This window comes from Oryctolagus cuniculus, chromosome 21, assembly GCF_051225735.1.
Source record: "Oryctolagus cuniculus isolate XC-2025 breed Fujian yellow rabbit chromosome 21, ASM5122573v1, whole genome shotgun sequence".
Lineage (NCBI taxonomy): Eukaryota > Metazoa > Chordata > Mammalia > Lagomorpha > Leporidae > Oryctolagus > Oryctolagus cuniculus.
In genome coordinates, this window is record NC_142887.1 from 2,769,113 (window position 1) to 2,821,224 (window position 52,112).

Below are 52,112 nucleotides of genomic sequence, written 5' to 3' on the forward strand. Positions count from 1 at the left end.
AAGTTCCGGTTGAATAAGAGAAAAATTTCTGAAGAGCGGTTAACCACTCTCTGTCACAATTCATCATGAAAATTGCCCAATATTCACTAAGGTGTGATTCCACCAAAGAATTCTTCCAAACAAATTATACTTCAGGGACTTCTCTCTGTAATCTTGCTATGTTTTGGGGAAGTTTGCCTAATAATAAAGGTATTTCCCATTACAATAAATCATAGGATTTTTTCTTTCTGTGAGTTGTCAGGTAACCATTGAGAGGTGACATATGGTACATGACTTTTCTATACATGTATGTTTTCTCATTTTGGAGTCTCTTCATGTGAATTGATTAATGGCAGAAAAATTTTTTCACATTCATTAAATTGACATTTTACTGTATGAATTCTCTGGTGTTAGTTGATGTTTAATTTCTTTTTTTTAAGATTTTTATTTATTTGACAGAGTTACAGACAGTGAGAGAGACAGAGATAAAGGTCTTCCTTCTGTTGGTTCACTCCTCAAATGGCCACAGTGGCCAGAGATGCACTGATCTGAAGCCAGAAGCCAGGTGCTTCTTCCTAGTCTTCCATGTGGGTGCAGAGGCCCAAGCACTTGGGCTGTCTTCTACTGCTTTCCCAGGCCACAGTAGAGATCTGGATTGAAGAGGGGCAGCTGGGACTAGAACTCGCACCCATATGGGATGCCAGCATAGCAGGTGGAGGATTAATCTATTGCTCCACGGCGCCGGCCTGATGTTTAATTTCTGGCTATGGTTTTTTGAGGTCTATTGCACTTGAAGGATATCACCTTTTTTGAGTTGCATATTTATGCAAGCCTGAATTCTATGAAAATATACTTCCACATTCATTACACTCCTAAGAAATCACTTGTGTGAATTTTCTGATGTATAATGCCATTTCTGACAAATGGCTTTTTGTCACACTAATAATATTTCTGAACTTCTTCATTTTCTTTAAAAATTTATGTTATTTATTTGAAAGACAGAGTTAGAGAGAGACAGAGAAGCAGAAAGAGGTCTTCCAACTGCTAGTTCACTCCCCAGATGGATGCAATGGCTGGAGTTGCAGCGATCCAAAACCAGGAGTCAGGAGTTTCTTCTGGGTCTCCCACGTGGGTGCAGGGCCATCTTCTACTGCTTTCCCAGGCCATAGCAGAGAGCTGGATCAGAAGAGGAGCAACTGGGACTAGAACCAGTGCCCACATGGTATGCCAGCATTTCAGGCCAGGGCTTTAACCTACTGTGCCACAGCGCTGGTCCCAACCTTTCTTCCTTATGGGAGTGCCTATTGTATGGGATGTAATTTCCAGCAAAAGGCTCTGTCACATGGTTATGTTGATTTTGCAAAAAGTCCTTCACATTCATTATATTCTTAAGTTCTCTCCCTTGTTTGATCTACATGTTATGAGGTATTCCTTCTGACAAAAGGCTTTCCCACATTTATTACAAGATTTCCACCATGTAATAAATTCTCTGATGTTATATTGTGTGATTTTGGCAGAGTTTTCCAACATTCATTCCATTCATAAGGTTTCTCCCCCATGTGAATTCTGATGTTTTATGAGGTGTTACTTATGGATAAAGGCTTTTCCATATGCATTATATCCGAAGTGTTTTCTCCCATATGAATTAGATGATGTGCAATGAGGGCTGAATTATGGGGAAAAGCTTTCCAAGTCATTATGTCCAAAAGGTTTCTCTTCCTGTGCATTTTCTGATGCATTCTGAGATGTGACTTATTGCCAAGGGCTTTTCTACAGTCATTGCATTCATGAAGTCTCTCCCTGGTGTGAATTCTGTGGTGTGATATGAGCTATGATTTATAACATATGATTTATAAAGGCTTTTCCACACTTACTAGATTCATAAGGTTTCTGCCCTGTGTGAACTGTTTTGATATGAGTATAACTTATACAAAAAGGCTTTTCCACAGTCATTACATTTATGAGCTTTCTCCCCTGTGTGAATTCACTGGTGTATGATGAGGTTTGACTTTCGTCCAAAGGCTTTTCCACAGTCATTACATTCATGAGGTTTCTCCCCTGTGTGAATTCGCTGATGTTTCCTTAGGCCTGACTTGTGTCCAAAGGCTTTTGCACAGTCATTACATTTATGAGGTTTCTCCCCTGTGTGAATTCGCTGGTGTATGAGGAGGTCTGGCTTTCGTCCAAAGGCTTTTCCACAGTCATTACATTCATGAGGTTTCTCCCCCGAGTGAATTTGCTGATGTATGATGAGGTCTGGCTTTCGTTCAAAGGCTTTTCCACAGTCATTACATTTATAAGGTTTCTCCCCCGAGTGAATTTGCTGATGTATTATGAGGTCTGGCTTTCGTCCAAAGGCTTTTCCACAGTCATTACATTTATGAGGTTTCTCCCCTGTGTGAATTTGCTGGTGTATGATGAGGTTTGACTTTCGTCCAAAGGCTTTTCCACAGTCATTACATTCATGAGGTTTCTCCTCTGTGTGAATTCGCTGGTGTATGAGGAGGGATGACTTGCTTCCAAAGGCTTTTCCACAGTCATTACATTTATGAGGTTTCTCCCCTGTGTGAATTCGCTGGTGTATGAGGAGGGATGACTTGTGTCCAAAGGCTTTTCCACAGTCATTACATTTATGAGGTTTCTCCCCTGTGTGAATTCGCTGGTGTATGATGAGGTTTGACTTGTGTCCAAAGGCTTTTCCACAGTCATTACATTTATGAGGTTTCTCCCCTGTGTGAATTCGCTGGTGTATGAGGAGGGATGACTTGTGTCCAAAGGCTTTTCCACAGTCATTACATTTATGAGGTTTCTCCCCTGTGTGAATTCGCTGGTGTATGAGGAGGGATGACTTGCGTCCAAAGGCTTTTCCACATTCATTACATTTATGAGGTTTCTCTCCTGTGTGAATTCTCTGGTGTACTATGAGGTCTGACTTCCACAGAAAGCCTTTTCCGCATTGAAGGCATTTATAAAGTTTCTCTCTTGTGTGAATTTGCTGATGGTTTATGAGGTATGACTTCTGTGTAAAGGCTTTTCTACAGTCACTACATTCATGAGGTTTCTCCCCTGTGTGAATTTGCTGATGTTTCCTGAGGACTGAATTTTGTCTAAAGGCTTTTCCACAGTCATTACATTCAGAAGGTGAATTAAAACTGAGTGATTTTCCACAAGGTTTACATGTGTAAAGTTTTTCCCTTGTATTTAGTTTCTGGTTTATTGCAAGATGTGACTGGTGAATGACAGGTTCAACATACATAATGTACTTATAAAATTTCTTTCTTGTGTGAGTTTGTTGATGCATATTGAGGCTAGAATTTTCATGGATAGCTTTTTCTATTTGCGTTGCTTTTCCAAAAGTGACAGTTGATTTATTACAGTTTTCTGCCATATGAACCCTCTCAGATTTACAGAACATCTTTCTTGTGAAGACTTTTGCTTGTCCAGTGGGTCCAAATGGCTGCTTCATGATGTGAATATTGTCAAGCTGGCTAAGAGGCTCACAGAACTGGAGAGATTTTCCAGGTATCTTAGTGTTATCAAATTTCTCTCCAGCCTGTAGTTGATCAGGCCCACTGGGGGGATACACAGTGTGACATTTATTGCATTCCTCAGGCTTCAATCCTGAATAGATTCCCTTTTTAATAATCAGTGTTGGAACATGGCTTGAATTTAAACTAAGTGTTTTCCTTAATTCAATTCTCTTGAGAGCTGATGTCTTGTTATTTTTCATAAAATCCTGATTCAGATTTTTGTCCTGACTTTCCTGGTTGATCCTAATCAGGTCATCCCTTTTCATGACCACTGAAATGAGAAAAAAGCAATCATGTCACTGAATCACATGTAACTGTTTCTCCTGCCATACTCATGTAAAGGGAATGAAGTTACTTGTTATCCAAGTGGCATAAGATGTTCACAAAATCAGTATGAGGTAATTATTTGTGACCATTATATGGTTTTTCTCCTTAATACATTAATATACCATGACGTTTCCCAGTGTTCAAACATGATCCTTTTTACTATGGGAATTTGTCAAGGATGGTAGAATGACATTTGTGCTATGATGTGTGGGATACCTGCATCTCAAAACAGTGTCAGTTTGAGCCCTGGCTACTCTGCTTTCAGTACAGCTCTCTGCCTATGTAAACTGGAAGGAAGCAGATAATGGTTCATGTGCCTGGGAACCTGTGAGAAACCAGGGAAGACTAGAGGGATTCTAGAGTTTTGGCTTCAGACTAGTTAGACCTAAGTGTTGCAGGCATCTGGGAAGTGAGCTAATAGAGGACCTCTTTCTCTCTCTTTCTCTCTCTCACTATCACTCTGCCTTTCACAAAGATGAAATAACTATAAAATATTTTAAAGAATGGGCAAATATTTAATAAAAATATTCACCCACTACCTAGCAACCATTTTTTTCCCTGTCCTTTTTTCCCAGTTTATTTTTATAAAAATTGTGTGCTTTTTGCTTCTCTGATATCTCAACCATAAACATGAAAAAGTTTTACTGATCATTTACTTGCAAGTGGAGAAGAGTGAAATGTGCCTGTACTTTAAGCAGGACAACATTTAAGGAGTAGGATTTAAATCTATGAGTGTTTCATGCTCAGTCTTCCTAGGTAAACATCATTTGTGGGATTTTTCAAATGAAAAATGACTTTGTCTCTACTCTATGACAGCTTCCCCAAATTCCTAAGGACACCCAACACCTTCAGCTTCTCAGAAGTACAACAGGTACAGAAAATTCCCAATATACCACTTTAGTTAAACACTCCCAATCAGTTTGAAGAATTTGTTTCTGCAAACTGGGATGTGTTCATCTTCTTTGAAAAGTGGTTTCTAACTCATTCTGAAATCATCAGTGCTGGTTACCTCCTCTAAAGTCTTTCTAGAAACATTCCTGTGTGATAATTTGAATTTCTGGAGGCATTTGATCAGTTGCCTCCTATTTTCACTGAAAGCTTCATTTCCTATGCTTTTCTTGTCTTTTTATTTGCTTATTTTCAATGATACTGAAAATAAGAGAGAAATCATACTTCAAACTCCACCCTAAAAGAAATCTGAGCCACTCAACATAACCCCATGAGGCTACTTGACCTTGGGTCTCAAAATCTCATTACTTTCTTGGTGAGTCTAGGATCACTTATTTTCATGTTTAATGTAAGTTCATCCTTAGTTTAGGATTTCTTTTTTCAAAGATTTACTTTATTTATTTGAAGGCTAGAATTATAGAGAGAGAGACAGAGAGAAGTCTTCCATCTGCTGGTTCACTCCCCATATGGGAACAACAACCAATGCTGGGCAAAATGAAGTTAGGAGCCAGGAGTGTCTTTCTTGTCTCCCACATGGGTACAGGGGGCCAAGGATTTGGGCCAACCTCTGCTCTTTTCTCAGGTGCATTAGCAGAGAGCTGGATTAGAAGAGGACCAGCTGGGACTTGAAATGGCACCAATATGCAATGCTAATGTTGCAGGCTGGAGCTTTAACACACTGCACCACAGTGTCATTCCTAGCTTCATAATTTCTGATGTCACAGCACAGAGGCTTACTCATGACCATCTTTTTTTTTTTAAGATTTATTTATTTGAAAGTCAGAGTTATAAGAGAGAGGAGAGGCAAAGAGAGTAAGGTCTTCCAACCAATGGTTCACTCCCCAATTGGCCACAATGGCCAGAACTGTGCTGATCTGAAGCCAGGAGCTGCTCCTGGGTCTCCCTCAGGTACAGGGGACCAAGGACTTGGACCATCCTCTACTGCTTTCCCAGGCCATAGCCAAGAGCTAGATCAGAAGTGGAGCAACTGGGTCTCAAACTGGTGCCCATATGGGATGCTGGTGCTTCAGGCTATGGTGTTAATTCACTGTGCCACAGCGCCGGCCACATGACCATCTTTTAGCATTTACTTATTTACTTACTTGAGAGTAAGAGAGACAGAATGAAAGATAAAGACAGACTGAAACAGAGGTTTGCCAACTATAGGCTCACTCCTCAAATGTTTCCAACAGACTATAATTTTCTTATTTATTTGAGAGGCACAGAGGAAAAAAAAGAAAGAGACTAAGAAAGAGAGAGTTCACATTTATTGATTCAGTCCTGAGCAAGTTCTATGCCTGGGCAAAATCATGAGTGGGAACGCAATCTGAGCAATGAGTTAGAAATAAGTTTCTGGGGGCTGGCATTGTGGCATAGCAGGTAAAGCCACCACCTGCAGTGCCAACATCACTTATGGGCACCAGTTTAAGTCCTAGCTGCTCCACTTCTGATCCAGCATTCTGCTATGGCCTGGGAAAGCAGTAGAAGATGGCCCAAGTCCTTGGACCCCTGTACTCATATGGGAGACCTGGAAGAAGCTCCTGGCTCCTAGCTTCAGATCAGTACAGCTCCAGCCACGACAGCCAATTGGGAAGTGAACCAGTGGATGGAAGACCTCTCTTTCTCTCTCTGCCTCTCCTTCTTCTCTCTCTCTGACTTTCAAATAAATAAATAAATCTTTAAAAAAAAAACAGAAACAGGCTGCCGTGGCGGCTCAATAGGCTAATCCTCTGCCTGCGGCACTGGCACACCAGGTTCTAGTCCTGGTCGGGGTGCTGGATTTTGTCCCAGTTGCCCCTCTTCCAGGCCAGCTCTCTGCTGTGGCCCAGGAGTGCAGTGGAGGATGGCTCAGGTCCTTGGGCCCTGCACCCACATGGGAGACCAGGAGAAGCACCTGGCTCCTGGCTTTGGATCAGCGTGGTGTGCCAGCCACAGCACACCGGCCATGGTGGCCATTGGAGGGTGAACCAATGGCAAAAGTAAGACCTTTCTCTCTGTCTCTTTCTCTCACTGTCCACTCTGCCTGTTAAAAAAAAAAAAAAAAAAACAGAAAAATTAATCTTAAAAAAATAAGTTTCTGTATGTTGCCTAATTAACAAGCACTGAAGGAACTAATAAGTGCATGAAGGGAAAGGTATGAAAGTGTAGAGAAGGACAAGTTAGAATTGGGGGAATGTATCAAACCTAGATAAAAGCCTTAGTAACATCAGAAAATGACTGGATTTTTTTTTTTTTAATCAAAGAACATCTTCACTAAGAACAAAAGTTAGAAAGATATTGGTATCTCCAAATGCCTGTGTCTGATGCACAAAAGCAGCTGTCATCAGGAGTAAGGCTTGAGAAAAATTCATGGAAAGAACACCAGTCAACATCTGCACACTTTCTGCCTTGGCCTCCCTGTCTCTTATGTGCAGACTGACCTGAAAGGCTCTGATTCAAGCATTCATCCACCATCCATGGCTCTTCTCCTCGTTCCAACTTGAAGATCAAGTCAGGTTTGGTAATGCAGTGCCCTATTAATGGAAACAAAGTAAGACTTTGTAAAATCACTATCTTGGGTTATTCAAAGGACTACAGCTTGGTTCAGGAGCTATGCAACAAATGTTCCAATTTGAATCTTTTGTTAGATGGTAGATATTCAGATTATTCATGGACTCAAATTCTAATCCTGCCCAATATTAAACATTATAAAGTGTTCCCTTATTTGTCAAATAGCAAGAAAATGTTATCACTGGGCGTGTGATGGGTGTCACTCACCCAAGGAGAACAGGCTGCTGTAGGTCTCCAGCATCACATCTCTGTACAGGATTTTCTGAGCATTGTTCATTTTCTGCCATTCTTCCCACGTAAAGTACACAGCCAGGTCTTCAAATGCTGTCATCACCTATAATAATACACTTCCAGTCAACATGTTAACTCTGTCACAAAATAAACACTGACAGTTGTGTATGGATATGAAGGAAAAAAGGAAGGATATGGTTTCACATTAGACTTGAGTGTCTAGAAAGCCACACGGAGCATTCAACAGAGTCAAACCCATGATCTACAGGCTGTGAGACATGCCCAAGCTGGAGGGAACCAGGAGGTTCAAATCACAAAGGCCACATCTGTCAAGGGGAATTGCACAGCAGGCTAGAAGAGGGGCAATACTGACTCTTGACTGGGCAATGTTAAGGAGAAGTATGTAGAAGCATTGAGAAAAAAGGCAAGAAACCATCAGTGAAACTACGATGGGAATGAACAGAAAACAATTTCCAGGAAAACACCATGCATATCATTTCCAATATGTCAGAGAAAAAATATATTAAAAGACAGGGCAGACATTTAGCTTAGTGTTGTTTATGATGCCACCTCAGAGTGTCTGTGATTTCCAATGCCAGCTCTAGTTTCTAGCTCCCAGATAATGCAAACCTGGGGAAGCAATGGCGATGTCACCAATGAAGGAGGCCTAGATTCCATTCCTCAATCCTGGCTTCAGTCCTGCCCCACCTGTTTGGTATGGTTATCTAGGAAGTGAATTAATGTGTCAAAGCTCTCTATCTCTCAGTCCATCAACTTTTTTCTCTATCAAGCTAATAAATATTTTTAAGTAAGATAGAAAATACAGGTAAGACAAAGAATACAAATTAGCTTTTGCCCTTGTCTATGATTATTCTAGTGATAAACAATTGAAATAACATTATACCTAATTAAAGTGAAAGCAATGGAAATACTTGCCCAAAACATTCAAATGATAAACCTTTGAAATGACATTATACATAATTAAATGAAAGCAATGGAATTATTTGCCCAAAAAGAGAACCTGGGAATGTCTGCAGTACAATCTGCATTTGTGACTCACTGAGAAAAATGCTTAGAGATTTGTTTCAGAACCTGCAATAGTCACCAGAATTGTGATCCAGCAGGCTAAGCCTCCACCATCAATGCTGGCATCCCATGTAAACAGAGGACTTGAGTCCTTGCTGCTCCAATTCCAATCTAGTTCCCTGCTAACCTGATTGAAAGAGCAGTGAAAATGGCCTGAGTATTTGGACCCTTCCACCAATGTGGGAGACCCATGGAGTCCCAGGCTCCTGGCTTTGGCCTGGCCCACTCCCAGCCATTGTGGGCATTTGGGGAATGAACACTAGATAGAAGATATATCCTTTTGTCTCCCTGTCTCTCCCAATCTCTCCAAGTCCACCTTTCAAATAAATAATCTTAAAAAAATAAATGAGCCTCCAGTAGATTCTTTTCTCCACACATTCCTTATCCTATTCCAGAATCCAATTCAACTTCTCAAAGGTATTAAGAACTCCATTACTCTAACAATTTGAAAACAAACTTAACTGATTTGTGTTCCAGCACTAGGTAACTCTTCCTCTTGCAGAATGCTAAGTGCTTACTTCATAGGTAGCACTAAAACACTGTTCAGTACATCATCTATGTGTAGAATGTTTCAGACATGACCCCAAAAATGTAGCATATTGTGCTTAGTTTCAACTCAATTCATGTAGCAAATATATATTTTGCTATAGCAACAGAAAGACAAGAGACCAAACTGCATTATTATAGATGACAGTAATGTTTCATAATCATGCCAAATTCATAATTCATTTCTGTATATCCTGTGATAACAAATTTTATATTTATTTTTCTATTTTAAAATTTTGTAAAGATTTATTTATTTATTTGAAAGTCAGAGATACACAGAGAGAGGAGAGGCAGAGAGAGAGAGAGGTCTTCCATCTGCTGGTTCAGTCCCCAGTTGGCTGCAATGGCTGGAACTGCACCAATCTGAAGCCAGGAACCAGGAGCTTCTTCTGGGTCTCCCACATGGGTTCAGGGGTGCAAGGACCTGGGCCATCTTCCACTGCTTTCCCAGGCCATAGTAGAGGGCTGGAGCAGAAGTGGAGCAGCCGGGTCTCAAACCGGTGCCTATATGGGAAGTCGATGCTTTAGACCAGGGCATTAACCCACTGAGCCACAGAGCCAGCCCCATATTTTCCATTTTAATTAACTAGTATACTGGGACTGGCACTGTGGCTAGCAGGTAAAGCCACTGCCTTCAGTGCTGGCATCCCATATTGGTGCCAGTTCAAGTCCCAGTGGCTTCACTTCCAATCCAGCTCTCTGCTATGGCCTGGGAATTCAGTAGGAGATGGCCTAAGTCCTTGGGCCCCTGAACCCATGTGGGAGACCCAGAAGCTCTTCAATTCTAGCTTTGGACCAGTGCAACTCCGGCCATTGTGGCAAACTGGGGCGTGCACCAGCAGATGGAAGACTCTCTCTCCCCCTCTGCCTCTCTGTAACTCTGACTTTCAAATAAATAAAAAAAATCTAAAAAAATAAATAAATAAACTAGCATTAAACACCTAAAATGAGTACTGACAAGCTGGGGAATAATTAAAAAAAAAAACACTTACAGGTGATATATTAATTTTCTTTCCTCTTAGAAACATGTGGAGGACCCAGAATCATACCTGGGAGAGAAGGTGAATGGCAGGAGTTCAAAGAAAACTCTAGAGGCCAACGCTGTGGCATAATGGGTAAAGCTGCTGCCTTCAGTGCCAGCATTCCATATGGGTTCTGGTTTGAGTACTGCCTCCTCAACATACAATCTAGCTTTCTGCTATGTCCTGAGAAAGCAGTGGAACATGGTCCAAGTCCCTGGGCCACTGCACCTGCATGGGAGACCCAGAAGCTCTTGGGTCTTGGCTTTGGATCGGCTGAGCTCCAGCCTTTGCAGTAATTTGGAGGGTGAGCCAGCAGATAGAAGACTTTCTCTCTCTGCAACTCTTTCAATAAATAAATGAAATCTTAAAAAAAAAAAAAAAAAAAAAAAAAAAAAAAAAAAAAAAAACCTCTGGTTTCCTTCTGCACTGAACAGTGGGGAAAAAAAGGATATAATAGAATGAATAAAGAATAATAAATACATTAACCAAGAAAACATCAGCTTCACTGTGGAGGAATACTCCTGTAAAAATAGAAATATATAGGAAAATGCATCCACCTATATTAAGTGGCACAGATTAAACAGAAGTTATCATTGGTTTAACAAAAGCATTATCTACAAATTTTGTAAAATAATAATGTAAAAGTAAAAAGAAAAGTTGAGTGTTCAAATGAATAAGGTTATCAGAGATAAACATTATGTTGTTATTAAAGTTTATACTAAAGAAAGTTAACAAATACACATAATGTATATTTAATGCAGTGCACTTTACCAGTAATGATTCCAAGTAGCACCTTTCCCTGTATTCATCCCTTCACAAAACCCTGGATTGGGGCTGGCACTGTGGCCTAGTGGGTAAAACTGCCACCTGCAAACTGGCATCCCATATAGGCACTGGTTTGATTCCCAGCTGCCCCACTTCTGATCCAGCTTTCTGCTATGGCCTGGGAAAGCAGTAGAAGATGGCCCAAGTCCTTGGGCCCCTGTACCCATGTGGAAGACCCAGAAGAATCTCCTGGATCATGGCTTTGGATTGGCACAACTCTGGCCATTGCAGCCAACTGGGAAGTGAACCAGCAGATGGAAAAGCTTTCTATCTCTCTCTCTGCCTCTCCCTCTCTCTGTGTGTAACTCTTTCAAATGAATAAATAAATCTTTTTGAAAAAGACCATGAATTTCACCATTTCAATTGATTTACCCCATGAGATACCAGTAAATGTGATAGAAATAGACAATTTGTTAAAATATTTATTTATATGAAAGAGTTACACAAAGAGAGAAGGAGAGGCAGAGAAAGAGAGAGAGGGAGAAGGAGGAATAAAGAGAGGTCTTCGAACTGCAGGTTCACTCCCCAGATGGCTGCAATGGCTGGAGCTGTGTAGATCCAAAGATATGAACCAGGAGCTTCTTTCAGGTCTCCCACAAGGGAGCAGGGGCCAAAGGACTTGGGCCATCTTCTACTGTTTTTCCAGGCTGTAGCAAAGAGCTGGATCAGAAGTGGAGCAGCCAAGTCATGAACTGACACCCATATGAAATGCTGGCACTGCAGGCGGTGTCTTTACTTGCTATGTCACAGAACCAGCCCCAGAAATAGACAATTTGTAAAGTATTTGCCTTCCCAGCTTTTCTTTTTCTGACAGTTATCTTCTGAAAAACCCTGGGGCCTGCCTGTTGAAGAGATAGTATGTAGGCTGGTGCCGTGGCTCACTAGGTTAATCCTCCGCCCGTGGCACTGGTATTCCAGGTGACAGTCTCAGTTGGGGTGCTGGTTCTGACCCAGTTGCTCCTTTTCCAGTCCAGCTCTCGGCTTTGGTCTGGGAAGGCAGTGGAGGATGGCCCAAGTTCTTGGGCTCTGCACCCACATGGGAGACCAGGAGGAAGTGCTTGTCTCCTAGCTTTGGATCAGCACAGCATACTGGCCATAGCAGCCATTTGGGGGGTGAACCAATGGAAGGAAGGCATTTCTCTCTGTCTCTCTCTCTCTCACTAACTCTGCCTGTCAAAAAAAGAAAAAAAGAGATAATACATAGCCAAGATTCAACACAAACCCCAGACACTTAAGTGAACCCTCAATCAGTTCCCCAAATGGCTAAACTCTCATTTCTGCTCCTGGACTGATCATAGGAACTGCCCAGCTGAGTACAGCCCAAAACACAGAGTCAGAACTGCAAATCAACTGGCTATTTGTTAAGCCATTGTGTTTTCTGATTTGTCCTACATCAAATGCTGATATATATCAGTAAGTATGGCAGAAAGTTGAATTACATGCAAACTACAATGCATACAACTTCAAAATTTCATTTGGAAGTTCCCATAAAACAGGGCCAGCATTGTCACATAGCAAGTAAACCTGCCGTCTGCAATACAAGCACCCCATATGAGCACTGGTTCATGTTCTGGCTCTTTTGCTTTTGATCTAGCTTCCTGCTGATGGCCTGAGAAAAGCAATGGAAGATGATCCAAATACTTGGGCAAATGCTACCAATGTGGGAGATCCAGGTGAAGATCTTGGTTCCTGACCTCATTCTTTCCTGGCCCTGCTCAATGCAGCCATCTGTGATGTTAACAAGCAGAAGGGAGATCTCTCTGGGTCTCTCCTCTATATACAATACTTTCAAATAATTTTTTTAAAAAACTTAGAAAAAAGCTCCTATAAACACAATCTTTGCCTATCAATTAGACCTTAGAGGTTTCACCTCACCCTGGTTAGAATGGCTCACATACAGAAATCTACCAACAACAGATGCTGGAGAGGATGTGGGAAAAAAGGGACACTAACCCACTATTGGTGGGAATGCAAACTGGTCAAGCCACTATGGAAGTCAGCCTGGAGATTCCTCAGAATCCTGAATATAACCCTACCATACAACCCAGCCATCCCACTCCTTGGAATTTACCCAAAGGAAATTAAATTGGCAAATAATAAAGATGTCTGCACCATAATGTTTATTGCAGCTCAATCACAATAGTTAAGACCTGGAACCAACCCAAATGCCCATCAACAGTAGACTGGATAAAGAAATTATGGGACATGTACTCTATAGAATACTACACAGCAGTCAAAAACAATGAAATCTGGTCATTTGCAACAAAATGGAGGAATCTGGAAAACATCATGCTGAGTGAATTAAGCCAGTCCCAAAGAGACAAATATCATATATTCTCCCTGATCTGTGACAACTAACCAAGCACCTACATGGAAGCCTGTTGAAGTGAAACGGACACTTTGAGAAACAGTGACTTGATCACCCCTTTTCCTAACTATTGATGAACAACTTAATACTTTATCCCTTTTAGTACTTTTTTGTTCTACTTAATACTTTGGTTGAACTCTTTAATTAACACACAATTATTCTTAGGTGTTTAACTGAAAAGTGGTCCTTGTTAAATATAAGAGTGCGAATAAGAGAGGGAGGAGATGTACAATCTGGGACATGCTCAATCAGACTTGCCCCAAATGGTAGAGTTAAAAACGTGCCAGGGGATTCCAATTCAATCCCATCAAGGTGGCATGTACCAATGCCATGTCACTAGTCAAAGTGATCAATTTCAGTTCACAATTGATCATAATGATAGGATTAAGAGTCAAAGGGATCACATAAGCAAGACTAGTATCTGCTAATATTAACTGATAGAATTAAAAAGGAGAGAACTATCCAACATAGGAAGCGGGATACACAGCAGACTCATAGAATGGCAGATGTCCTAAACAGCACTCTAGCCTCAGAATCAGCCCTTAAGGCATTTGGATCTGGCTGAAGAGCCCATGAGAGTATTTTAGGCATGGAAAGCCAAGACACACTGGAAAAAAAAAATTAAAAAAATAAGAAATAAAAGCCTAAATAAAAGATCCCTGTGAGTGATATCTCAATGGATAGAACAGGCCTTCAAAGAAGGAGCTACCTTTCTCTGAAGGCAGGAGAGAACTTCCACTTTGACTATGACCTTGTCTAAGTAAGATTGGAGTCGGTGAACTCAAAAGGCTTCCACAGCCTTGGCAACATATGACAAGAGCCTAGGGTGATTACTGATGCCATAAACAAGACTGTTAATAGTTAAATCAACAACAGGAGTCACTGTGCACTTACTCACCATGTAGGATTTCTGTACTTAATATGTTGTTCAATGTGAATTAATGCTATAACTAGTACTCAAACAGTACTTTACACTTTGTGTTTCTGTGTGGGTGCAAACTGTTGAAATCTTTACTTAATATATGCTAAATTGATCTTCTGTATATATAGATAATTGAAAATGAATCTAGATGTGAATGGAATGGGAGAAGGAGCCGGAGATGGGAGGGTTGCAGGTGGGAGGGAAGTTATGGGGGGGGGGAAGCCATTGTAATCCAAAAGCTGTACTTCGGAAATTTATATTTATTAAATAAAAGTTAAAGAGAAAAAGAATACAGTGGGCAGAAGCATAGCCCAGGTACTAAGTATATAACAGACTAGATTTTAAAATGATGCTTGATCTTACCTATTAAAATAATTTGTGGACCATCAATGGATCATATTTTACAGTAAAATAGTAATAATTTGGTGCATTAATATGGCTGGAAAACAGGGTGAATGCCTTGTAAAGTCTTTGTGAATATTTAAAACTGCACTATCTAGAAATTCTTTACCCAAAACATCCTGAATTCATCTATCCATCATATCCAGTTATCTGTATATTTTTAACAAAGCTATATTTAAAAAAAAACTGCAGTTAAGTAGTGGTTTCTGACACAAATTAGGCAAGAGACAAATATTAGGGTGTCATGGAGCTCCTGCTTTTACTCCTCTTCTAGTCTAAATGAGAATTGCCATGAAATTATAGACAAACTCTTGAGGATTTGAGTGATGGTCTCATGGGCCATTGACTGTTGGCCCACAGCTACTGGTCATTTTTTCTATGTATAGTGCATGAATTGTGCCATGCAAATGCCTGTATCAGCACTTATCTGGTAATTGCCTTTCAGTGACTTCATTCTGCAAATTGAAGGACCTCAGTCTTGAACTTCAATCTTACATAACTTCACCTTCAATCTTACATAACTTCACCTCAGACCCAGAATAAAATTATTACTTAGCTCCCAGCATCATACAATGTAAACAGAAAATGAAGTTGTAGGCATCAAACAAGAATAGTATCATGAAATAGTGAATTCCCTTGTCCTTTCTAAAAATTATTGCTCCCCATAGTGGTAGCCACACACTTCTGACAGCAGGAGTTGCTGATTTTAGAATTATGCTGGAAAATTCTGTGGGGATTCCTGAGAAGAAAGTGGGAAGGCAGCACGCAACACTCAATTGTTGTTGATTGATCTTTTACAATTCATTGTTTTTATTTGACAGGTAGAGTTACAGACAGTAAAAGAGAGACAGAAAGGTCTTCCTTGTGCTGGTTCACTCCCCAAATGGCCGCTGTCACCAGCACTGCATTGATCCAAAGCCAGGAGCCTGGTGCATCTTCCTGGTCTCTCATGGGGGTACAGGGGCCCACGCACTTGGGCCATCCTCCACTGCCTTCCCTGGCCACAGCACAGAGCTGGACTGGAAGAGGAGTAACCAGGACTAGAACCTGGTGCCCATATGGGACACCAGTGCCACAGGTGGAGGATTAACCAAGTGAGCCATGGCACCAAACCCTAAATACACCTTCTGACCAGCATTTCTAATTTCAAGCACTTAGAAATAGGAGCTCTAACACTTGATTTTACTAAATCAATAATGAAAAATATAGTCCCTAAGATATAAAGAGAGTGAGGATCACAGACTGAAACTAATTCAGGATCCTACAAGGACTAAATTTGAGGTCAAGCTTGAGCTACTTATCACTAATAGAAGCAACCAGTGTTATCTGATCAAGTTTTACTAGATGGGAGTGGTATCCCATATTTGTGCCAGTTTGTGTCCCAGTCTCTCCACTCCTGATCCAGCTCCCTGCTATTGAACCTGGGAAAATAGCAGCAAAAGATGGCCCAAGTGTGTGGGCCTCTGCCCACACCACAGTGCCAGCCCTAAGAAGTCTTAAAAACCTAAAGAAAGAAAATGTATAATATATCAACTATAGTTGTATATAGGTATAAATTTCTGAAAAGTACATAATTTCATCCTTTTAGTCATCTAAAACTTACTTGTAAATTATATAATTAAAAAAGGATAAAAAGACATTGATTCTCATGTCTCTTCAGCATAAGACATCAACTTTTCCAGGTTCTAGATGCACTTATTCACAGAGTTTCATAGAAGTAATCAGTAATGTGGCTCAAATAACAGTCTTACCCAGGGAATCCCCCTAAATTTAAACAGGGTGCTCAATATCATTTTAGAAAAGTTCCAAAATATGTATCAGAAGAAAAAAATTATTTATTTGGTACATCTCATTTTAACTATAGTATTACCTAAATTTCCAATAGTCAGATGTACTCAAAAAATCCCACAGGTGGGAGAGATGGCCTAACACAGCAAGTAATTATTAAAATATAAATGTTAAGCTACAACTTAACTAGGGAAAATAACACTCCACAGGTCCCAAACTAAAATAATTAAGATGACATAATAAAAGGAAACTCAATGTCTTCATGCATTAAAATGTATTACATTAAACTTAATAAACAAAAAGGTGATTATTCCAGCTGTTTCCCACTTGGCAGCCCAATTTTACCTGTTGAATCTGGAAAAAAGTAAATGGCATCTCATGGTAGATTACTAAAATCTTAATGCTATAGGCCATCGATTATGTCCACCATACTTTATATCTAATATTAACATATCTGATGCTTCTTAGTAGATAAATGACCTGTCTTAACTATTACAAAAGTGGCAAATGTGTTTTTGCTCAAAGCTTTTCCAACAGCTCCTCAGTCTAGTTTGCCTTCACTTTGGAAAGACACTTTTTCTAGGGTATACATGAGCATCTCATTGACTTGGCCATCAAACATAATTTTTGCAAAGAATTTAACTGTACCCAGCTTTTATCAGGAGCACAAGAATATATCACATTGATGACTTCCTCCCTTCATGAGACTATTTGACACACTTGTGAAGAACATACAATGCTAATACCTTTTAGTCCTTCCTGGGTTTTGGTGCAATGCATGCCTCATTTAAAAAATTAATTGTCATGGATGCTACAAATCAGTCCAGCTTATATGGCCCCCCTTCCAATGAAAAGTCAAATTGAATACTGTAGGCACTATCCTTAGTGCTCTCAGTGACTTCTTCACTCAAGGAGATCATATGCCTTCTAAATTCTCTGGATCATTTGTGATATCCACTGCTTCTCAAGGGCTGTGATGCAAGGAATAACCTCTCTTGGAACCTTGCTATGTGCCAGTAAAATTAAATTAGATTTCTATTAATTGTGCTATACTGGAAAAATAGTCACCTACACACCTTGAGCCTGTGATTCTCCAAACCTTGTTATCTAGTAGGACTTTGGCCATGGATATAGAACAGTAAAACATGAGAATGGCTACTAATGCCTCCTTAATAGATGATGGACCCAAACTTGGCATACTCCATTTGGCAAAGGGGATGGCTTCCAATGTCTGCTGTCTATGTCCAGATGCCAGGGTACAGCAGGAGGTCACTATTCTAACAATAATAAAGAAAAACCATTTAAGTTCAGCTGGACACCATTCTACTGACTGTTGATTTCATTACTATTAATCTGGATGCCTTCACTGGTGACAATCCAGAGACCCAAAGTAGTCACAGCATTATCTGCTAACAAAAGCTTAAACCAAGAGTTATGGATTAATATCTGTTATAACACAATTCCTCAGAACCCATCTAGTCCAAACCTTGAGAGTTGGAAGCTGTTATACTTGGCCCACCCATATATAGGATGTTAATTGTGCCAGATGGGCTCTATATCCTTGTACTGCAGGGAAGATGTCATAGATATTGATGCTCCAAATTTATCCAGCTCCCTGCTAATGTGTCTGGGAAAGCAGCAAAGGCCTGCCCAGATGCTTGGGCCCCTGAATCCATGTGATGTCTGGAAGAAGCTCCTATCTTACAAGATCAGCCTGGTCTAGCCCCAGTCATTGCAGCCATTTTGGAGGAGAACAAACCAGAAGGAAAATCAGTCTCTCCCTTTCTCACTCTAACACTGCCTTTCAAATATATAAATAAATCTTTTAAAATGTAATAATTTCAATAGATTCCTCAGTGCTCAATCATGATGACTTTTACTATCTTAAGGACATTTTCATTTCTTTTTTAAAGATTTGTTTATTTGAAAGGCAGAGAGGAGGATGGTGTGCTGCAGTATGCAAAGCTGCCATCTGTTATACTGGCATCCTATATAGGCACCAGTTCAAGTCACACTTGTTCCACTTCTGATTTAGCTTCATGCTAATGGCCTGATAGAGTGGAAGATGGCCCAAGTACTTGGGCTCCTGCCACCCCCATGGGTGACTCAAAAGATGCTCCTGGTTTCAACCTGGCCCTTCACCGGCCATTGGAGAAATCAGGAGTGTGAAACAGATGATAGAAGATCTCTCTATGTCTCTCTCTCTCTCTCTGTAACTGTGACTTTCAAATAAAGAAGTAAATAACTTTTAAAATGATTTTAGAAAGGGCAGAGAAACACACAGAAAGTGGGTGAAGAGAGAGAGGAAGAGAGGTCTTGCATATGTTGGTTCACTCTCTAAATGTCTGCAACAGCTATGGCTGGACCAGGCTCTCAGGTCCCCTAATAAGTAGTAGATCTTGCACTTAGGTGAAAGGAACTGAAGAATTTGAGCCACTACCCTATGCTTCTCAGAGATATTAAGCAGGAAACTAGTTTGGAAGTGAAACACTGAAAACTTAGATTAGCACTGCAATATAGAATGTGGGCATCACATGCAATGACCAACAAATTAGAAAACCTGGAAGAAATCAAGACACATGCTAGGTAAAAAAATTGAGCCATGAAGACATATAGAAAACCTAAACAAACCAAAAACCAAAACAGATATTGAATCAGTAACAAAAACCCTACAAAGAAAAGCCCAAGACCAGAAAGCTTCACTGCTAAATTCTACCAGACTTTTAAAAATAGAACTAATTGGGCAGCACCGTGGCTCAATAGGCTAATCCTCCAGCTTGTGGCACTGGCACACCAGGTTCTAGTCCCAGTTGGGGCGCCGGATACTTTCCCAGGTGCCCCTCTTCCAGGCCAGCTCTCTTCTATGGCCCAGGAGTGTAGTGGAGGATGGCCCATGTGCTTGGGCCCTGCACCCCATGGGAAACCAGAAGAGGCAACTGGCTCCTGGCTTTGGATCAGCACGATGCGCTGGCTTCAGCATGCCAGCCGTGGCGGCCATTGGAGGGTGAACCAATGGCAAAGGAAGACCTTTCTGTCTGTCTCTCTCTCACTGTCCAGGCTACCTGTCCAAAAAAAAAAAAAAAAAAAAAAAAAAAGACTAATTCCAATTCTTCTTAAGCTATTCAAAGCAATTGAAAGAGAAGAGTATTCCCAAACTCCTTCTGTTTGGCCAGTGTCACCTTATTTTCTAAACCCAAAAATGATACAATAAAGAGAATTAAAGAACAATATCTCTGATAACCACCACAGATCCCAAAATTCTCAACAAAATACTAGCTAATAAAATCCAACAACAGATCATAAAGATAATTTACCTGGACCAAGTGGAATGTACCTATGGTATGCAGGGATAGTTCAACATATGCAAATCAATAAATGTGATATGTGACACTGGCAAACTAAAGAATAAAAACCACATGATGATCAATAGATGAAGAGAAAGTATTTGATAAAAAACAGCCTTTCATTATAAAAACCTTAAGCAAGTTGGGAATAGAAGGAACATTCCTTATCACAATCAAGGCAATATATGACAAATCTTCAACCAACATCATATTGAATGGAAATCATGGAAGCATTTCCACTAAGATCTGAAACCAAAGTTGCTCTCCCTCATTACTGCTGTTCAATACACTACTGACAGTTTTAGCCATGGCAATAATGCAAGAAAAAGAAATCAAAGGAAAACAAATTAGAAAGGAGAAAGTCCAATAATTTGTTTGCAGATGACATGATCCTAAATATTGGGAAACCAAAAGACTCCACCAAGAGATTATTGAAACTCACAAGAAAGTTTGGCAAAGTTGTAAAATATGAAATCAACACACAAAAATCAATAACCATTATATACACAAAAATGCCATGGCTGAAAAATAACTTATCAGAACAGTGCCATTCTCAATAACCATAAAATTTTTTATTACCTTGGAATAAATTTAGTCAAGGGTGTGAAAGATCTTTATAAGAAAAATTACAAAACATTAAAGAAAAAAAAGAAAACACAAAAAAAGGAAAAATCTTTGATGTTCATAAATTGGAAGAACAAATATCATCAAAATTCCCATTCTACCAATAGAAATTAGTTTTAATTTTACTTTTACAATCATTTATTTATTTGAGAAAAAGTTATAGACAGAGAGACGGAGAGACAAAAAGCGATGCCTTCTAACTGTTGGTTAATTCTCCAAATAGCTGTAATGGCTGGTGCTGGGCTGATCTGAACCCAGGAGCTAGGAGCTTCCTCCTCATCTCCTATATGGATACAGGAGCCCAAACACTTGGGCCATCTTCTTCTGCCTTCCCAGGCCATGAGCAGAGAGCTGGATCAGAGGACCAGCTGGGACCCAAACTGGCATCCATATGAGATGCCAATGCCACAGACAGAGGCTCAAACTACTATTCCACAGTGCCAGCCCCTCAAAAGCAATTTACAGATTCAACATGATCTCAATCAAAATACCAACAACATTCAGAAGGAAGACCTTTCTCTCTCTCTCTCTGTCTATAACTCTGTCAAAATAAAAAAATAAAATAAAAAAATTTAAAAAATAAAAGAACATACAGCATCACCTGATGGTTCAGGAGCATGACAAGTAGGGCCTTGTGGTGGCTTATTACTGAATACTTGCTCAAGAATTGATCTAAGGGTGTTTGTTGTCAGCCATTGTTTGATGATTATGTATTTCACCAAGGGGGTCATTTATATGCCATGCAAACTAGAATGAAGATTCATAATAAAACTCCTGAGTGTCATAAATTTTTATCAAAATTAACAGGTCAGTTAGGAGCTCTTAATAAATAGTTGGGGGGCTGGCACTGTGGTGCAGCAGGTTAAAGCCCTGGCCTACAGTGCTGACACACCATATGTGCTCCAGTTCAAGTCCCAGCTGCTCACTTCTGACTCAGCTCTCTGCTCTGGCCTGGGAAAGAAGTAGAAAGATGGCCCAAGTCCTTAGGCCCCTGCACACATGTGGGAGACCTGGAAGAATTTCCTGGCTCCTGGCTTCAGATCAGCACAGCTCTGGCCATTGTGGCCATTTGGGGAGTGAACTAGCGCTTGGCAAAGGCCAACTCTTTTCTGTTAGACCGAACTTGGATGGGACTCAATTATCCCAATGAGAGACTTCAATGATGCAAAAGCAAAGAGGTTTATTGTTCTAGCTTGATCTAGGGTCCACTCCTCCAATCATCACAGTGGTCATCTGATGAGGACCCATCCCATATACTTTGTGGGGTTTATATAGAGTTTCAGAGACATTCTACATATTATAGCACCATTCAGCAAATCATCTCATTCTGCGGGAATTTAAAGAACATCTCTTAAAATTGATTAGTAAATCCAGTGGTGGAATAGACCTAGTAAAGGTGGTTAGATGGCTTTGGGGTTGATGCTTTTTAAAATATTTGCTAAAATGTAGGGTCCAAACCGCTAGGGTGTATGTTCCAAACTACAGGGTTTTGGGATGTTATCAATCACCTTAATGGCCTAAAAGGACACCTGGAAAAGATTCAGATTCCTTTTGAAGCATTCATTAGTAGCCTCAACCAGTTTTTATATCGTCCATTTAATGGCTCCAATAATTTATGGGTACATAGGGCTGATGTTGGCAAGATCCTAAAAACACCCTTTGAACCCTGCTTCAGCAAATGAAAACACAGAAAATATATATTGGAAATAAGCTTTATTAATTTACAAACATGAAGAGAAGTTTTAAAAGGCATGCTATTTGGACAGATCATATTACTTTGCTGTAAAATTCTAAATCTAATGAAAGAGTCCAGGATTGTCTAGATTAGAGATTATCTTTTTGTTTTCCTTAAGGCTTATAAAACAAATACAAATGTCCTAAAGTGCTAGATTAACCTGAGTTTAACATTGACAGAAGGGAAAGTCATTCAGTAAAGAGGTAGAAATGCTTTCAGACTTAATATTAAGAATGTTGGTTTCCCAAATGCTTTTTCTTATCCATTCAGCTTAAGGTGAATTGGTATTTGCTGCATCAGCAGTCTGACTGCATGTCTTAGAGAATGAAAAATAGAGGTCTGTAGAGATGCCTGAAGAGTTGGTGCTTTTGTTAAGATTCTTCTCAGCTGCTGAGGAGTACGTTCCATCGAGTGCATAACTATGAATGATTCAGAAGATTTATAAGACTTAAGATACTCAGTTGTTAAGTTTATGAATTTTGTGGGAAATTATGGACTTACTGTGTCACCTGAGTTTGCTGTGTTAAAAAAATGAATACAAAGATTATTTTTAAATAAAACTTAAAGTATAGGCTTGTATTGAACAAGATGTATCTAAACTTCATAAAATGCTGTTATTTTAATATAAAACATACATAAGCATATGTTTTAAACATAAACAATTGATTATAAAAGCTTGTGTTTCTACTCAAATACACTTGTGAAAAGAAATGACAATTTATCCCCAAAATAATCTAGAATTTCCTAACAGTATCTAACTTAAATAATGAAGGAAAACATCCTAAAACATCTTTTGTTTGTGTGAACTTAATTACAGTACCTTAAATTAGCATTCTCCATCCCAAAGGCTATTAAAAGTTTTGAAAGGGAGATAAACTCCATGAGGTTGGTAGATTTTCTGTTCTAAATTCTTCATGTACTTGGGGCTGGTGATGTGGTGCAGAGGTTAATCCTCTGCCTGTGGTGCCAGCATCCAGTATGAGTACCGGTTCTAGTCCTGGCTGCCCCTCTTCCAGTCAGTTCTCTGCTATGGCCTGGGAAAGCAGTGGAAGATGGCCCAAGTGCTTGGGCCCCTGCATGGGAGACCAGGAAGAAGCAGCTGGCTCCTGGCTTTAGATCCATGTATCTCTGGCCATTGCAGCCATCTGGGGAGTGAACCAATGGAAGGAAGACTTTTCTCTCTGTCTCTCACTCTCCCTCTGTCTGTAATTCTACCTCTCAAATAAATAAATAAAATCTTAAAAAAAATATTCTTTAAATATTCATATTAATTACAACCTCTTATTTTAGAAAAATGAGGGTTAATGGTTTGTGACTTCTGCTAGTCTGTGATTGTTACAAAGTAAAACTTCTAGTCAAGGTATGAATTTGTAAATTCCTTATTGGCAATCAAATCATTATAACAAAAATTGTCACACTGAGTTAGTAGTCTTTAAATAAATACAAATTAGGAGAATATTTAGCAACTTAAAAACACCTGGTGGCTGGCACCATGGCTCACTAGGATAATCCTCCACCTTGCGGCGCTGGCACACTGGGTTCTAGTCCCGGTTGGGGCATCGGATTCTGTCCCAGTTGCCCCTCTTCCAGGCCAGCTCTCTGCTGTGGCTTGGGAGTGTACTGGAGGATGGCCCAAGTGCTTGGGCCCTGCACCCCATGGGAGACCAGGAGAAGCACCTGGCTCCTGCCATCGGATCACCATGGTGCGCTAGCCACTGCATGCCAGCTGCGGCGGCCATTGGATGGTGAACCAATGGCAAAAGGAAGACCTTTCTCTCTGTCTCTGTCTCTCACTCACTGCCCACTCTGCCTGTCCAAAAAAAAAAAAAAAAAAAAAAAAAACAACAACAAAACACACCTGGCTATCAAAATTATTCAGATAAGACTCCTTGTGGGGTAACCACATGCTGAATATCTGGTTTTTTATTTACATGTCACTGTCACAGGCTGAACAGCAACAGAACACAGTATGAGAATGATGAGCACTCCTCTAATTCTAGAGACATATGTGCCCTGTCAGGACTTCATTGGCCTAGCTCATCAAAAGACTCAGGAATAAATGTTTCTGTTTTCAAGAGAATTGTGGGGCCGGTGCCATGGCACAGTAGGTTAATCTTCCACCTGTGGCACTGGCATCCCATATAGGCACTGGTTCTAGTCCCAGCTACTCCTCTTTCACTACAGCTCTCTGCTATGGCCTGGGAAAGCAGTAAAATGTGGCCCAAGTGCTTGGGCCCCTGCACCCATGGGCAACTAGGAAGAAGCATCTGGCTCCTGGCATTGGATCAAGCAGCTCTGGCTGTTGTGGCCATTTGGGGAGTGAACCAGTGGATGGAAGACCTTTCTCTCTGTCTCTACCTCTCACTGTCTGTAACTCTGCCTCTCAAAGAAATAAACAAAATCCTTCAAAAAGTCTGTTAAAGTGAATTACAACCACCATTGTATGTTTTCTTTCACAACTTCAAGTGGACATAGCTCATAAAATAAAATAAATCATAGGCTGATGCCATGGCTCACTTGGCTAATCCTTCACTTGTGGCACCAGCACCCAGGTTCTAGTCCCAGTTGGGGTGCTGGGTACTAGTCCCATTTGCTCCTCTTCCTGGGCCCAGGAGGGCAGTGGAGGGTGGCGCAAGTGCTTGGTTCTCTGCACCCACACAGGATAACTGGAGGAAGTACTTGACTCCGGGCTTTGGATCGGCAGAGCACTAGCCATAGTGGCCATTAGGGGAGTGAACCAACGGAAGGAAGACCTTTCTCTGTCTCTATCTCACTGTCTATAACTCTGTCAAATATAAATAAACAAATAAGCAAATAAATAAATAAATCATAGTTTCATAAACACTAAAGCTTAGACAATTGGTACCAATGAATAGCTTCTTTCATAGTCTCTCTTTATAAATAATTAATAAACCAATTATTTTCTTCCTACTCTGCAAAGCCAGTCAACGTAATTGATTTCGAATTTAGAGTTTCCAAATCACCCAGAAATGCACAATGTTAATGCTTCTGCAGCGTTATAAGAGCATAAAATAATACAATTTTTAATTCTTGCACTTTTTAACATTAGAGAGTTCTAAGAAATTAAATGGCATTTTTTTCTAACCCATGTAAGACTAACAATGTGCAGAAAAACATAGGGATTTTTCTTATGCAGATAAATAATTGTGCTTTGCCTAGAATCATGCTTCAACTGTGGTTATTTTTCCCCTCCACTGAAGCCAGGAAGAAGAGAGTCCTGTGAAACTAATGAAATGCCCCTGGTGTTCTTAAATGATTACTTTCTGGCAGGAACTTCCAAGGAACAACACCACAGTCATAGTGAACTTCTTCTATGGTTGGAATCTTCTCTTTGCTTCCAGGAGACCAAGAGAAGCCACCTGGAGATCTCAGGGGAAGGTCACGTGGGAATGGAGAGTCATTCATCTCCTCTGGAAGCAGTTGTGTCTGTGAAATTTTTTGCTCATAGTAAATTTGACAGGTCTCTATCCATTGATAAAGAAGAGACTCATAAAAATTAGTAATACATAAAAAAAAATCATTGAAATCTCATTTTTTTCTGCCACAGGCAAGTGGAACAACATCTCTCACAGTAAAACAGACTGTAAAGAGTCTATCCAATATCTCTGGCTCTCCTCACATTCTAAGGACAGACCTTGGAGAACTTCCAGCTGCCTCTTCCAGAAAGGTAAATCAATAAATAAATTGTTAATAAAAAGAAAAAGGAGGGCCGGCGCCATGGCTCACTAGGCTAATCCTCCGCCTAGCAGCACCGGCACACCGGGTTCTAGTCCCGGTCGGGGCGCCGGATTCTGTCCCGGTTGCCCCTCTTCCAGGCCAGCTCTCTGCTGTGGCCAGGGAGTGCAGTGGAGGATGGCCCAAGTGCTTGGGCCCTGCACCCCATGGGAGACCAGGAAAAGCACCTGGCTCCTGGCTCCTGCCATCGGATCAGCGCGGTGCGCCGGCCGCAGCACGCTGGCCGCGGCGGCCATTGGAGGGTGAACCAACGGCAAAGGAAGACCTTTCTCTCTGTCTCTCTCTCACTGTCCACTCTGCCTGTCAAAAAAAAAAAAAAAAAAGAAAAAGGAAGTAACTTTTTCTGTATTTCTGGATAGGATTCCTGTCTTTGAATCAATATCTCATGATTTTTATTCATTTTTCCTTCTTTGGAATTGGAGTAGGAGTAGGCAAAAACATGCATGAAAGAAGGGGGGAAAAAGCTTAAAGTACTAGATTGTAAAGTAGGAACAAATGGACAGGAAGGCTGGAGGTGAAGGGGTAAAGACTAGGTTAGGGAAAAAAGCCAGCTTATTAAATCCTTAAAAAGAGAAAGGAAGAAAGGAGGGGGCAATAGAGAAGTATGGTTATGTTCTTCTGGAATTACCATCTTATGCAATCTGTTCTCTTTGTATTAATAAAAATAAAAATGTTTAACAACTGAAAGTTCATTCCTTTATTGCATCATTACTACCTCATTCCAACACTCTATGAAAGCAGAATCCAAAGGCAGGCATGGGTTGCAGGGTGGAAGTGACAGTGCTAGCTCTATTTCTCTAATGTCAACCTCTGCACCCCAACTTCTGATCCAACAAAGTTCTATACAGTACCCAGAATCAGCTTCATAAAATAAACCACTTAGGGCAAAAGCTCAGAAAAAACCAATGTCCCCATTATTCTTTGCCTATGAAGCACTCATAAAAATTAGCATGCTGCTAAAGAAAATGAGATTGTGGCCCAGCTATGTATAAAGAACATAGGGATGCAAAGTCAGGAGGCAGTTTGGTGTTTTATGAGCACCCAAAGTGAACTGCAGATGATGGAAGGGGGTGCATTACAGAATGGGAGCTGAGTAGGCAGCCCAGCCAGTAGTGACCACCAAGCCTTTAACCTGAGATTTGTGAGTATTTGTGAAGTGTACAAATGAGTTCTACCTATAACAACAGTAATTACTTTTGCCTTAGGACACAAGGCAAAGCACACTTTTTTCAATTTTTATCTGTTTTTCATTTTATTTGAAAGGTAGAGGGAGATGGAGAGGGAGAGAGATTTCTTCCATTTTCTGGCACACACCCAAATGCTCACAACAGCAGGCAATGTTCAGCATGAAGCCAGGATCCCAGAACTCCATGCAGGCCTGGGTGAGTTCAGTTGATTCTGAGGACACACAGTCTTCAGTGACACCTGTCTTTATAAAGACACATCTCAATACAAAATAAAACTCCCTACTCAGGACTCTTGAGATCCAAGAGAAAACTCAAATATTTTCCAGATGAGTGCAAAACAGAAATCTGGAGCCAACAAGTTCCCTGCCTACCTGAGAATCAGCCTGCTCACCAGGGAGATCTAGGGAAGAGGACTAAGCAAAGCCACTTGGGACCTGTGCCCAGAGTCTTATCTCTTGAGTGAGCATAAAGGCAGCCCAGTCATTGGGCACTGGCAGTTTTGGACCACCTTAATCCTGAAGTGGCTACACAAACTAGTCAACTCCAATTTGGGCTGAGTTATCAGACTGGCAGTCTTGTCAAAGATTGTCACCCATTAAGGAATCTGGACACAGGAATGGCCAAAAAAGAACCATCAGGAGATGCGCACAACAGGAGTCAGAGTACTAAGTGGGTAATAAATGCACAGATCCTAGACCAAGGCAACAGGCAATGCCAACCTTCTCTTTTGTTGCAAAGTTTTCTTATTTTATCTTAAAGGCCTTGAGAAACAGATCTGTAGACATCTCATGTGTAAGACAAACATGCATCATTCATAATTGGCCTATAAATATTAGCATTCTTGGCCTGATCAATAAGCCTCAGGAACTAGCTCAGGGAGGGGCAAGGAAAGGGAATCACTTCTGTCTCGTTTCTAGGGAAGTACACTTCCTCCACGAACTGCTTCTTACAAAATATTTCTCCAATTTTCCAGGAGAAATACATCAACTCTGAAAAGGCTACTTGTTTTTCCATAGAGCCCAACACCTGTCTTGGGAATCACCTGTGATGCCAGGTAGATGGATAAGAAAGCCAATTGGAATCATCTACTAGAAGACAAGATACTTTACCCAAATCACTATATTTTACTCTACAGAAAAATGCAAACTGAATCTCAAAGAACTCCAGTCGATCAATCCCCCTGGTTTAAGCAAAGGGCATATTTGCATTACTCTAGATATGCAGGCCTCTCTTTCTGCTGTACCTTCATGTGGACTATCTGCATAGGGATACAGAGTGAGGGGGAGGCTGCAGCAGTAAAAATGGTCAATGTTTCAATTATGAAACTGATTTTTCATTATCTCAAATTCAATCATAAAAATTCTGCTCTAAGCAAGACACACATAAAGCCAAGCGCATCCCTTTCTCAACAAAAATTTAATGCTAACTGCATATTTAGGAGTGTACTATTGCATTTAATTCCAGTACTTCTCTACATCTTATTTCTTAAGATTTTATTTATTTGAGAGGTCGAATTATAGACAGTGAGAGGAAGAGACAGAGATAAAAGTCTTCCATCTGCTGGTTCATTCCCCAAATGACTATAACAGATGGAGCTGCACTGATCTAAAACCAGGAGCCAGGAGCTTCTTCTCTGTTCCTCCTTGGGTACAGGGGCCTAAGCACTTCAGCCATCTTCTACTACTTTCCCATGTCATAGCAGAGAGCTGGATCTGAAGAGCAGAATCTGGGACTAGAATGGTGCCTATATAGGATGCCAGTGCCACAGGCAGAGGATTAAACTACAAAGCCACAGTACCAGCCCCTCTATATCTTATAAGGACATCTTATCTGTAAGAAGAAAACTGAAAAGTGAGTCCAGTATATCACAAATTATGTTAGAAATTATCTCTAATTTAAAAAAAAAAAAAAGGAAAACCCTATAATAGAAATCTGCACAAATGACCTGTGTCCTATTACTTTATCCTTTGGAATACTTTTCAAGATTTCTTCTGGCCTTCCCATCTTCCCTTGTTCCTCATACCCTTTCAACATCACTGCCTCTCTGTCCCTGCTGCTCTCTCCCTTTGGAAGCAGTCTTGTGGACTGTCAATCATTATTTCAAAATGTATTGTAGGAAGGGCCTGAATGGCCTTCTAACGTCCCTTAAATATTTCTATAAAACAGACGATAGAGGGGCTGCTACTGTGTCCCAGCAGGGAAAGCTGCTGCCTGCACTGCTGGCATCCCATGTGGGTGCTGCTTTGAGTCTCGGCTGCTCCATTTCTGATCCAGCTCTCTTCTAAGGTCTGGGGAAGCAGTAGAAGATGACCCAAGACCTTGGGCCCCTGCACCCATGTGGGATAACTGGAAGAGGCTCCCGGCTCTTGGCTTCAGTTCAGGGTAGCTCCAGCCATTGCAGCCATCTGGGAGTAAACAAGAAGATGGAAGGCCTTTCTCCCTCTCTCTCTCTCTCTGCCTCTGCTTCTCTCTAACTCTCTTTCAAATAAAAATAATAATAACAATAATAATAATAAAAAAAAAACAGACAGTAGAGCATAGTGGGAAAGCTGTTGCCTGTGATGCTGGTATTCCATGTTGTGCACGAGTTCATGTCCCAGCTGCTCTACTTCTGATCCAGCTCTCTCATGTGCCTAGGAAAGCTACAAAGTTTGCTGCCTATGCTCCTACTCCCACATGGGAAATGTCTGGCTCCTGACTTTAATCCAGTTTCAACCCCAGGTGCTGTGGCCATTAGGGGTGTGAAACAGTGGAGAAATGATTTACATCTCTCTTTCTCTCTTTGTAACTCTGCCTTTCAAATAAATGAATATTTTTAATTTTTTAAAAAATTTAACAAATGGCCCTAAATATTCTGACTCATCTTGACATGTAACAAGAGCCAAAAAAGTTGCTGCTGACTTTATGTAGTGCCTCCTCAATCCATTCTATAAGGAAAAAAATATGTATTTCTTTTGCTCTCCAAGCACTCAAATCCAAAAGAAATAATACTACCCAGTACGGCTCTCTTTAAGGCTGCTCTTGCACTGAAGAAAAGTAAAGGAGCAAGGGGCCCAAACCCTGTGTGGCCGGCTGGCAGTCCCCTCCTCACTCTGCATCTGAGTTTCTGGTTAGAGATGGAGACAAAGGCAACTCCAGATGCTGCAGTGGTCCACAAACAGCCTCAATCACAGACATGCCTTGTGTGTGTGCAACAGAAGGAGAGCACAAAGCACTATGTAAGGGAGGAATACAATGAACAAAAAGGAAAGGATGTGAATGGACATAGCCAAGAATTTCCCCACTCTGCTGATCATGATCTCAAGGATGTACAGGCCAGAATTCCATTTCACTTTGGAAAGCCCACTCCTTGAAGTTTGCTCCTCCTAGGTGTATTCTTCTGTGAGGAATCTGTCCTCCTGTGAGAGAGGGCACCACCACAAATTGAAAACCAGTCAAAAAGCAGAGTGATGGCTTTAATTCTCAGAGGTGAATGGACAACCACATCTATGAATTCTGCATTAAAAAATAAGCTTCCTTCTGCTCTAGGAATCTGATGTAGGTTTGGGCTAAAATGAGAAACACAGAGACCAGCTGGGTCTGTTAGGTGAGAAGAAAGGAAGCTTGATTTCCAGTTGTTACTTTGTAGCTTGTTACTTTTGAGAGGATTTCATTTTCCACTTCTACTTGAAGAAATGGAAAGGTAGAATCAGTGCCAGCCTAACACACAGCAGCTTTAGCCACTGATGACATCACAGCTTGCTACCCAAAAGTGGCAGCCAAAATAAACTCAACAAATGAGAACCAAAATAAAACAGAAGAGTCTACCATAATACCAACAGTTGTTCAGCAGATATTACCCAGATCTTGACACACAAGTCACCAGGATAAAGGGTAGGGCTGGCTTTGTGGCACAGTGGATTAAACCACCACGAAATAAAATGCTGGGATCCAATATGAGTGTCCATCCTTTAAAAAAGATTTATTTATTTGAAAGTCAGAGTTTTGGGGGCCAGTGCTGTGGCACAGCTGGTTGAGACACTGGCCTGCATCCCATATGGTCCCTGGTTCAGGTCTTGGCTGCTCCACTTCCAATCCAGCTGCCTGCTAATGTGCTTGGGAAAGTGGCACAGTATGGCCCAAGTCCTTGGTCCCCTATATCCACGTGGGAAATCTGAAGAAGCTACTGGCTCCTGGTTTCAGATCAGCTCAGATCTGGCCACTGTGGCTATTTGGGGAGTGAACCAGCAGACTGAAGACCTCTCTATCTGTCTCTATCTCTATCAGTAACTCTGTCAAATAAATAAAATACATCTTAAAAAAATGTCAGAGTTATGAAGAGGAGGGAGAGTCAGATGGGATGCCGTTGTGGACTAGCAGGTAAAGCTGCTGCCTGCAGTGCTGGCATCTGGTATAGGCACCAGTTCATGTCCTGGCTGCTCCACTTCTGATCCAGTTCTCTGCTAGTGGCCCTGGAAAAGTAGAAGATGGTCCAATACCTGGGTCCTTGACACCCAAGTGGGAGACCTGGATGAAGCTCTTGGTGCCTGGCTTGGGCCTGGCCCAGTCTTGGCCATTGCAGCCATCTAGGAAGTAGACCAGCAGATGAAAATCTCTTTCTCATTCTCTCCCTTTCTCTATCTCTGCCTTGTAAATAAATAAATAAATAAATGCTAAAAAAGAGAGAGATCTTCCATCTGAGATGGCTGCCATGGCCAGGGCTGAAGCACACAGAAACCAGGAGCCAGGCACTTCATCTGGGTCTCCCACATGGGTTACAATGGCCCCAACACTTGAGTCATCTGCTGCTGCTTTTCTCAAACCATCAGCAGGGAGCTAGGTTAGAAGTGGAGAACTGGGACATGAACGGCTGTTCATCTGGGAAGCTGGCATTGCAGATCGTGGCTTTCCCCATTGTGCCACAATGCCAGCCCGAGTCACAGCTGTTCCACTTCTGATCCAGCTCCCTGTAATGCAACTAGGGAAGCAGAAACAGATGGCACAAGTACTTGGGTCCTTGCACCAATGTGGGACACTGGGTTGGACTTCCAGGCTGGGCCAGCATTATTCATTGCAGTCTCTTGAGTGAACCAACTGATGCAAGATCCCCATCCTTCTGTCTCTGCCTCTTTCTCTGTAACTCTGCCTTTAAAATAAAATTTTTAAATCATAATAAAATAAAGAGAGAGGGTGAGAGAGTAGCCACAGTAAAGTAACAGAGCAAAGCTACAGTTGTGCTGTCCCTCAGCAGCCTTCTGCCTTAAGTGGGAAGACTCCAGCTTACAGACACTGACATAAAAGACACATTCACAACACATTCCAAAACAAGAGATGAGAGGTTTACAAGGCATATTGACTTTATGATGACTTTCATTCATTAGGTACACTGGGTTTAGATATATGCCTTTTGTGCAGCCAAGTTAACCCAGGGTCTAATTCAAAGAGACGTACTGAGGAAGATGTGCTGCCAGGGGAGAGAGCTGCAATATCCCACTGCTCTTGTAACATCATAAAGAGAAGGAAAAGAAACGGCGCCACGGCTCACTAGGCTAATCCTCCTCCTTGCGGCACCGGCACACTGGGTTCTAGTCCTGGTTGGGGTGCCGGATTCTGTCCCAGTTGCCCCTCTTCCAGGCCAGCCTTCTGCTATGGCCCGGGAGTGCAGTGGAGGATGGCCCAGGTGCTTGGGCCCTGCACCCCATGGGAGACCAGGAGAAGCACCTGCCTCCTGCATTTGGATCAGCATGGTGTGCCAGCCACGGTGGCCACTGGAGGGTGAAGCAACGGCAAAGGAAGACCTTTCTCTCTGTCTCTTTCTCACTGTCCACTCTGCCTGTTTAAAAAAAAAAAAAGAGAGAGAGAGAGAGAAGGAAAAGGGCTACTTATGTCCATGGTTATAAGGAGGACAGAAGCACAAACATTTCAGAAAGGGGGACCAAATTACAAATATAGTAATTTTAGGAAAATAAAAGGAAGTAAATTTCAGAATATAATGTGGGGTAGAAACACACCATCAGCTCATCAATTCTCAAGGGATCCAGGAAAACTGCCCTGCCTACCCACAGACCAAATGTTTCAAAACACATTTTTTGATTAAATTCAGAAGATTACAGGACTCAGCACTCTGGGTGTTCAAATGCCAAATTAAGTTTTAGTTTCCACTATGGGCAGATGTAGCCAATCATTCAGATCATGAGAAAAACTTTTCCATAAGAAGGAACATGAAATATTCAGTCACACAGAATAACTGTGCTTAGTGCTCAAAGTGAACCCCAAGATAAGCACCCAGAAAACCTGTTAGGTCTTGGGGCCAGCACAGTGGTGTAGCATGTAAATATTTATTTATTTATTTAAAAGGCAGAGTTACAGAGAGGCAGAGGCACAGAGAGAGGTCTTTCATGCACTGATTCACTCCCCAAATGGCTGCAATGGCCAGAGCTGGATCTATCTGAAGCCAGGAGCCAGAAGCTTCTGTCAGGTCTCCCAAGCTGTGCAGAACCCAAGAACTTGGGCCATCTTCCACTGCTTTCCCAGGCCATGCCAGGAAGCTGGATCTCAAACAAGCACCCATACGGGATGCCAGCACTGTAGGTGGCAGCCTCACCTGCCATGCCACAGTGCCAGCCCTCAAAATAATCCTATTTTAAAAAGCATTTTAAATGAGGGATGGGAGAGTTTGTTTATCCAAAGCAAGGATAGCATAAGATAACTACTACACAGAAGAAGCTCCTGGCTCCTGGCTTTGGATCGGCACAGCTCCGACCACTGTAGCCAATTGGGGAGTGAACCAGCAGATGAAGACTTCTCTCTCTCTGCCTCTCCTCTCTGTAACTCTGACTTTCAAGTAAAATAAATAAATCTTAAAAAAAAATAAGATAACTACTAGTACTCATTAACTTAAAAAATATTGAAATTTAATGAAATTCAAAATATAACCAAAATCATCATCTACTACACATTATAATCTTTATTTTGAGAGTCATATTAGAAAAAATTTAACCCCTCCCCCTCTTTGAAAAATGCACATGGGACTGGTGTAGTAGGTTAAGCAGACCCTGGCAGTGCCAGCACCCCACATGGGCACTGGTTCAAAACCTGGCTGCTTCATTTCCAATATAGCTCCCTACTAATTCACCTGGGAAAGCAGAGGATAATGGCCCAAGTGTTTGGGCCCCTGAAATCAAGTGTGAGAACCAGAAGAAGCTCCTAGCTTCTGGTTTTAGCCTGGCCCAGCCCAAGTCATTGTGGCCATTTGAGGAGTGAACCAATGGATGGAAGACCTCTCTGTGTCTCTCTGTAAATCTGCCTTTCAAGTAAATAAAATGCATTAAAAAAACCCTATACAATGTAGTATTTGGTGATTCCCTCATACAAGGAAAGCTCAGATAAACTGTAGAGGAATCCTCCTGGCTTGATGCAATTCAGAAGGAGGATTGCTTCTGTCACCCTATGCTAGACATCAATGAGAGTTATTAATGGGAAGATGAATGGACACATCAGACTGCTTCCTCACATGGCACCTTTTCTTAAAGACATCACTGCTGCATTACCAGATTATGTCTCTCATGTGAAATATGTCTCTCCTAAAAATTTTAAAGAACTTGCCAGAAACTTATTGCAGAGCAGGGAATGATGTGCCAAGGACAGTGAGTTAGCCTGAGTAGTCCAGGAATCCTGTTCTTGGCTGTTTTCAAGTTCGTATTAACGTACACACAACATAGTTGCTGAGAAAGTGTCTTACAGTTGTTTCCTGGGTGTGAAGCAGCTCTTCTCAGCAGAAACACATCACTGCTTGTCCACTCGCAAGCACTGTGATAGGGAGTACATGGGAGAAAAGGTCAAAACACACTGGGTTTGAGAGGAAGAATGCTGTCACCCTAGCAACCTCTATCCAGGATTCCCTTTCTATTCTTACTTCCTAGGTAACCCTTACTATGCTAAATGAGTTTCACAGATTAGTAATCTGGTGACAACAGGACTCTAACAGAATCTATGAATCACTCAGTTAATCAAGTGAAAACTTCATTACACTGAAAGTTAGTCTATAGCAATAGTTTTCAGGGCCACATCTCTCTTTTTTTCAAAGATGTTTTATTTATTTATTTGAGAGGTAGAATTACAGATAGTGAGATGGATAGACAGACAGAAAGGTCTTCCTTCTGCTGGTTCACTCCCCAGTTGGTCAAAATGGCCAGAAGAGCTGCACTGTTCTAAAGCCAGGAGCCAGGAGCTTCTTCTGGGTCTCCCACATGGGTGCAGAGGCCCAAGCACTTGGGCCATCTTCTACTGCCTTCCCAGGCCATAGCAGAGAGCTGGATCAGAGGAGCAGCTGGGACTCAAACTGGTTCCCATATGGGATGCTGGCACCACAGGCAGAGGATTAACCTACTGAGCCACAGTGCCAGCCCAAAGCCACATCTTTTACCGTACTGTGTGGGCATCTCTGTGGGGGAGAGGGGCACATTTTCTCTTTTCTTCCTTACCCATCTTCACATTAACACCTTGTACAAAGGCGTCCACAGACCAGTCATTTTGAAAATCTATCACTAATATCCTCCCGTGTTGAAAATGTCATGGGGTTAAACACAGAACCCAGAATAAGAAAAGTAACTTGAAGCTGGTGTTGTGGCTGAGTGGGTAAAACCATATGGGTGCTGGTTCCAGACCTGGCTGCTCCACTTCTGATCCAGCTCTCTGCTGTGGCCTGGGAAAGCAGTAGAAGATGGCCCAAGTGCTAGGTCCCCTATACCTGTGTGAGAGACCTGGAAGAAGTTCGTGGCTTCTGGCTTCAGATCCATGCAGTTCTGGCCATTGTGACCATCTGGGGAGTAAACCAGCAGATGGGAGCTCTCTCTCTCTCTCTCTCTCTGTGTGTCTTTGCCTCTCTGTAACTCTGCCTTTAAAATAAATAAATAATTTTTTTTTTAAAGTAACTGGCCGGCGCCATGGCTCACTTGGTTAATCCTCTGCCTGAAGCGCCGGCATCCCATATGCACACCGGATTCTGTCCCATTTGCTCCTCTTCCAGTCCAGTTCTCTACTGTGGCCCAAGTGCTTGGGCCCCTGCACCTATGTGGGAGACCAGGAGGAAGCACCTGGCTCCTGGCTTCAGATCAGCACAGCGCGCCAGGCATAGTGGCCATTTGGGGGGTGACTATCGGAAGGAAGACCTTCCTCTCTAACTCTTCCTGTCAAATTAAAAAAAAAAAAAGTAACTGCCCCCTTAATTAAAACCGTATGGACTGTAAGATAATCAGCTTGGTGGAGCATTGAGTGACTGTAAAGAACTAGACAAGAAAAACTGATACTTTTCTGTATTTATGTTTTCGTAGCTCTCCACTATGAAAATCCAGCTTGAAGTAGCTCATTATTAACTCACACGGTAGACTTGCATTAATTTCAGTTCACTTCTCACTTTGCAAAGGGATTAGCAGCAGGTAATAAAAGTTCACATCCCTAATAACATGAGAAGAAAGAAGGGTTGAAGACAGAAATCGAAAAGCAGGAAAATAAATCAGCTAGGTTTCCATGGCCTCAAGCTCCAGATTGAAAAAGAGTCTGTTAATTAAACACGGAGGAGCGATCAATCCACAAAGCTACTGCACAAGCTTCACGTGCTGCTGGGAAAGTCAGCCAAACACACAGCGCCCCAGCTGAAAATGTGTCCGTGGGGTCCAGCATGGGGGCCAGGAGCCAGAGCCTACTCTGATCTTCCATCTCCACCTCTCCACTGCCTCAGGCTCTGGCTCAGGGCCGCTGAGCCCCGCCCAGCTGGAATTACCAAGGGATATAGCCGGAGGCCAGCCACAAGGCATTCTCTGACCCACCCAAAGTGAGAACTGGGCTTATTTAAATCTAGGGAATGGGACTCCTTCCTTCAGCGTGCTCTCAACTGCCCTGCTGGTGCCGTTCCTCATCCAGTGTACTTTAAGGAGAATTTGAGCGAGGCAGCCCGTGGGACTGGCCGAGCATCGGGAGACTGGGAAGCGGCGGTGGGAGACACAACACCTGGGCCCCAGACTTGACTCCGCTGGAGAAGCTCCCAGCATCACTGAGAAGCAAGTGATCGAGGTCTGGGAGCCGCCACCCGCCATTGCACCCTCCCCTCTCCCACACACGCATAGATGCCCCTCCTGTTCTCCATACTTGCTGTGGAAAATCTCGGGAGCACATCCCCTTCCTTCAGGACACACGGGGAGCAAAGCGGAGAGTGTGGGACAGGAGAAGTCGCTGGAACTTGGGGCCCACGGTGGCAGATGCAGAGGCACAGAAGCAGTGGGCGGCAGGTCTGGGGTGTGTGCTCCCGAACCGCGTGCAATTGCACTTGCACAGCAAGTCTCCCCAGTGAATGTGGGAGAAGGAGCAGCGCGGCCTCTCAGGGACCTCTCTGATCAGTAAATGAACTTCTGTTCCCAGCCCCGAGCCACAGGGAAAGGCACGCATGCGCACATTCTCCCACATGCACACGCACAGGCGATCAGAGCAGGAAACGTTAGAGCACCGGGTGACTCTGGGAAATGGAGTCCAGGCCAGGGCATTCCTAGATAGACTTACTGGCCCTCTCCTAGGGCTTCAGTGTGGGGTGGGTGGAGACAGGCTGTGAACCAGAGAGCGTTTGCTTTTGTTTACATCCCTCCTTCCCTTCCTTCCCTCCCCAGATCTCAAGGGTCAGCTGCTGTTCTTCCTTTCTTGAATAAAATCTTAAGAAGTGACAGCCACTGCTGCTGAGTCCCAAATCCCGGTTCCCTCACACACGCTGTTTCCCTCAGGAAAATCCCCTGTTGCTTTATTCCTGGACAGCTTCTCTCAAGTAACCCATGACAAGGATTTCAATGTAACTCTCAGCACAGGTGTACACAGTTTAACATCTAGATTTGAGAATACGATTTTTACTTGTGTCTTTTATTTGTGGTTCTTTTCAAAGCATTTTACACCACCCTCTAATTCACCAAGTACAAAAAAAAAAAAAAAAAAAAAAAAAGAGAACTGGATACAGGACTAACATTGCCAAGTATCTTCTAGGGGCCAGATTAACAGAGTAAATGCCTTACTTTGTATCAATTATACCTTGGGTTAATTCTGGAGACCATATTCTCAATTTACAAAGAGAAAGCTGAGGTGGAAAGAGATTAGAATTGAATTTGCCCATGGAAGTATGGTAAAAAAAAAAAAAGTCTAGGTTAAAGGCCAACCAACATGAAATATTGGCTTAAGAAGTCTTTCGGGACCAGCACTGTGGCATAGTGGGCTAAACCTCCGCCTTCAGCACCGACATTCTATACGGGGGCTAGTTCAAGTCCCTGCTGCTCCACTTCCAATACAGCTTTCTGCTGTAGCCTGGGAAAGCAGCAGAAGATGGCCCAAATGCCTGGGACCCTGCATCCACATCAGAGACCCAGAATTTCCTGGCTCCTGGCTTTGGATCAGCTTAACTATGGCTATTGCAGCCATTTGGGGAGTGAACCAGTGCATGGAAGACTTCTCTCTCTCTCGCTCTCTCTCTCTCTCGCTCTGCCTCTGCCTCTCTGTAACTCTGCCTTTCAAATAAAAAAAATCTTCTTTTAAAAAAAGAAATATTTCTTTTATCTTGGAGCTCAGTTTCTAAAACCCCAGATTTCTCATCTCTAAAATAAAAAGTGAGGGAGAGGAAGAGTATCTACAATCCTAATCTTCACTGTAGAGAAACACATAGGATTATAACTTATCTAAAAAAGAAAGGAGGTTCAAAATTGCTATTGCTGTATGGTTATTTTTCTCATGCTTAATATCAAGATAGCATATAAATATTATGCATTCTTAGGTATATTTGTGGTGTTTGATTTTTAAGATTTTAAGTAGAAATGTAAATGGAAGCAGGATGACATGGAGTTCTGTATGTGATTACTTCTGTCAATTCTAATTCATGGGATTTGAATTGCTGGATTAGGAATGCTTAAATGTATCCATTCATTTCACACTAATGTTTATTATGTCAGGTGATATTCTTTGTGTAGACTGCTTTTTCTTGCCAGATTGAAAATTCAGGAGGGCAAGAAACATGTTTGCTTTGACATTGAAACTCAGCATCTTGATAGAGTCATTCTTTTAGTTGAATGAATAAATGAGGCTATAAAAATTAAACAAATACAATTTCTGATCCCCAATAACTACCTAGTTGAAGAGACAATGAAATAGATATCTATTTGATAACACACACAATTAGATGAATGTATAATTTGTTGCTCAGAGACAACTTTGATAATAAAAGAGACATATTCATAATGACACAGGGTTGAAATGTATAAACAGAAACCATCCAGGGCCAAGCAGGTTAAATGTTCACCCTAGCTTTGTAAGGTATTCCATTCATTATTTAGTAAGCATTTACTGAGCATTCTTTTGTGTGGTGTGTTGAAAGAACTACCAGCCACATGATTTTCCTAGTTATTGGAGTAAGAGAACCTGAGCAATCAGAAAAATGTTTGGATGAACTAAGAGGCTTTACACAAAGGTAAGAAAAACAAAAAGCAGAGAGGTCAATTAAAAAGTATATCAAAGGTAATTTAGTAGGACCTGAACCAAGGTATGGTGGTAGTGGGAATGAAGAAGAAGCAACAGATTACAGGGAGATCCAAAAGGCAGAAACAACAGGATTTCAATGGTAGATGAAGGCAGGAGGGAACTCATGTGTAAATCTTCATTTGGATTTTATTATTTAATGGACAAGGAGTTCTCAGTACATTCATGTTCATCAGTAATTAAATGCTACCTCCAACTGACATAAACTTCCCCTAAATCCAAGACACAATCTCATGGGTAGCTACTATATATAAGCCTTATGTTGATCATCAAGCCAAATATTTTTCACTGCTACAATCTACAATGGTCCTCATTATGATGCAGTTACTTAGAAACTAAAAGACATAATCCATTTCTATAAGAAAGGTCTAAATAAAAAAGTAAAATTCAGGGGCTGGCGCTGTGGCACAGCAGGTTAACACCCAGGCCTGAAGTACTGGCATCCCATATGGGCCCCTGTTCAAGACCTGGCTGCTCCACTTTCAATCCAGCTCTCTGCTATGGCCTAGGAAAGCAGTAGAGGATACTTGGTCCGCTGCACCCACATGGGAGACCTGGAGGAAGCTCCTGGCTGCTGGCTTTGAATCAGCACACTTCTGGCCATTGTGGCCAATTGGAGAGTGAACCATCAGATAGAAGACCTCTCTCTCTCTCTCTCTCTCTCTCCCTGCCTCCCCTCTCTCTGCGTAACTCTGATTTTGAAATAAATGCTAATAAATATTTTTAAAAAGGAGTAGTAATGCGCAATATTTATAAAAAGGCCAGCGCCGTGGCTCAATAGGCTAATCCTCCAACTTGCGGCACCGGCACACTGGATTCTAGTCCTGGTCAGGGCACCAGATTCTGTCCCAGTTGCCCCTCTTCCAGGCCAGCTCTCTGCTGTGGCCAGGGAGTGCAGTGGAGGATGGCCCAAGTGCTTGGGCCCTGCACCCCATGGGAGACCAGGAGAAGCACCTGGCTCCTGCCTTCGGATCAGCGCGGTACGCAGGCCAAAACACGCTGGCCGCGGCGGCCATGGGAGGGTTTAACCAATGGTAAAAGGAAGACCTTTCTCTCTATCTCTCTCTCTCACTGTCCACTCTGCCTGTCAAAAAAAAAATTTATGAAAAAAAGTTAAGTTAAAAAACCCACAAAATCATATATTTCAAAGCTAAATTTGGAATACCACACTAATTCACAATTTATAGATTCATCAACCTTAGGTAACTAAAGCACAATTAAGCAGGAAAGAAGTAAAAAAAATTCCTTGGGGAGGGCCCAGCACTATGGCATTGTGGTTAAAGCTGCCACCTGCAGTGTGGCATCCCATATGGGCATCAGTTCAAGTCCTGGCTGCTCCACTTCTGATCCAGCTCTCTGCTATGGCCTGGGAAAGCAGTAGAAGATGACCCAAGGCCTTGGGCCCCTGCACCCATGTGGGAGACCTGAAGAGGCTCCTGGCTCCTGGCTTCAGATTGACACAGCTCCGACCATAGCAGCCAATTGGGAATGAACCAACGGATGGAGGACCTTTCCCTCTCTTTCTTCCTCTCCTTCTCTTTCTGTGTAACTATTTCAAATAAATAAATAAATCTTTAAAAAAACAATTTCCTGGAATAGCCAAAATGCATATTATAAAGTCCAAGTAAGGTGTCTAGCCACTGGCTCTCCATATCATGACTCATAAAAACTCACTGTCCTGGCTATTCTGATATGAGTGGATGGACACAAAGCAGAAAAGAAAGCAATAGGTTTGAGCAGTGAATAAATGGAAAGGGCTCCAACAACAATGCTGCAGAGCTCTGTGGCTCCTAACTGAATGGGATATGCAGGCAGGCATCTCCTTAATTTCTGCCATGCTCTCAGTTGTCATAGGACCATAGAACTGAGCACAAGAATCGGAGCTTTCAAGGCCAACATCCACAATTCACTTAGTGATAGTGGAGCTCTGTAGCTTCGCTTCATGAGTACAACTAAACCTCCACACTTGATATGTCATCCTGTTAGGATCCACTGGAACTGGAGAGTGTATGGGGTCAGAGGGAGTAGAGGAGCATGGTGTGTGGGTCTCATGGTGGTGGTAGCTGTGCAGAGGGAGGGGTGGAGGAGGAGAAGAGGAAGAGCCCCTAGCACTGTGGGAACGAGGAGCAGAGGAGGAAGGGAGACAGGGGTGACTTGTCTGCATTATGCCTGGTACTCTCCTGGGTATGACTGATGCAATACGAATAATGTGAATATCATGATTACCCTAAAGTTGATTTCAGTCCTGGTGGACAAATGACAAGGACATAGATAATTCAAAACAATGTGACAAAAGTTGTGGGTGCAGAATACAATCACCTATATCATTTGTGGATGCCATGCCCATCAGGCAGGAACCCATCAGGTTAAGGTCAGATCTCAGGGCTGGCATTGTGGTGTAGAGGGTAAAGCTACCCCCAACAGTGCCAGCACACCATATGGGCACTGGTTCAATTCCCAGCTGCTCCACTTCTGATCCAGAACTCTGCGGTGGACTGGGAAAGCAGATGGCACAAGCCCTTGGGCCCCTGCACCCTCATGGGAAGACCTGGAGGAATCTCCTGGCTCCTGGGTTCTGAGCAGTGCAGCTCCAGCTATTGCAGCCACCAACTGTGAAGTGAACCAGTGTATGGAAGACCTCTTCTCTCTCTGCCTCTCCTTCTATCTCTGTGTAACTCTGACTTTCAAATAAATAAATAAATCTTTTTTTAAAAAAGAGTCAGATCTCAGAGGTAGCAGAGCCCAGAAATGACACCATGGTATGAAATGAAAATAGGCAGATGGTAGGTAGAAGCTTGGTAACTAAAGCTGGGATCAGCACATGGATCTTGACTGGCAGGCTGTCAAACCAATCATCAACTTGGACTAGGCTGGGATCTCCCAACTTCTATCCTAGTGCCCATGTCTTGGCAGAGAGGCATAACCAAGAAAGAGAAAATCATCTCTGGCCTTGGCTGAGGGGACTGTGGGAGCTCCCCACATTTGAAGCCAGAATCTTTTTAACCCTGAGATTCCCTCTTTCATAGGAAGGCTCATTCCTGACCTTGTCTTCTTAGCATAAACCTCTCAAGCCACCAGACCTCCCATAGCCCCACATCACCGGGCACATGTGAATGTGAATGGCTGAATGAACAGAATCTTGAGGTATCATGTAAATGGAAGACTCATGAATCTATTCTCACCTTATGGGTGTACTTGAAGGTGAGAAAACTGAGGCAGGGGACTTTGGTCATGTTCAACCATAGAGTCTTCCTTACAAAGCAAAAAAAAAAAAAAAAAAAAAAAGAAAAGAAAACAAAACAAAACAAAACACAGAAAATCCTGTTCACACTTCAGAAGTGCCCAGCCATCCACCCCTGAGTACATGCTCCTGGAACAATGACAAATCCCCTAAGACCAGAGTTGGGCAGGCACTGTCTTGACAGTGTAGAAAACATTTGGGGAGGAAAGGCCCTGCTCCTCTAGAGCCCATTGGTTAAAGGATCCAGCAAAAGACTCAGAGGCTTGCCACATCACACATCTGCCCACAGAATAGGATGGTCACAGATGTGCTGTGAGCTGTGGCCTCGTGGTACTGGCTGCAGCTGTTGACACATCAGGGATGGCTGGTGGCAGTGGTTTGAGCTAATCCTGCCTCTGTCTGGCCAGCATTGCAGTATGCATGGAGCGAGTCTGCTCCTGGAGTGCCTGATGAGGCCAAGGGATGTGTGTAGACCTACAGGCAGAGGAAGTATGCAGCACTGGCCTCAAGGTTGGAAAGTTGCCATAGCAATAATATTTTCAGAAGGTGATGTGGCAGGGGTAGCCCTGCAAGGCAGGGTGGACTCCTGACTACATGTCCATCCCCTTATGCTCCTCTGAACTTAGAGGAGCCTGAATTGAGTACAACAAGCTGGGTGGGTGATATTGAGAGACCACCAGATGAGATTCTGGTTAATGTATGCAGGTTATGGGTCATAATGACAACTTGATGTGCAATGTTGGGTGCTGTCCCATGTGTTCACTCACATGCCTGATATGAATGAGGGTCAGACAGAGGGAGAGTGGGCAATGGGATTTTCTTTTCTTTCTTTCTTTCTTTCTTTCTTTCTTTCTTTCTTTCTTTCTTTCTTTCTTTCTTTCTTTCTTTTTTTGAAAGGCAGAGTGGACAGTGAGAGAGAGACAGAGAGAAAGGTCTTCCTTTTGCTGTTGATTCACCCTCCAATGGCCGCCGTGGCCAGCGCGCTGTGGCCGGCACACCACGCTGATCTGATGGCAGGAGCCAGGTACTTCTCCTGGTCTCCCATGGGGTGCAGGGCCCAAGCACTTAGGCCATCCTCCACTGCACTCCCTAGCCACAGCAGAGAGCTGGCCTAGGAAGAGGTGCAACCGGGACAGAATCCGGTGCCCAGACCAGGACTAGAATCCGGTGTGCCAGCGCCACAAGGTGGAGGATTAGCCTAGTGAGCTATGGCACCACCCGCGCCATGGGATTTTCAAGAAGAACCTATGAGCAAGTGAAGCAGGCTGATTTCTTGCCTGGGGCTACTAGAGAAGAAGAAAGGTTTGCAGGCTAGAAAATGAGCAAAGAGACAGGAAACACAGCATCTCCTTTGCCCCTTCCCCAAGATGCACACCCAAGGTTAGCAATTGCCTTCCTCTTAAATCTGAATTGGTGCCAGTAATGATGTTGGAACTTGTGAATAAAGGGCCTAATGTGGCTAATATTCTGCTTATCTTTCCTACACATGGCCCAACAAATGATATTTGCTTAAAACAAATATAGGCATGCACATAGCTTGAGACTTGACTGAGAGTTCTTGCAAAATATAAGTACTCCTTGCTGACTTGAAAGATGCTAAATGTGTGGCTCCATATTGGGATTGGGAGTTCTGTCATTAGAGCTGGATTTTGCCATTGGTGATGCACATCATTTTCTCAACTAGGTCTCTGACAACTCCTATGGCATTCACCCTTGCTAGACATTTCCTCAGGTTCCCAGCTGAAAGGCAGCCAAACATGAATCCCATTATCTAAAGACTGGCATCTGTGGTCTCTTTGCGTGAGACCCTCAGCTGTCAGGCTGGAAGAGCAACAGCATCTCTCCACAAGAAACACTGGAGACAGGCCTGATGAGCCTGTCTGTTTATTAGCAATCAGGCTCAGAATTTATAGGGGAAGAGGGGAAGAAAAAACCTTGGGTGGCAACAGCAAGTCTATAGAGTAGAAGGGGCAACATGCCAAAAGGCCTCCAACTAATTGACTTCTAGGTCACTTAGCACACATAGGCCCCTGGGCTCCTTTGTGCAACCAGCCCATGTCTGGGAGTTGCTTATCAGCTCTCTGTTTATGAACCACAAAAGCATAGCCACAAGGCTTCCAACAGGAAGAGGGGATGTAGAAAATGGGCCGGGAGCTCCTGCCACTTGCCAGCAGCCAGGCTGTGGGGTCCCTCCTGGGAGGCATAGCACACCATGCCCTCTCATCCTCCCACATGGGCAGGGCAGGCAGTCCCATGGGATCACCCACAGAAATCTATCCGAACTGCAAAAGATTGTGATTGGCTAAATTTTATTATAGAATTTATATCAGAAATTTCCCACCAAAGTCTGCTCTATTCTGACTTTGTCAAACACAGTGATGGAGAAAGGACAAAAATCCTTATGTCCATGTTGATCTCTCACCTACACAACAAGCAGTCCCCTGTTTCTCTGACTTGCTAATACAGCCTCTCCCCCCCCCCCCCGCCTTGACCAGCCTTGCTCTGCCTCAACTTTTGGACACAACACTATGTGAAAACTCTGCTATCAGCCTGAGATCTCCCCCACTCCTCCCAAGCTGTCTCCCTCCATCTCAGTGCTCAGCCTCAGAGCCCAGCCTCAGCCCAAACCCCTCCCAGCTCACACTGTGACCTCAAAGGACCTTTAAATCTAGCCCAAGCTCTTCTCTATCTCAGCAGCCCTGCTTTAGCTCAGACCTCCAAGCTCCTTCCCACCACTTTGTGCTATATAAAGCACCAGTCTGTAAGACAGGGGGTTCTCTCTTTGCTGTGTTTGCTGGGAACTCTCTGCCATGCATTCACCTTGGAGTGAATCAACCTTCTGAATAAACCTGGTCTGCCTGTGGCTCCATGCTCTGTCTCCTCTTTCTTGGCACACAGCTTGTCTTGTTTTGTGGACTTGTGCATGGAGATTTAAGATTACTACCCCAATCCCCGACCATTTAAAAGCTAATTTATAAATATGGACTTGGAATGTGGCTCCATTAATGTGTGTCTGTGATCTTCGAAGTTCTTTTGGCTGCTTTTATTGGGAGGTGACTGTCAGGAAATAAACTGCTAGGAAGAGATTGATGAGATTTCCTTTGAATTCTGTGGTGCTTCACTGAAACTTGGAACACTTTGGTGATCTAAGATGAAAAGCTCATTAACAATTCTTGCTCAAAGATGCTAAAAATAATCAGCTATCTAGATCATAGACCTTGGATAAATGTTCTCTCCAACTTGAAATTTCTTTTCTTTTCTTTTTAATTTGACAGGTAGAGTTACAGACAGTGAGAGAGAGAGCGAGAGCGAGAGCGAGAGCGAGAGTGAGAGAGAGAGAGAGAGAGAGAGAGAAAGGTGTTCCTTCTGTTGGTTCACTCCCCAAATGGCTGCAATGGCCGGAGCTGCACCAATCTGCAGCCAGGAGCCAGGTGCTTCTTCCTTGTCTCCCATGCAGGTTCAGGGGCCCAACCACTTGGGTCATCCTCCACTGCCCTCCTGGGCCACAGCAGAGCTGGACTGGGAGGGGAGCAGCTGGGACTAGAACCTGGTGCCCATAGGGGATGCCAGCACTGCAGACAGAGCATTAACCAAGTGAAATTTCTAGAGAAGACTTCACTTAAATGTTTTCAGCATTGATGTTTTCAGAAAGGAAATACAAAGAGCTACCCTTTTCCTTTGACTTAGCTGAACTTAGTTGTGGGAAGGAAGGGGAATGTGGAACCCAGTGACTGGTGATGTCTGGAGACCTAAGCTCCTAATGGCTACTCCCATGATTTCCTACAGCTTTTAAATCTGAGTGAAATCAGGTGAGAAACTCTAGTGTGTAAGCAAAGCACTCTGACAATCAATATGTGGTCCACAGTAGAGACTAGGGTACCTGAGGAGTCAAATAGTCATTTTTCAGCATGGTGATTGCCTTAGAGCCATGAGCTTCAGCCCCCTGGGTGTAAGAAATTCCCAATTTTTGGTCCCCCAAATCCAGAGAGGATTCCATACAGCTCATGACAAGAGAAGTTTTGACCAAACATGTGAAGCCCTTTTTGCATTCTTGATAGGATTTCTCAGGATAAAGGTTCTAAGCATTTTGACCTTGAGATATCTAGCTGGACCCTTGAATATGTCAAAGGATAATTTGGTATTTTCTAAAAACACTTGAAATCAGTTTAGCAGAAAATATTCTTAAATACAGATCTTAGGCTACTTTAGACACTAATTTCCAGAATGCTGCGGCAAAGAAAAAAACTAAAAATCCCATTAAACTGCTAGTAGAGGGGCCAGTGCTGTGGCACAGTGGGTTAAAGCCCTGGCTTGACACTCCAGCATTCCATATGGGCACCAGTTTGAGTCCTGGGAGCTCCACTGTTGATCCAGCTCCCTATTCATGTTCCTGAGAAAGCAACAGAGGATGGCTCAGGTCCTCGGGCCTCTACATCCACATGGGAGACCCAGAAGAAGTTCCTGGATCCTAGCTTCAGATCAGCTCAGCTCCAACTGTTTCAGCCACTTGGGGAGTGAACCAGCAAATGCAAGTGTTCTCTCTCTCTGTCTCTGTCTCTCTCTGTAACTGTCTTTCAAATACATAGAATTAGTTACATGAGATTGAATTAATCATATTTATGGATTTCTATGTTTTTATTTAAATTTTTTGGTTCTGCATTTCAGTGTTTCATCTAAATTCAGGAAGATTTCTACAATTTCTATTGGTTACTATACTTTAGTATAGTTTTATAAATAGATGGAAATGTTTACCTTTCTACCTACTTAATTCCTCTGAAATGCAAAACTTTTTTGATTTCTTGTGGCAACGTTATTGTATGAGCTCAGTAAGAATCCATTACCAGGGCCGGCACTGTGGCATAGCAAGCAAAGTCGCTACCTGCAGTGCTGGCATCCCATATGGGCAATGATTCAGGTCCCGACTGCTCCACTTCTGATCTGGCTATCTGCTATGGCCTGGGAAAGCAATGGAAGATGGCTCAAGCCCTTGGGCCCCTGCACCAGTGTGGGAGAACCAGAAGAAGCTCCTGGCTTCAGATCAGCCCAGCTCTGGCCATTGTGGCCATTTGGAAGAGTGAACAAGCAGATGGAAGACATCTTTCTCTCCCTCTTGCCTCTGCCTCTTTGTAATTCTGGCTTTCAAGTAAAAATGAATAAATTTTAAAAAAGAAGAATCTATTATCATCATACCACAATATCCTTGAAAACGTTAGCATATACAAAAATTATGCACAGAATATCTGGCATCATGAACTCCTACCCTTGCAATTAGTGAATAGTGTTTTCACTTCTTAGTGAACCCCAAAACTTGAAAATACCAGATATTGCTGGTAAAAAAGAAAATATAAGCCTGTCTTGGATTCAATTTTTAACTTTCAGAATTTTTGGATCAGACATTATACATATTTAATGTAAGTAGTTAGCACACTGTAATACTTCTTTCAGATCACAACTCTGTTCATTGTTTTTGTTTTATTTCAAAGATTTAGTTTTTCATTTATTTGAAAGGCAGAATTACAGACAAAGAGGGAGAGACAGAGAAAGAGAGGTCTTCCATCCATGGTATACTCCACAAATGGCTGCAATATATGGAATGGGGCAAGGCTGAAGCCAGGAATCAGGAACTTCATCTGAGTCTTCCCCATGGGTGACAGGGGTCCAAGCACTTATGTCATCTTCTACTGCTTTCCCAGGTCCATTAGCATGGAGCCAAATAAGAAGTGACTCAAATTGGCACTCGTATGGGATGTAGGCATCAAAGATGGCAGCTGAACCACTGGGCCACAATACCAGCCCATGTTCATGGGCCTGAAAACTTTCACTGAGGTTAATAAGCATTTCCTGTGTACTTATATGATGTTAATTATGGTATTCTGCTTTTCGCTTGTAACCTTGTTCATTGTTTTAACATATAACTTCTGTATAGCTTATATGCATAGATGTAACTCAATTTGTTATCATCTTGTTGGTTTTGCTAAACACTTTTATTTTGAACTTTGGGCCTATTGAATGGCATACTTCTGCAGAAGTACAATTCCCAGCAAAATAATCCTGGCTAGGTACTTCAGGGCAACGACTTCTGTATACAGAACAGATAGATCTAAGTTTAGCAATGGACTACAGATAAAGTTAGCCTGATGACCACTCCTAAATCTTCATTGTTAATCAAATGTGACTAAAAACATATTTACACTGAATTCTTCTCATCAAATGTTTCTATCTTGACATGGGTCTGCATGAAAAACCAGGTCAAATACAACTTTGCAACAAGAGACAGATGGAACATGATTGATCAGCTGTGATTTCAGAACTAGATCTTGATCACATGGAAGAAACAAAAGTCAAGATGTAGTGAGTCACTGGTGTGAACTCTAAAGCAAATTAGATTAAGCAAAGAAGTTATAAAGATTTTTAATGAATGATGGATAGTAACTGGCACAAAAAGACTCTGCTAGAACTACAATCTCTAGAGTGCCCTCCCATTTTGAAAAAGAGATGAGAACTAGATATGATACTTAATATTCTCACACCTAATGCTACATCTATATGCTATTTAAAATGATTGTCATTCTATGAGTCTGCTGTGTGGACTGCTTCCGAACTCAACATGTCTTAGAATGCAATGTCTGGCCTCATTCTAAGTCTTTTTTATTTTTGCTAAATATTTATTTATTTATTTATTTGAAAGATAGCCTTACAAAGAGAGAGAGGGAGAGACAGAGAGATCTTCCATCTGCTGGTTCACTCCCCAAATTGCTGCAACAGCCAGAGACGGGCCCACCCAAGTCAAGAGCCAAGAGCTTCTCCAGGTCTCCCAAGTGGTTGTAGGAACTGAGGACTTGGACCATCCTCTGCTCATTTCCCAGGTGCATTATCAAAGATGGATCAGAAGTGGAGCATCTGGGACTCAAACCCATGTCCATATGATGCTGCCAAGACAGGCGGTGGCTTTATCCTCTACACTAAAGTGGAAGCCCCATGCACACAAAGTCTTAATCAGTGACTCTTCCTGGTTTTAAACTGAAAGTTTTCAGGCAGAAAAATCACTAATTTCTCTGGTTTCATTTGAGGTACAGAAATACTAGCATGTTGCTTTTATTACTACTGTAGAATGGTGATGCACCTGCAAGATAAAGCTATGCAGAAACTGGCTGTGTAAACCTTCTATTTATGCAGAAGATCACTACAGCTAAACCCAGAACTTGGGAGTTTTTTCTTAAAGAAACACCTACAGCAGCTGCTGTTGTGGTGCAACAGGTAAAGTTGCCAACTATGACTCCAGCATCCTATATGAGTACTGATTTTAGTCTTGGCTGCTGCACTTCCAATCCAACACTTTGCTAATGGCCCTTCAAAAGCAGTGGAAGATGTCCCAAGTACTTGTGCCCTGGCTGCCCAGGCAGGAGACCATGAAGAAGCTCCTGACTCCTGGATTTGGCATGATTAAGCCCTGGCTGATGCCACCATCTGGGGAAGTGAAACAGCAGGTGGAAGATCTCTCCCTCTCTCTCTCTCTGTTAATTAATAAGTAAGCAAATAAAGAAATTAAAGAAATGCCTACAACCTCCTCTCTTTTCATCCTTAAAATACCCTCACATTACCCCATAAATTTCATGAAGCACTCCAGGCTCTCAATGTTATCTGGATAATTTCTCTTCAAATGCAAAAAGAATTGGTTGACTTTTCCAAACACTTTGTATTGAAGAGACTACTTATTTTTCTTCATCTGTTCTAGACACCTTAAAAGCCAATTGACTGGCCAGCTCCACAGCTCAATAGACTAATGCTCTGCCTGCGGCACCAGCACACCAGGTTCTAGTCCCAGTTGGGGCGCTGGATTCTGTCCCAGTTGCTCCTCTTCCAGTCCAGCTCTCTGCTGTGTCCCGGGAAGGCAGTGGAGAATGGCCCAAGTGCTTGGGCCCTGCATCCACATGGGAGACCAGGAGAAGCACCTGGCTTCGGATCAACGCGGTGCGCTGGCCACAGCAGCCATTCGAGTGTGAACCAATAGAAGGAAGACCTTTCTCTCTGTCCACTCTGCCTGTCCAAAAAAAAAAAAAAAAGTCAATTGACTATAGGTTAATGACTTGTTCTCTATTCTGCCCCATTGCTTAATGTATCTGCTTTAGTGCCAGTGATATGCTATTTTGATTACTATAGCTTTGTAAAATATATTAAGTAGTGTGACCATTCCAGCTTTCTTCTTTTACTTTAATATTGACTTGACTATTCATTATCCTTCACAGTTCTGTACAATTCTGGGGACTTTAAAATATTTTGTTAAAGAGGGGCTGGTTGGCACTGTGGTTTAGTGGGTAAAACCACCACCTGCAGTACCAGCATCCCATAAGTGTGCCAGTTCAAGTACCGACTACTCCACTTATGATTCAGCTCTCTGCTATGGTCTAGGATAGCAATGGAAGATGGCCCAAGTCCTTGGAGACCTGGAAGAAATCCTGTTTCTTGGTTTTGGATCAGCACCCTGATACAGCCTTTGTGGCCATCTGTGGAGTGAACCAGTGGATGGAACACTTGATTCTCTGTCTCTGTCTCTGCAATTCTTTCAAATAAATAAATCTTTTAAAAAGTTTTGTTAAAGAATAGCATTGAAACTTTGCAATTGCACTGAGTCTGTATATTGATTTGGATAGTAAGAATATCCTAATACTATTCTAACTTATGAACTTGAGTAATGTTTCAATTATTTCTGTTGTATTCAATTTCTTTACCAACATTATAAAATATTCAGCATTCAGATAATTATCTTCCTAGATTAAATTCACTCCTATATATTTATTTTTTCTGCTAGAATTTGTTTTTCAAAAAATTGGTTCTTAGGTTATATAAATTCTCTTAATTTTGTATTCTATAACAGCTGCAAAGAAAAAAGCATCTGGCAAAACAAACCCAGATTCATTATTTAAAAATTTCAAGAGAGAGGGCCAGGGGCTGATGCTGTGGTGCAGCAGACTAACGCCCTGGCCTAAAGCACCAGCATCCCATATGGGTGCCAGTTCTAGAACCAGCTGCTCCTCTTCCAATCCAGCTCTCTGTTGATGGCCTGGGAAAGCAGTAGAAGATGGCCCAAGTCCTTGGGCCCCTGCACCCAAGTGAGGACCTGGAAGAAGCTCCTGGCTCCTGGCTTTGGATCAGCGAAGCTCCAA

The 52,112-nt window shown here is 42.3% G+C and overlaps 1 protein-coding gene across 2 annotated transcripts; it reads right to left on the reverse strand.

Moving 5' to 3' along the window:
* Window positions 1-943: 943 nt before the first annotated feature.
* Window positions 944-37,756, reverse strand: LOC103346775 (uncharacterized). 2 transcript variants are annotated; one of them, XM_070067691.2, is made up of 5 exons: window positions 37,296-37,756; window positions 34,891-34,958; window positions 7,542-7,668; window positions 7,205-7,297; window positions 944-3,780 (listed from the first exon to the last, which is right to left on the reverse strand). In XM_070067691.2, exons 3-5 carry the CDS (start codon window positions 7,663-7,665, stop codon window positions 1,964-1,966), a joined length of 2,034 nt encoding a protein of 677 aa, XP_069923792.1. In that variant the 5' UTR covers window positions 7,666-7,668; window positions 34,891-34,958; window positions 37,296-37,756; the 3' UTR covers window positions 944-1,963. The 2 variants fall into 2 exon arrangements, with proteins under 2 accessions (XP_069923792.1, XP_069923791.1); XM_070067690.2 differs by lacking the exon at window positions 34,891-34,958 and having other exon boundaries at window positions 37,296-37,745.
* Between the last annotated feature and the right edge of the window lie 14,356 nt (window positions 37,757-52,112).

Bases quoted from the DNA above. Each gene is read 5' to 3' on its own strand.
- LOC103346775 (XM_070067690.2), bottom strand. From the start codon at position 37,322: ATGTGCTCCCGAGATTTTCCACAGCAA. The intron at 7,298-7,541 runs GTGAGTGACACC...TTCCATTAATAG, and splicing joins CAGCAGCCTGTTCTCCTTGG to GGCACTGCATTACCAAACCT. The intron at 3,781-7,204 runs GTCAGTCTGCAC...TTCTCATTTCAG, and splicing joins CTTGAATCAGAGCCTTTCAG to TGGTCATGAAAAGGGATGAC.